This window comes from Setaria viridis, chromosome 9 (assembly GCF_005286985.2).
Source record: "Setaria viridis chromosome 9, Setaria_viridis_v4.0, whole genome shotgun sequence".
NCBI classification, from domain to species: Eukaryota; Viridiplantae; Streptophyta; class Magnoliopsida; order Poales; family Poaceae; genus Setaria; species Setaria viridis.
In genome coordinates this window covers 2,828,484-2,895,674 of record NC_048271.2, presented here as the reverse complement: position 1 = coordinate 2,895,674, position 67,191 = coordinate 2,828,484, and the positions used below count along the sequence as shown (strand labels likewise).

Sequence of the window (67,191 nt, the reverse complement as noted above, 5' to 3'; positions counted from 1 at the left end):
CAGCGAACTGGTGCACCCTGTCCTTGTCAATGCCGGTGCAACAGATTACGTTGGGTTTGAAGCAGAAGACACGGACGGCGGGCGGCGTGGTAAACTGCACCTCGTGACTGTACCCCAGTTTCAGGAACAGCTCACGGCCTTGGCTCTCTGACCTCGCTTTGAAACCGACCCCCACGAGCTTCAGAAACCGGAAAAACTTGGCTTCCATTGCAGATCGATAGATGGTTTGATTGTTTGGTGCTGAGTTACCTTTAACATAGAGAAAAAGGAGAGGAATGGGTTATGATCAGAACAGGAAAATATTCCAAGTAGACTTAAAGATGATGGAATGTGAATGATATAAAATCGTATCTGAACAAAGTGTCTACAGAACACTGCAACATACTGAATGTCAAATAAATTAGGCCATCAAATAGTATTTATATCATTTGTTGAGAGTAGTACAAGATCCTCAATTTTTACCAATGTTTCACAAGGCCAATGAGTGTAACGACTGATTCAATGGTAGTTGTAAAACACTACACAACCTTCTCTAACCATCCAAGGTGCAAAAATGAAGGCAGATGTAAATCAGATGAAGTTGCAGTTATGCTAACAATAGCAATCAACAGCAAGATAGTCAGGCAAGTAACAATCTAGCAACAGAACGGTAGCTCCATACAGGTTCCAAGTTGAAACTCGGAGTCACTTGGAAAACATGTGCAACACAGAATCTCGGCACAATGGATGGTACAGGAATTCAGGATTGTTGTGACCCATGGTTGGCTGGGATCACCAAAACTGCCACAAGGATCAGTAGGGTAGATCACACTGCGCTGCTAATTCTGCAAGTCAGGGACACATTGTGAGCGGTCAGTGATACTGGATCGATGAGAACCACCAGCACAAACAGGGGCACTGGGATATCTATGGATCACGAAGATTTGGCAACACAGTGCATTCAAGAGCATTATGTCAAGGCCATGCATATCATTCCCAACTCCCTGGAGAAAAGATTACGGACTTTACTAACGCCTGCACAAGCAATATTTGAGGCGACGGCATCCAGAGTCCAGGTTCAATGAACCCGGATTGCCCCTGCCACAGCCGGCCCCGGCCGCCGGCAATGGCGCCGCCGGCAAGCCGCCCTCCACCCCGCCATTCGTTAACTGAGGAAGCCGCTCGCCCCCGCCGGTTGTAGTCCGCCGCATCCCTCCCCAACCTCGATAGGCCACCGCCGCCAGACGCTCCTCTAAGACCGCCAGCCATGGAGCCCTCCCCAGACAACCCCGAACCCGAAACCCTAAACCTAACCCGGCCACCACCATGCCTCAATCCGAGAGAGGGAGGAGGAGCAGAAGGAATAGAACCCACCTCGTCGCCGGCCGACTAGCACTACCCACCAGAGCTGGACGAGCACGAATCGGTGGAGGAGAGGAAGAGAGAGCGGCAGTGCTCGGACGGAGAAGGCGGCGGCGGCGGCTGTGGAGGAGTGCGCCAGGGCGGTAGGGGAGGGGAAGGTTGACTGTAATGCGCGTGCTGACTGCGGAGGCGTAAACGCCCTCTTGATCACAAACTACGTTTTCCTAAAAATTACATACTCCCCCGTCAAGTCCCAATTTAAGTGCAATTGTAACATTAAAAAAAATTCCAAATTAAACGATGCAATAGCACATACTCCTAGGTGCTCACCTGTCCACCGTTTTTTTCTGGTCTGGACACATACGCACGTGAGTCCATTTGTAAAGAAAATCTAAAGCTCCTAGCGAGTCCAAGTATCTCCGGCTGTGCATTGTATAGGTGGGTCCCAGCACATAAAAAATTTACTGAGCTAAACTGCCAAAGTCTAAAACGTTTTATTGCTTATAATAAAAAAAGCAAGTTGAAAGGTTCTAAACCTTCTCGGTTGTTCAGCACCTCCCTCACCGCTCGCTCAGGGATAATAATGACATTTCATACCAACACTAATTTGTCCATTCAAATCTACAAGTGCACTTATACTAGGGCAGAGGGAGTACACGACATTTTTGGAAGACTGTAAGGTGCGCGTGTTGACTGCGAAGGCGTAAACACACTCTCAAGCACAAACTACGTTTTCCCAAAGATCACATACACGAAAGGTTAACTGTAAGGTGCGCGTGCTGACTGCAGACGATCACAAACTACGTTTTCCCAAAGATTACGTATACAAAATTTTTCCAAACAATTGTAAATACTGACACGATTATATTTAATTCATACATATACCATAAACTTATAGTGATCAAGAATGTAATCTTTGTATGCTATTTTCTTGTTTATACGAGAGAATACATGATATATACCATTTAGGCTAATACAATCCAATTGTAAGGCCTGGAATATATTTTCTATTTTATTTCATGTCCTTTGTGATATTCTAGACGTTCTATATGTTACTTCCTCCGCAAGGGCTAGACTCTAAAAGAGAAAGGACCTCCTTGTAAAAGTGGCAAATATCATGGCATCTCTCTTTCCTTTCTCTTCCCCGTTAAACTCTACAAATCGATCTATGGTAGATCCAGGCGGGCGCTGATGCATACGGCAGCCACCTGATGGACAGGTAAACAACTCGGAGTGACGGGGCTGCAGCAACCGGCAATGCAGTAGCTAGCGAGTGGGCGGGCAAGCGGCCGGCTCCACTCGGCCAGAAGGCATGGCAGTCGGTGTGCTACCTGGACAGCGGCGGCCGACAGGCGAGTACCGCGAGGTCCGCGACGCGGCACAAGGGCACAGATATGCCAATTTTTCATCTGATCCGGGAGGGACGACGCCTCCAGTCGACGGCCCGTACAACCAGCGTCGTCCAAAGCCGTTGATGCACCTAGGAGCACGAGCCGCGGTCATCGTCTCGTGTGACGATGGTTTCTTTCTCTCTTCTGTTTCTTTTTCCTCCACCTCAGCAAAAAATAGTCTACGTGGCATCAAATAGACAATAATTATCTTGTCTATCTGTTATACGTGCTCTACGTCTCCCTACAAGGTTTTGACACTTCGAGGCAAGCAAGACGCACGTTGACGATTTGACGATCGCCGCCATTGTTGGTACAGTAAGTTGAGTCCATCAGTGATCTTTCATCATTTATCAATGGAGAGTCCTGCACTATTGTATCAAGATTTGGTCACAAGTAAATTTCTCTCCATGTATTTTTATTATCAATTTAGCTTTACTAGTTTAGCATTAATGCTAGAGTAATTCTTAGTATTGCAAAAAAATATAATTATATAATGGAATTTAAATACATTTTGATTGTTTGTAGTTCTCTAGCTTAGGATTCCGTTTTGTATTTCTCGTCGGGCCTCAAAATTCTAGTTGTTGCCCTGGTCATGTAATCTTCCAGCATGATTCCAGTGGGACGGAGGATGGTGAGCTATTTCGGTAGGAGTGATGAGGGTGTGGAGATAGCGCCACGAGGAGGCGCTAGCTAAGAAGAAAATGGTGATGATTATTGAGAGGCTTGATGGATTCTATGGTGTTTAAATGGGCGGCCCGACATGACGCAACTCTTGCATTGCGCGCTGGTCTAGTGAAAGCAGCCCGACAAGCATTCTGGTTTTCTAAGGGTTTATTTGGTAGAGCTGCGGCTCCGGCTAAATTGGCTCCGGTTCTGATTCCTTTTGTGAAGCAGATTTTCTAGCGTAGCTGAAGCTACAACTTCTTTTTGTTTTCATGAATGAATAGAAGAGGTCTCTATTTTAAAGTGTCTCTATTTTATCTTTTTGGGTGTAGAAGTGAATTTTATTGTTGAATATGTCTATATTTAATATGAACTAAAAAAATAGTGAGTAGAAATTATATATCAAGTGGAACATACGTGACACTTATTGTATAAAAGTTAAAATAGCTAGCAGCCGCCTATTCCATGTTAAGGTTCATAGGAGGAAAAATGTAGGAAGCACACAGCAAATACCGTTTGTCTGGGTCTCGCTCACTTCACTCCCTCCCTACTGATTAATGGATAGCTGGAGCAGACTCTCTCTCTCTCTCTCTCCAGTCTCTACACAAATCGATCCCTCTTTGTCTCTCATCCACTCCAGGCACATCTCGATGCTTTCTCCGGTGTCGATTGCTTGCCTGAGTTACCGCCCGCTCTCTTCCTTCCTGAGTTGCCTGAGGCGTGGACGCTGCCTTGAACTCACTATCATCTCTAAGAAAACCTGATGATGCACACAAATTTCATGCTGGAGAAGGTCCGCGACGTCCACCGAGGGAGGTGAGGTCGAGAGCATGGCGACCCATATCATGAAGCAAAGTAACAGGTGTAACGCCAAGCGCAAGTCATCCAATGCAAATTTGCACAAGTCCGAAAGTTAGGATTCATCCACTGAACAATAAAGCTGTGTGATCAGCGATGAAGCCGAAACCTCAATAATTCAGAGTTCCCAGTAAACATATCCTTGTAAGCTAATTATGAAGCAAGACGCAAACAGATTAAACTTGTATAGACAAACAAGGACTTTATTAGCATGTTATCCAAACAATTCATGAGTGTTATTTCTAAGATGCATTTAACCTTTTTGGCGTCTTAGCAACGAGAAATTACAAGATGGGCCTTATATTTACAGGACGATTAACATATATTGGTTAGGCCCATGTTTAGCTCCAGCGCCCTCCTGGCCTCTCACCCCACCATAGCTCTTCAGTCTTGCACAATGGTTACCCCTGGAGGGAGTGTGAATAGGCTCTCAATAACAAGTGGATCATCAACGCCCTAATAAATACATGAGTGAGCAGAGAATTATAATTGCTCAGGTAACCAACATCATGTTGCATATATATGCAAATGGTAATGTACCTAGGGGTGGTAATGGATCATGACCCTTATGCCTCCTTCACAATCCAACTTAGCCCTACCTATTTTTAGTTCAAAATCATATTAATTTATGGCTCGGTTCTTATTGAGTCCGATCCTTAAATTTGCTAGGCTAAATTAGAGGGTCCTTTGCCACCCTAACTGTACCACATAACGGCACAATATATATCGTTACCTTGTACATCTTTCTTATATTAGCTCAGCCTCCGCATCTCTCCGCATCTCTCATCTGTAAAGGACGGGGGAATCATGAATAATTAATAATGAAGCAGCAAGAACACTAAATGCTTGCCAGGAAACAAATCATATCGTACACATTTATCTTCATCTTCGGAGTCGTTCCACTCTATTTCTTTCATATGTCCACCAAACTGAGAACGTGGATCTTAGTGTTTGGGTCAAAGCATGCATTGTTATGATCAGTAGATACTCGGATCATCATGGTAGGTACCAACTAAAACAAACAAAATGAAACAGGACTGTCACAGAGGAAGGTATCCCTTAGATCATTTTCAAATCCACATGTGCGCTTATCACTGTTTTGACCAGTTAATGGAACTTATTATGTGTCTACCACCTTCGTTGTTTACTACATGCATGCAAACACAGAGCTGCAGGTGTGACTGGCTGAAAAGCAAACTAACAAATCATACAAATTACAATACAGATGAAAACAAAGGTATATATAAAAGTAATGCCATAGCATCTATATGTACCTTTGAACCTTTTATTAGCTACGCTAATGATTTGCCCACTATGTCAACAATGCTTTGATTAACAAAATAGTTACAAAGATGTTTCAAACACATGCACCCATTTATATACTATATGCAAGATGGTCTTAAAAAAAGAAAATCAACTAATCTGCTTACTTGTTGTCCAATGTTGGACTTGAACCATTCATTCTTTTCCTAACCATACTGATTATCTTCCAATGTGGCCATGTAGCCTGTTTGAATATATAAACTGCAAAGGGTGCATACCAAACAGGAGAAATCAACCAATGCGAATCTATAGAACAGTTGAGGAACTTTACATTTTTGGATCCCGGAGCTCGTCAAGATGGCGATCAACAGCCTCGTCGGCTTCCTGAACGTAAACTCCGATATGGCCCACCCAGATCAGGATATGTATGGAAAGATCCTTGAAGGTCGACCCTGATGTAAACTGTTGTATCCCCAATCAAACTCTAGCCTGGCCAAAACCCGCGACACAGAGGAAAGGCGGCGCCCTGATGGCGTGGGGACATCATCCCTGGTGTCCTGAGCTAATGTCTGCGACTGCGGCAAGGACGAGCAAGTGACAGTGGTGGATGATGATGCTTGCGGCTTTTGCACAGATGTAGCATGCTCCTTCTGTGCATCTGAAGTGGATAGGGATAACAACGGGAAGCCTCTTTCCCCAACGACCCAGAATCTAACTGGAGTACATTATACGAGAACCCTCTCTCCCCCAAGCACCGAAGTCCCCGTTGATAACCAGTTCGAATTTCGACAAGCCCTAGTAATTCAGGAATAGACAGCGATCGAAGGAGTCGATGGTCCCATGCCCTCCCCAATCCAAGCACCAAATAAACCAAACGATTCGATTCGACTAGATCGTTCCGGGATATATAGAAAACTATCGACAAGGACTTACGGGTGGCCGGAGCGTGCAATGAGCTCGTGGCGGCGGCGGCGGCGGCGGCCCGAACGATGCGGGGGTGGCATAGGATTGGCGGGGAGAAACACGAAAACAGTTGGTTGTTGGGGACAAGGACCTGAATTGAAATACCAAAGAATAGCATGGGATTGATACAAAAAATGTACCACAGTATTGCCCGCATTGCATCCTGCCCCTTCCTTTCTGCTCGAACGGCTGCCGTTGCTCGGTACCCTACTACTAGCGCTGGAGAGCTCGGTTGGGCTTAGTTTGGGCCACTGACTGACCGGCCCCATCGAACGTCCCCAAGGCCCAAGCCGCGGAGGCCCGTCGGACCGGACTCGACCAGGCCGCGGCGGGGACACGTGTTGTTGCTCTCTTCAAAATGGTGTGGAGTGAACGGTCTTCAGCTGTGTGCCGATGGAGTGGGAAATGTGGAATCATCAAAGCAATATGCAAACCGACTAGCCTCAAGACCCCTCGACCGTCCTGCCTTGAAGTTGAACTCCCCGTCATCACCTCTAAGAAATTTAAAGCTGGGTACCCTTGCTTGTTGGGTGCACACGAATTTCGCCGTGTGTACTCCTACTTGCACCGTGCAACAGCCGCCGCCACGCTGACTAAGGGAATCGACGAGAGCAATGCCATCCTGAGATCTAGAAGCCGCCGCCATGCCGGCTGGCCCTGCCGCCCGTGGAAGGAAGACAACACTAGACGGGGAAGGAACGGAACGCGCGTTTCGTCAGCAGAAGAAGGGCAAAGCATCGATGCCAAAGCCTCGCAGCGAAGGAAAGCCGAAAGCAACGCTACCGAACCATCCTGATCACCCCCTCCAGCTAGCCGCCGCTCCAGAAGCCGTTGCTTTCCTCACCCGGGCCCCGGTTCGACCTCGCCCGCGGGCATTCCAGATGCTTCCACGGTTCCACCCGTCCAACCCCATCGAGCCACAGCTCTCTCTCTCTCTCTCTCTCTCTCTCTCTCTCTGCGGGAGACACGCTCACGCCGTCGGGGGCCGGCTATAAAGGGAGGCACGCACGCCCCTGCTCCATTTCCCGTTGCCGCCTGCCTGCGTCATCGCGCCACCACCTTTAGCTCCCAGCAGCTGCTCGCCTTCTTCCAGCTTCCGAGAGCTCACCGGAGGAGGAACAGAGGAGGGCACGGGAAGAAGAAGATGAACGATCCCAAGTACGCCTACCCCTACCCAGCGCAAGGTATCCGGTGATTTCCTGGTTAATCCTTCGGTCGATAAAGTTTTTTTTTGGCTGTACGAGACTAGTGCGAAGAACAGCTTAGGCGTGGTGCTGACAGAGGATGTTTCTTTTCTTGCTTTGTGTTGCTATAAAAGGTTACTACCAGGGGCCGTACCAGGGCCCGCCGGTGATGGCGCCGCCGCAGTACGCCGCCGCGCCGCCGAGGAGGGAGCCGAGCTTCCTCGAAGGCTGGTATGCACGCCCAAATCTCTGTCCTTTTTGTTCCTGTGATAGCTTTTACTTTTAACGGGTGTATGTAGTAGGCACAAGTTGCAAGCGAGCTCACTTTAATTTTGTGCCCTTGTCTGAAATTGTTCTGCAGCCTGGCCGCGCTCTGCTGCTGCTGCTTGATCGACGAGTGCTGCTGTGACCCCTCCATCATCTTCGTCAGCTAGAAGAGGAGGATCGGGCTCTTGCGTCGTGTACAGGAACGGCTTCAGCTTCCGGATAGAGCTTGTTAGTTACTCCGTATTAACCACGCTATACGCCTATAGTGATTTTATTCCTGCCAGCTGCAGCTGGTTTCCCATGTACTTACTTACTGATGGAAGCTGATGACAAAAGTGTGTAATCTCTTCTCTCATTTCTGCCTGCCTGTGGTCCCTGTCTTGTTACCGAATCAGATTGCTTGTATATTTGCCGTCGAGTCCTTGGCTGGTTCGATGAAGTGCACGAGTAGGGATCGATTCTTCGCCATTGTGATTGGGTTGATGTAGCTTTTCGAAAGGTGAAGTGACTGGGTGGATAGAGAACCTTCAACCTTGCACAGAAGAAGCAAAAGAGCTAAAGCAGATGATCCGGGAAAGAAAGAAGCCCCGGAGGCCGGAGGCCTCTTAACCTTTCGGTAGTTCAGATGCTCCGGCGGAATACGACTCCCGCTCAGGAAAGAGAGGTTGGTGCGCCCAAATCCAGTCTTTTACGGGCGACGACACGTGCATTCGTGAGAAAACCAAGTTCCCCGGGCTGCCGCGCAAGCCGCAGCCGTCCCCTTTCGCCTCGTCACAATCATGTGATCGGAGAGGTATGGGTCGAGACATCCATGATCCATCCATCGTCTTCAGCCTTCAGGGCAGCCGGGCAGGGCTGCTAGCTTGTCCCGGATGATCCAGAACCTTTAGAAAAACTCGCGCACGCTTCGAATCCTGTGCTCCACAAGTCTGGAAAGCGCCGTCGATGGCTGGGGGGACGGCTCAGTGGCGAATCGACATGTATAGACTAGCACAAAAATGTATGACGATGCGAAACTAGTATTAGTCCTTTTGCATTGAGCTGTATGTAAGAACAATAAACTAGCCAAATACCTTACATCTACAGTGCACGGCCTGCCTTGTTGCTGTATGCAATCAAGCTGGCGAATCAGATGAGGTTCGTGCCGGAAATAATAAACGGAGAGCAACAACAAATCGCAAACGCTAATCCCTTTGTACACCGCACCTGCACAGGCCATGTGTGTTCCCTCATGTTATATGCAACAAGAGGTCTGTTATTTTGGGGAAGTGAGCTTGTTTGGATCGTTATCCTGCTTCAGCGACGAGTCCCCACTCACCAGTTCGTGGAAGGCTTCTACTTTCACAGGCGGCATCCGCATGCCGTATGCGCTCCTGCAACGGAAATCATGGGTAATCATGGGTTAGATCGAACGACGATACAGATGCGGTCGAACCGATGGCTTGAACGGTTCACGCTTACATTGATGGGACCTGATTGAACTGCTGTGCTAGTTGTGCATTCTGATTTGCTGACATGGCCATTTGCTGCTGATTAAGCTGCTGTTGCTGGTTAAGCTGCTGCTGGTGGTGGTTAATTTGCTGCTGCTGTTGAAGGTGTTGCTGCTGTTGTAACTGCTGCTGCTGCTGATTGAGGTGCTGCTGCTGCTGTAGTTGCTGCTGCTGGTTAAGCTGCTGTTGCTGCTGTTGTAGGTGCTGCTGCTGCTGGTTAAGGTGCTGCTGCTGCTGATTAAGCTGTTGCTGCTGCTGTTGCTGTTGGAGTTGCTGCTGCTGAAGTTGCTGTTTCTGATGATGCAGTAGCTGCTGCTGCCTTAGGTTAAATTGTTGCTGTCTAGTAAGAGATCCATATGGGCTATCTATTTGAGAATCCATAGTGTTCTCGATCTTCACATTCACCATAGGCTGGTTCTTGTCTGCCATTGTAAGAGGACCACGGGGGCTGGTCAATTGGCCACTGCGCCTCAGCCAATGCTGCTGCTGCAGAAGCTGCTGCTGCTGTGGTGTCAAATTCTGAAGCTGCTGCTGCTGTTGTGGTGTCAAATTCTGAAGCAGTGACGCAGGAAACTGCCTTGGAATCTGTCAATTGTGGATATATATACTATGTTAAAACAAATGGGAGAAGCATGAAATAACATTATCATGCTCTGAAAGATATTTCAGCAACGGATTACAGTCTCAAACAAGGATAGCTCTATTACTATATAAATATATATATATATATATATATTAAGAAAATAGTTATATCATGCCAAGCAACACAAATTTCAGGAATCATTTGTTTCAAACAGCTTAGGTAGTTCAAAGAACTATAGATTCCAACAAACAAATATACTAGAAATGTTTCTTTGACTGACCAATTGCTGCTGTTAACTGGATATTCAAGACCAGGCTGGTTTCACAGAACTCTCTAATTCAGCAGGTAAATACTAGGGCATAAATGTTACCATGGGCTGCCAATCACATTTGCTGTCTCAAATGTATCAAATATCAAAATAGGCGTCACTGAGAAAGGGTCCACAAATGGCAGTCCTCGTTCTTAGTAGCTACCAATGTTGTTCTGCACCATTCTAGTATAGTTTCATATGGCCCTTGTATTCATCTAAATGGATCTATTTCAGAATTCAGAGTATTCTCTGAAGAGCAAATCTTCAAATAAAGACATCTGAGCAGGAAGTGACCAAATCAGGCAGATTTAAGCAAAGCCACTACCTGATTTGTTCCTTAACAAAAATTAACAATAATGTCAACCAAGACCACTAGTTTTTACTCGCAAGTGGTAACCACCATAGTACACTTCCGTTGGGATCCAAACCAAACTGATAATGTAAACAGAATTCCTCTGAAATCCAGTTCTTAAGAACGACGATATATTGTCCCTGCTACCGATATTGACAGCCAAGCAATATCTACTCCCACCAACTGACTCAAGTGGCAGGTAGCCTATATAACCAAAGGGTCTGTTTAGTGGGCTAAATCCACTCAAACTTGCTTTGTTATGGACAGATGCAGGATAAATATTTTTTAATCTAATAAAACTATTCTTCTCAAGAAGAAATTCACATATGCAATAGAAAATAAATGTACCGAACATAAAGCAAAATGCAAGTATGGCCCATTAGCAGTAACTATGTACCTGCTGTGCATGAAGAAGGGAATTTGGATGTTGCGACTGGAGAACTTGTGCATCCTGATGAATGGGGTAGTTGGCCGTTCTAGTTCCTGTCTTTGTGATCTCCATCAAGGGTCCAATGTTACTGCATGTCACATAAAAATCACAATCAAGACTTCAGCAGCTATTTTCTGAATAGCATGTGTCTGCAATCAATACAAGTATAGAGTGAACCTATATAAAGATGTCCAGCTATTTTCTGAATATTTTAGCCAGATATCTTAACACAACACAGGGTGCAATAAGCTAAAGTTGCCCTTGTGGGGCCCCAACCCTGTCCAGCAGATTGGCAGTGAAGAGCAAGAAGTTAATACTAGGAAACACAGCACGCAGCCAACCATACAGATCTCAGATTTGACAGTACAGGTCCAGATAAATATGACCGCATGAGTCTCTGGTTCTGCTCCGAGAGCTTACTGAAGAGGTGCTAAGATACAATGGAAATTTGTATCATATTGGAGAAGTGAAGAGGTGTTAAGATACAATAGAATTTTTCCTCGCAAGAGAAAAGAAAAGATACAATGGAAATTTGGTCATGTGGACCCCTAAAGTCAGTTGTGCAGGACAGCATCTAATTTGTACCTGGACCCTATCAAACAGAGATAGATAAACAAAAGACAACAGCTCGTCGTTCGTGACATTTTTTTCCATTCATCCTCTTGTATTTCCTTTTCCTTCCTCATATCCAAGTTCAGCATGATGAATCAAATTGGTGGATGGAACATAGCAGTTCAGATGCAAGGATGAAATTCATGACTACAAGGATATATATTTTGGTGTAGTAGTGCATCTGTTATACCAATTCAACTCCAGCTTTTAGTTATAAATACATGCTTAGAATGTGTTACATTAAAAAGAAAGAAAAAGAAAAGAGGCTTTCTACTGAAAAGTGGAAGTGGCAGACATAACAATGGACAGATAAATCTACCAAAACGGTTAAAACAGCAGTCATATGAATCAATGTATAAACTCTCTGAAATGGATTATCAAGCCAATACTCAGAGTCCCAATCAGAAACACGGAATATGACAAAAGGAATATAAACAAAATAGACAGATACACACACTTAAACATAACAGGATTGACATACCTGTAGCCAACAGTCTGTAGGAACATCTTAAGGAGTTCAATCGATGAAAATTGCTTCCTGTAGCTATCAGTTAGAAGCTTCAAATTGCGTCCCAGTTTACATATGTGCTTAATAATTATCTCTGAAAGAACATCAATAGAGGCTGCAGTTCCACTTTCAAAGTCTGAATTTGCTAAGTAGCGAGCAACCAACTTCCTTGTCATGAGCAATGCTTGCTCCTGGCTTAAAGATTTCCCTTCTATTCTAGATCCATCTTTTCCTCTATATTTGTTTCCTGTCTTGTAATATTCAGGCACCATGCCGAACCTTTCAAGCATTGCAGTGTTGCGGCTAACTGGTGCTGGTAAATTATCAAGAATCCCATGAACCTCTATTTTATTGGTCATAGATATTCCACTTGTTCTAGGAATTGCACTTTCTGGAACACAGTCAGATGAAAATCTAATTTCTGGAATAAAAGTTTCATCGGTTGAATTGCTGTGCTCCCCAGCATTCTTTGAGTGCAGGGAAGGACCATTTTCCACCATGGGAGCAGATACACTAGGATCATCCATAAACACGGCCCTCTTCCTTTTATGTACACTGCAAACCTTAAGATAGTCCGACATTCCCTCTGGTGTTCTCTTTGGTATTTCTTTGTCACCTGAGCGAAGCGTGCTGTGCCATGTCCTGAACTTGTTAGCATATTGTTTGTACCACGTGTCAGGTAATTCGTCATATCGATTATGCCTTTGAGACATCATTGAACTGTCCCTGCTTGGACTAAACGCAGTTCTAGAATGCACCTGCAGCAAATGGGAAGTCTTAAACCATCAGAATATAGCAGATGAATTGATGCCATCTTTGGTTAGCATGCCAGGATTGCAACTACCATATGACAACAGTTTACAAAACGCATATTAAACAGTTAAGGACCACACTCAAGTACTCAACACTCAGGGATTTGATTCATTTGACTTAAGTTGCATGGCATGAAATTACAATTGACACAGGGACATCATACACTAATTAACCGAGCAGGCTGCAGGCTAAAGCAAGACAGTGCCAACATGTCATTGTCCAATAAAGAACCTAACTTGCATGTGGTTTTTGCAATTTTCCCTTTTCACAAGGAGTTAGATTAAGCAGCCCAGCAGCAATATGTCCAGGAGTTTTTCAGTTAATGGGCAGATTTAGAATCTAGATAAGAATTAATGACAATAACAACTATAGGAGAAAAGCTGCATCATGTAACAATGAATGTACCACAATAAACATGTGGCAAAGATGTTTTAACTATGAAAATAATGTAAGACATCTGAAATCAAATAAGAGACATCTGAAATCAAATAAGACTACAAAGTACAACATGAACATGCCATATGGCCGTGGCTTGCACTGTTGAATAGCACAAGCACATTATTCAAGAAATCAGGGATGAAAAAGCCAGGTTTAAAAAGAAAGCTTTTTCATATGCAGCAGCCTGCAATAACAAAAACAAGCATGAAACAGGAAAAAAAGCATGAAATGGGAAAATTCTCAAAAAAAAAAACATGAAACGGTAAAGGCCTAACATACTTGATGTTGAGTGTTATCTTCCTGCTCATCTTCCAAAGAGAAATAAATATCATCTCCATGAAGCTGAAGATCTGGAAATAACAAACCAGAAAATATCAATCAGTCGTTTTGGGTTTAAAAACCATCTGTTACTGCTTTCTTCTTTAAAATTAATCACTTATGTCTCAAAATGACTTCAGGTATAGATGTTTATTGATTATTGAACATGCAAATTTCCAGCTTCCTAAAAATAGGTCATGGATATTTGGTACTTGTGTAATTCTAATTAATGGACTGGGTATTAAAACGTAAATCCAGATAGAAGTTTCAGAACTAACTAAATTGCCCCCTGGGAAAGTTTAGCATTGCATAGAGATGATATTTTAAATAATAAGTAAAACTTTTTTTATTTACAGAAGAACCTTGTACAGGAAGCTATGTATAATAATTGGCTATCTAATTACAATGCAAATCACATGCTAGCTATTAATGTGGTGCAGTTTTTAAATTATGTGAACGGATTCTTAAAGCCACTTGCTGTCCAATTGAACCTAACATCCAATTTAGTGTTATCCAGAATGGGTGCAAAAAAAGAAAAGAAAAAAGGAATTGCAATATACGACAAAGCGTAGCGCCTTACAGTCTATGCTGGCCGACATTTGTGAGATGCTAGTGGAACATTTCCTAGTGTGCATAAAGTAACATGCACATTCAAACTGTATTAACCCAACAAGAACTTGCACGGATGATAAATTGAAAGGGTAGTTTAAAGGAGCAGCTCCTGAGCAGAATGAGGTGCAATTTCAGGGAGGAATAACTATCTGAACTGAAGAGAACAGTCTGTTCCAAGAGGTGACAATGTATCCCAGAAACCTTGCTTGGTTCAAGCTACCTAGTAGTGGAAATGATTACAGATGCTTGTCTCAGATAACAAAGTTTAAGCCTAACTAGTTGAACATCACAAAACCTTTTGATTGAAGAAAGGAGGGAGAGCAACAGAGCCAGCAGATCATTTTGGAGGGCAACAAGAGGACAGATTATGGAGATAATTGTTTGCCATAGTTTCTTATCAGGCTTTTAATCATGAATTACCACAACTTTATATCGAATTCCAATTCTAGAAGTTACCATGTCTTGCCAACCACTAGTACATCCTAAACTAGGGAGGTTATCAAGCTAATATTTTAAGGTCAGTCCCCAAATTCTGTGTCTAAACAACAATACCATTTCAAGCCACAATGACCACAGTACTAATATCTCCACCCTCAGATTCAAACCGGAGAAGCTTGCTTACTCTACACCACTAAACAAGTAGCCAACCATCCACGGATGACACCACTGAAAGCTAGAACACAAAAGCAGGTAACCCCTGCAACGAATTTTTTTTTCACGAAATTGAAGCGCAAAATTCCTCGAGCCCCAGAGATTCGAGCAGCAGATCCCTAAATCCCATCAACCGAATGGCGCGAGCAGCGCACAGAGCGTGTGAAATGCACTTACAGTTGGCGTTGATGGAGTGGAGACCGGCAGGGCCCGCGCCGCGGGGGCCAAGTTGGAGCGCAGCGGAGGCCTTGTCGAAGAGGAGCGCGCGGACGCGGAGCTGGAGTAGGAGGAGCGGACGCGGGGGCGGCGAAGGGGAGGCGGCGGGGGAGAGGAAGTTGTCCCATGTGGCCGGGGACGTGAGGTGCTGCGTGAGCGCGGCGTGCGCGGCGTCATCGCCCAGCCACGCGCGCCACGCGCCGCACGCCTCCAGCCGCCGCGCGAGCTCGTAGCCGCGCCCGTCCTCGCCCAGCAGCTGCGCCCCGGCCGCCGCCATCCGCGCGGCGGTTGCGTCGCCCGCTCGGACTGGTCCGCGCGCCGGGATCTCACTCGTCAGCTTCACTCCCGGCGGTGGGACTTCGGGGTCCGGAGACTCTATTGCTCTCGGAGCTTGGACGCCGGCCAAGGCCAACCCCGGCGGAGAAGGAAGCGTAGGTCGTGGTCCGACTGGGATCAACATGTGGAATCTTGCAGCCCACCAGGCCTAACTAGGCCCAATCATTCTATGGTCTTATCTATTTTTTTTCCCCCTTAGCGATTACCTGTACTCTTATCTGAATAACAAGTTTTGAACAAAATTTGCAACAAGTTTTCAGTATAAAAGTAGTTATGAACGAACATACAGTTATCTTTCAAAATCCAGACACGTGAAGAAACTCTTTTTATTGCGCACACAAGTTATTTACAGTGTGGAGCCTAGCTAGAGAAGCTAAAGTGACTTTCAGGTGTCAAGTGGAATTGACTTGTAAGTTTGAAAAGTATCTCAGGGCCACTGGAGACGGGCAAGCCTTCCTCGACGATGTGACCGTGTCTCACCTTTCTTCAGTTGCAAGCCAACGCGACGCCCACTCGCCCAGAGAACGAAACGCCCGAAATCCCGACGCAAGGGGCCAAAGAAACCGACCAAAAATGTCGCCGTGGTTGGAATCGTCGTCTTCGTCAGTCCATCGCGCTTCGCCGCCAAGGAATCGTGGCCACGGCGGCGCTACGACTCGTGACATCGACATGTCCGGGTCACAGCTCAGCTCAGCTCAGCTCCACCGCCACCAACTCCTCCCCCAAGACAAACAACAGGACAGGACGCCGCAGAAGCTAATATTGTACGGTTGCGTCCGCTGCCCGCTCGGTCCTTCACGAGCAAGCACTCCAGAGGACGCAACGAAATTGACGGGCCGTGCCGTGTCGCCGTCGGTGATGATCGCCGCCGTGACGCGGCACTGCTGCAGCACCACCCCCCGGGTCCCGAGAAAGCTCTATAAGTGCAGGGGGTGAGGGCAGTGGTAGCTCTCAAGCCTCAAGGGACCAGCTGATCTGTGATCTGGCACGGGCCACCAAGAGACTACCACTTCGTGTTCGTGTTACTGGTGTGTGCGTGTGCGTGCGTGAGCCGGGGAGTCCTTGTGGTCGGTGAAGGCATGGAGGGCTCGTTGCTAAGCGGGCTCAACTCCGGCGTGGTGCTGAGCCTGATCGCCGTGCTGTGGACGGTGGTGTGGCAGAACCTGCAGCACCTCCAGCTGCAGCAGTTCTTCGGGCGCCACCTGAGCCGCCACGCGCGGCGGCTGGCGGCGATGGTGGATCCCTACCTGTCGGTCACCATCGCCGAGTACGAGGGCGGCCGGATGAAGCGCAGCGACGCCTTCGAGGAGGTCAAGGCCTACCTCAGCGCCGCCTGCTCCCGCGGCGTGCGCCACCTCCGGGCCGAGGGCGCCAAGGACACCGACAAGCTCGTCCTCAGCATGGTCGACGGCGAGGAGGTGGCCGACGAGTTCGAGGGCGCCACGGTCTGGTGGTGGGCCTACTCCAAGTCACCGCCGCGCTCCGACCCCGCCGCGGCGTGGTTCGGCGGCGCCGGCGCCGGCGCGCAGGAGGAGCGCCGGTTCTACAGGCTCTTCTTCCTCGACCGCCACCGCGACCTCGTGCTCGACACCTACCTCCCGCTCGTCCGGCAGCGGGGCCGCGCCGTCATGGTGAAGAACCGGCAGCGGAAGCTCTTCACCAACATCTCCACGCACCAGTGGAGCGACGGCGGGTACATGAGGTCGGCGTGGAGCCACGTGGTGTTCGAGCACCCCAAGACGTTCGCCACGCTCGCCATGGACCCGGCGAAGAAGAAGGAGATCACGGACGACCTCGACATGTTCAAGAACGGCAAGGACTACTACGCCCGCGTCGGCAAGGCGTGGAAGCGCGGGTACCTCCTGTACGGCCCGCCGGGGACGGGAAAGTCGGCCATGATCGCCGCCATGGCCAACTACCTCGACTACGACATCTACGACATCGAGCTCACGTCCGTGCACTCCAACACCGACCTCCGCAAGCTGTTCATCGAGACGACGAGCAAGTCCATCATCGTCATCGAGGACATCGACTGCTCGCTCGACCTCACCGGCGCGCGCAAGAAGAAGAAAGCCGCTGCGGAGGACGACGACAAGAAGGACGGCGCCGCGGCTGCCGCCAAGGCCGCCGCTGGCGGCGACAGGAAGGACACCAGCAGCAAGGTGACGCTGTCCGGCCTGCTCAACTTCATCGACGGGCTGTGGTCGGCGTGTGGCGGCGAGCGGATCATCGTGTTCACCACCAACCACGTGGAGAAGCTGGACCCGGCGCTCATCAGGAGGGGCCGCATGGACAAGCACATCGAGATGTCCTACTGCGGCTACGAGGCCTTCAAGTTCCTCGCCAAGACATACCTCGACGTCGACGCCCACCCGCTGTTCGACGCCGTTGAGGAGCTGCTGCGGGAGGTGGAGATGACGCCCGCCGACGTCGCCGAGAACCTGACGCCCAAGAGCCTGGAGGACAACCCGGACTCGTGCCTCGCGGCCTTGGTGAAGGCGCTGGAAGAGGCCAAGGAGAAGAAGAAGGCGAGTGGGGGGGGTGGTCATGACGAACAAGATTCCGAGGAGGAGGAAGAGTAGTTTCGATTGACGATTGCCAAATTGTCTGCTGATTTTCTCGTGGTTTGTGTTAGAGAGATCTCGCATCGAATTAGCCAGCCGCTTCATCAGTTAGTAAACTCTTGTAGACAGTAGACTCGATCGGGTAGTAGCATTGTCAGGAACACTATGCTTTCGTGAACAGAGGGAGTGCAGCTATGTTAGAAATAAAATAAGTTAACACCAGGTCAACGTGAACTTTTTCTCGGAAAGAAAGAAACGTGACGAGAACTTTGTGAAACGAAAATACTGGATTTGGAACGCTGAACTTTCAGTCTCTGCCAGTAACGGAGAAGAACGTCTGCAAAGCAAAGTCCAGCTTGGTCTTTGGGAAACAGCGAGAGTGCGATGCGCGCATAGGATCCCGCGCCTTTACTCGGTGCGCGTGGCGTGGTCACTGGGGCCACATGTAACCTGGAGCGATCTGGGATTAGAGAATTGAGACTGACAGATGGGATGTCAGACTGATACTGAAAGCGATGGATGCATCATCGGCTCAGTGACGCAACCTAGCTGGCGTTTTGCTGGTTGGCGTGCGTGCAACCTAGCTGCCTGGGTGAAACCATAGCCACGCAAGATTTAACCATCAACTACAAGATTAGTAAAATTGACAAAAACTTGTGTTCAGTCTACACGGTCCTAACAGGGATTATGTATGAACTGATCCTTTCGCTTGTGCAGCAACCGAAGCACTATGAAATCATCAAGAATCCATTCCACTGTGTGGGGAGAAATTGCGCATCAAGTGACCATCCCTTAACACGAGTGATAATATCTCATCCACCCTAGCATAAGTGATCCGTCAAAATTTTCCAAAGCCAGATAACATTGAAGCTCTGGTATTACACAACCGCGTGAAAGGCTCTTTCTTTTCTAAAACCTCGCGAACTGTCGCTTATTGCCACCGTCTTTGTCCTTCCTTCCGTAAGGATTCGAAGGGCCGATGCCATGCCTCTTCCCACCATCTAATCTCCTCTTCTTCCTATGTTTCGCTGCACTGCTCTCCAGGTCCAGATTCACCTTAGGAGGGCTTCTGAAACAGAATGATGCAGCTACTTTCTGCAGGATAGCAACGAATTCGACATTAGATTGTTGAGTTTTCTGTACGGTACCACAACGCGGCAATCCATACGCAATTAACTGATGCTCATTTTCATGCCGTTGACGCCATACAGGGTATATGAAATAGCATCATTTATCTTATACCAACAGGACAAATTATATTTACATTCTCTGCTACCTTGGTTGATTCAAGGGATAAACTAAACTTTAGGAAATATCAACTGTGCGATAACTGAAAACTCTGCAGAAAATTTACCTGCAGATCGAGTTGATGGACGTTAAAAATGTCTTTCATAGAGTGGGAGTCGTACGCCAAAACGTAGGATCGGTAGGCTTCTTTTGCAGACTGGTTTAGATAGTAATTATCGCTAACAATTTTCTCCTGCATAACAATTCTAGCTATAAGTGCCCGACAAAAGAAGGGGAACTGAAATAATTTGGGTATCCTGAAAGAGATACTTACGAGGTGTGATTGCAGATTTGGCACATTTTTTTGACTGAACTCATATTCAGTCAGGGCAACCCTGGCCGCCTGCAGACAATCAATAAATGTGTGATTTCTCTTAATTCAGGGGGGAAGGCACGGATATTATGTTGTTCATAAATACCTTCAGGTAAATGAGAAATTTCAATTCTTCTGGTAGTAAGAACAGTAAGGCACTTCCTTTGCCTTTGTCACCACGTGCAGTGCGCCCAACTCTGTGAATGTAATCCTGAAAGTGAAATTCCAAATTGCAGTTAGAGGAAGAGAGTAGTAGATTGCACTGGATCTGTTTAGAGTCACCAACCTTTGGCTCATCTGGAGGATCATACTGCACGATATAATCCTAAAGAAGGAACCAGATGCTTCAATTAGCTGGGAAAAAAAATTATGTCTCATGTTAAAAGATAACAGGCCAAAACCTTACCACATCAGGGATATCAAGTCCACGTGCAGCCACATTCGTGCACAATAAGATGCCCTTTTCTGCCTTGCAAAAGTTAAAGAATGTTGTAGTTCGTTTCTGCTGCTTTTGTTTCCCATGGATATCAAAACACTCTATCCCAATGAAATTCAGAAGTTCTGTGTGGAACTTGACTGAATTGCATGATGAAAAGAACACCATGACCTTCTTATTCTGTTTCTTTTTTAGGAAAGCATACAGAACCAGGAACCTCTTCTCACTAGAAATGACACAATACCCCTGTTGTAAGCCTTCAACAGTAGCCTGCTGAAGAATCAAGGTTATTTTTCCTACAAAATACTCTTGAAAGTATAGTTGAATAACCTGGTGAAGCAGTTCCTTACCTTTGAGTTATCATCATCAACTCCAACATAAACTGGTTTTTCTTTACTTTCTTCATTTTTCTCAAATGACAATTTAGCAAATTTTTCAACCTGTGTGAGATACATCAAAGCATAAGAAGAAAAGCAATCTATAGAAATCATGGATAAGAATTTTGAATAAACTGGATAACAGATCTACCAACCTCTGGAGTCTGTGTGGCAGAAAAAAGAACAGTCTGCCTATTCTGCATATCATCCATAATACAACGAAAGAGAAAACATTATGTCAGTGCAAAGTTCAAAGCTACTTCCTCCGTATCAAATTGTAAGCTGTTTTGCCATCTAGATATACACTATGTCTAGATACATTGTATGTAACTTACAATTTGGAACCGGGGGGGGGGGGGGGGGGGGGGGGGGGGGGGAGGGAGTACATTGTAAAAATGAGAACTACAAGAGCTCATATACCTGTGGTAGGCGTTTAAATATTTGTTTCATATCTTCCTCAAAGTTTTGCTCGAGTATGCGATCAGCTTCATCAATTACAAGGCACTGCAAAATTAATAAAAATGACTTTTGTCAGACCAAAGTGGGCAGGGGTTTCATGGCATATTGGCATTCATGGCCATGAATAATGTTTTCCAGTTCCATGTAAACACAAACAGATGGCGAATGAAAAGGCCAGGCTAACACTGAAAGGCAGCCCAGCCCAGTTTGTCAAATCTTTCATGCTTTGTACCTTAAGTTTGAGCCCATCCCAGCCAAACAATGTTTAAAACATAATTTCCCATTAGACAATAGAATAAATTGTACAATACATACAAGTCTTAGCTACCTAAAAAAGTAATCAGCTATTTGCTATTTAGCTCCAACAATTTTTGACACTCCAGACAAACTAAATCTACAATCTTGGTGGGACACTGGGACTAATACCAAACCCATCAGAAAGATGTAACGGAGATGGAAATGGCTTAATAAGGATAAAAAACCAATACAGCAAACAAGGACTGGTAAAACAAATAACCAACCAAGAAGAAACATGATACAGAGATAAAGTACTTAATAAATAAAGTATAGCATTGTTTACAATTTTACATATACCTCGTGTAATCAGCAACAAATTTTTCTACACTCTAATTTAATGTTCACACTTAGCAATCAGTCATGGACAATTGCAGTAGGTGGAGTAAACCACAATCCCTTCGTAGTGTCAAGCAGTACTGATGCAAAAAGTATGTTTAGCACACTAGAGATATGCAACTGCAGGTTTGCCTTTGCTACTTAATGCGGCAACTTAAAAACGAAATGATACTTAAACACACATATTTTCTTCAAACTTTGAAATGAAAGCGATATAAAGAAGTCCCATTACCTTTAGCCTTTTGTATATGAAACTCTTGGTATTTTGTAGATGGTCCAAAAGCCTGCCCGGGGTAGCAACTAATAAATTGACCCCTTTTGCCAGCTGATCAGCCTCACTTCTCCTGTTATTACCACCAATAACATATCCAAGAGTTTGCGAGTGATACTTCATTAACTCCTTGGCAACATTGTGTGTCTAGAGAAAATGAATCAACAATGATTAAGAAAAGTGAAATAAAAAGCTTCAATTCATTAACTTATGTTTAGAATCTCGGAGCTGCAACTGCAACTATACAAAATTTAGATACTAATGCATTTACAGTTTCAAGTTCCACATTTTGCCAATTTTTGGCAGTTGCAATTTGAAGAACCATTTTCTGTAACTTATCTTAAAAGCAATGTAACACGAACAATTTTTCATTTTTACAAAATGTTGTCTTAACAAAGTGTAATTATTATCCTAGCTGACACATCTGATTTCGAATGTTTCTCCAACAGAAAGCTCTTGTACAGCCTTAAAACATGTGAGATCAATCAAAAGGAATACTGCATGTGAGCTCAATCAAAAGGAATACTGTCGCATCATGATTTGTCAGAGGAAATCAACAACACCAAACCATATACCTGGATAGCAAGCTCCCTTGTCGGGCAAACCACGATAACTCCTGTCCCGTTCCTCGGCGAGAAGTGCAGATGATGGAGCAGCTCAATCGCTGGTACAAGGAACGCAAGAGTCTTCCCTGATCCAGTTTTGGCTGCGCCCATCACATCCTTTCCTTCCAACAGATGTGGTATTGATCTAGCTTGAATCTGCAAGCATGAAAACAAACCACACATCAATACTAAAAACAAAAATAGTAGCAAACCGACCCACATAACACAAACTTTCACAGAAATAATTAACTTTTGTGCAGTCTATCTCTGCCAAAAATAAAACAAAATAAGGTAAGCAATTGCAGAATTGCGCTGAGAAGCGAGAACAGAAGCAATTCGCATAAATTGCACTCTTTACGCCTATACAATGGCAAATTTTAAACAGTGGTAGGCGGTACCTGGGTGAGGTGGGTGTAGTTCATCTCTCTGATGGCATTGGCAGTGAGCTCAGAGATGGGGAGCTCAGAGCAGAGCTTGTTCGAGAGAATCCCGCTCCCTTCCCCCTTCTTCTTCTTCACCTTCTTTTCCTCTTTCCCCACCTCCTTTTCCTTCTTTTCCTTTTTATCCTCCTTCACCGTCTCCTTCGCCTGCTCCGTTTCCTTCTTCTTCTTTTTATCCTCCTTCACCTCCTCCTCCTCGCTCTCGTCCTCATCTTCATCTTCATCCTCCCCTTCCTCATCGTCATTGCTTCGCTCCTCCACATCCTCGTCTTCGTCATCGCTCTCTAACTCCTGCTGCCTCTCCTCTCCCTCGTCGCCGTCTGAGGCGGTGTCGTACACCGACTCCTCCTCCTCAGAGTCTGACTCCGGCGGGGCGACGACGGGCTGCTTCCGCTTCTTCGACAGCCCGGCCGACTTCATGGTCGCGGCTGCTGGGCACATGGCGGCGGCGGCGGGAGGTAAGGGAACGCACGCCTTCGCTAGTGTTTGTTTTAGGTGCGTAACGGCGAGGGATTGGTATTTACGAGCACTCGGCAAGGGTCTCGGCCCGCCTTACTTGGGCGCGGCGTGGTCCAACCTCAGGCCTCCCGCCCGCGCCGCTTCTTGCAGGACAAACGCGGCCCGCTCAACAATATGCTAAGCCTGCAATGTCCGATAACGGGGCTTCAGTAGTGAATCTATCGGCACCACAGCAGTGGCATACAACTTTGGACCTAAGGGCCGGCCCCGTTACCTTTCGGAATGGGGGATCCCCGTTGGCAACAACCACGGTAGTAGTTGCGGAACTACTGGGCCAAGAGAGGACAACCTGTTGTTCCTGCTGCTCCTCCTTCGCTTCGGGGGACGGAGGTCCTACGGTAGGTAAGAGCACGCACAAGCACTTGACCGAAGGGGACCAGCGCTTCTACTACTCCACCGAGGAGCCGTTCTTGCGAGAAGCAAGGGATGTCGTGAACGGTGGGAGGTCAAAGAAAGAGAATTGACCTCTGAATACAGTGATCCTATGATCTAGATAGACTCCGTCCTTTTTTTTAGATAAGGGTGACTCAAGAGGGGGTGGGACCAGCTGGCATAATGCAGGCTCGAACGTTGGAATTCGAGGTCTCATGAACGAATTTTTTTTTCAAACATACTTTCCGGTCAGGCCTATGGAGGATCCTTTTAGATCTACGGACCGGCCGTTCACATGAGCATAGGGAATCTATACTCGAGCCTTCGACTTGGCCCCTGACAGGATAGATGAGGAATCACTCTTGATCTGATTTATTGGGGCCTACAACTTCGCCAAAGCCGACTAGCATCCTTTCCACTGCGCATTGTTCGAACAAAGAAGACTACTAAAGGATCGAATTCGCTTTGCGTGGTGAATTGGGCCGTCCCATACCTTCATTTTTTCTCATGTGTGTTGAACATTGTCTTCCTCGGTTCCAGCTTCACTGATGTAGGTAGGGCTGGGCGAGAAAGGGTCCCCTCTTGCCTATTAGTAAGCGGGCCTTCGATTCCACCGGGGTCTTACGGTCTCATAGAGGGGGGAGAACCACCTAACTAAAGAAGAATAGCGCTCTTTTAAAATAAGAGTAGGCGTGGAGAGCTTTTTGCGGGGAAACTTGCAAGTCAAGTTTGGGGGGAGGCGGGCGTCGACCCAACCTTATGAGTATTCGGACTATAACAGTTCCGATGAACAGTCACTCACTTTTGACAGTTATACGATTCCAGAAGATGATCCAGAATCGGGTCAATCACGTTTATTAGAAGTTGACAAGCCAAAATTCATCTACGTATGATTGTAACACCCGCTGATGTACCTCATAGTTGGGCTGTACCTTGTAGGAATCCCCCCGTCATGATCGACTAAAAGGAGAAGTCTCAATGAGATATTGGTTCAAATCCAATTCATGACAAGTTCAGAAGGACTCTCTAAGAGAAAAAAGAAAAAATTGTTAGACCGAAACTCTTTTAGGAAAGAAAAATCAATCCATGTACCATATACAAATGGATGATACATATATCATAAAGAAGGAATATGGAGCGGGTAGTAGGAATCGAACCCGTAACCCCAAGGTTATGAGCCTTGCGAGCTGACCTAACTGCTCTAGTCCGCATGCCTACCTTTCAGGGAAGGAGGAAGTACTAGAAGAGCCAGAAGCTAGGGGTGTTTGAGCTGTGTTCTTCCTTGGGGAGAACTATCATCCTATCCGAATCTCTTTCTCTCTTTTTGGGAGCTAGTTTAATGGCTGCTCGACCAAGCCAGCCGTAGCCAACCTTCCGCTGAGATCGAGATTTCATGCGTGATGGTAGGCGTGACCAGCGGTATGAAAACCGCGAATCTCGAACTTCCTCTTCTCGTTTTGATGATGCATAAATCATTATGACGATTTTTATCGGTTTGGAGACCATATATCCAAGCCTGAAGCGATCAAATGCAGTTAAACCGGTCCCTGGGGATGCTGTTCTAGGAAGAGCTACAGTTGAAGGAGATGCTGCTGAAAGTTCACCTGTTTCAGTTTCAGTTAGAGTACTAGCCCCAAGGGAAGGAGCAGAGGTATCAGATATGTAAATCTACCTGTTGCTCCAACATGTGAGGAGATAAACCCGAAAAAAGAAAACCACGAGTGATCCAACATTAGTTCGAAACCAGCAAGCGTGTAGCGAGTGAGTAGAATCCTTGGGCTCCAAAACAAGCGAGTTCAAACCCTACCCTATTGTCTTCTTGACCAATCAAGTCAAGCTTGAAAACTGCTTCTTCTCAACCAGGATACGAGCCAATGAACCTTCTATTACAACCGGAAAGTGAGAGAAAACCAAATTCTCATACTAGAAGCGATTCAATTGTGAATTCACAACAAGTAGTCTGCGATCAATAGTTCATCGAGACAATGCCTAGTCAACAGTTTATGGCTTTCCCATTAGCTGTTTTTGCATTAATTCCGACTTCCTCAGTCTTAGTAATTAGTGCACCCCTTGTATTTGCTTCTCTTGATGGTTGGTCAAATAATAAAAATGTTGTATTTTCCGGTATATCATTATGGATTGGATTAGTCTTTCTGGTAGCTATTCTGAATTCTCTCATTTCTTGAATTTGTTTAGTATTTAGTAGCCCGATATAAAATAAATAAAAAGAAAGGCCCTTTTTTCGAAAAAAAATCTGATTTTGATACACATTAAAATGCTATTTTCGTTCCGAATTATTATATTAGCTCTTCTCCTTCGTTATTATGAAATTCTATTGCCATTAGAATACAGACAATTAATAAAAAGAAAACTCTAATAGAAAATAAAACGGTCGACCCAGACATAGACGGTCGACCGAGGTGGATATACCCTATAAAATATAGGCCGTAGCGGGCGTAGTTCAATGTAGCGAGCGTAGTTCAGTGGTAAAACATCTCCTTGCCAAGGAGAAGATACGGGTTCGATTCCCGTCGCTCGCCACCTTAATTTAGTATTTAGTAAGGTACTATGATTAAAAAATGAAGTCTAGTTGACTACTTAACTACTTCTATTAAATTAAGTAGTTGTTAGTCTAGTACTGTACCCCTTCTTATCTTATCCTTCCTTTGCACCCGATTCAAAAAAAAAGAGTGCTTCGGGGCGAAAATCCAACTTTCCAAGAAAGTTCCCTAAACCGGGAATTCTACCGAGACAAACAAGAGACAAACGGTTTTTAAAGGGTATAGGCTATGCTTTTCTTTCTTTTTTTTCTGCCTGCCTACAGAATAAAAAAAAAGAGTTGGGTTGGATATAGCCCTCTACCATATCTATACAAATAGAATAGTCCATTTATACGGACTGCTAAGTGCGGAGACGGGAATCGAACCCGTGACCTCAAGGTTATGAGCCTCGTGAGCTACCAAACTGCTCTACTCCGCTCTGTAGGGCTGAAAACAAGTGGACGAAAAAGGTTGAATACAAGTCTCTACCATGTCTAGACAAACAAATGGAATAGTCTTTTTCTACAAAATGGAGTGGGTAGCGGGAATCGAACCCGCATCGTTAGCTTGGAAGGCTAGGGGTTATAGTCGACGTTGGTTGATATGGCGCTTAATCTGTAGATAAGTAGAGTTCGTGCACACTGTTATACAAGACAATATACTATAACACACACTCTTGGTAATAAAAGGCAATCAACAATTTGCTGATATAACCTGGTCTTCCCACTGTGCAGAAATCGGAGGAGGCAAAACAATGGCAGGCTTTGTACCAGAACCCGCAAAAAGCTGTCTTCTTGGAACTGAATCCTTGTTACCATGACCGAACTCAGCCAGCTCTCTGAAAATTAGAAAAGGTAGCAATAATTAGTTGCCTATTCATATGGAAGCTATGTATATAATTATCAGGAGCTCAACAAAGAATAACCTGATCTCATTAACCATCATATCTCTTGTTATCACTTCTAACATGTCTTGAAGCAACAGTACCACATTATCAAACTTTGAGGCATCTCTTTCTTTCTGCAGGTGACCAGCATAATGTTAGCATTACCTTCAATACATGAATTGATCATCTGTCTTAACAAGTAGAGACGTATTGGGTGTATCCGTTTTTATCGAAGCTTTCATTTTTGTGCTTATCCTAGTTGTTGGTTTAGTTTATGAATGGCGAAAAGGAGCCTTGGAATGGTCTTAAGTGGTCGCGCAAAAAAAAGGGGGTGGCCCATGGGTCACTCATTGTTTATTTTTACTTTTTATTTACCTCGTACGAGTGGAAGTCGAGCACGTCATACGTGACAAAATGTTTATCTATCTATAAGACATCAATAACTAATATTCCATCATAATTAGCTATGACACTCTTTACATCATTCCGCATAAAAGATTAAAAGACTCTCAATTAAAATGATACAGGATCTCGTTCCAACCATATATTAAATATTTATACTATATTATTGAAAACCATAACATATAACAATTCAAAATAAAACTCTAAACAAAACCTTCTATGGTGCATATAATAAAGTAATAATCAAATAACATCTCTAGTTAGCTGATATTTTGGAGACATAGTTTACAGTCCACGGGATTAATCCAGCTTACTTTGCCCATTTGGTTGACTTGCTTAGAACCAAGGTCCCAAGTGGAGCCCAGCTAGATCCAGCGTACATATTTATTCTAGAGAACCATATACCTTTTGTTCCCTCAAAGATGAGAGATACATTAGTCACTTTGTTATTCAATTACTATGAGAGTCTAGAGGTTTTAGACACTAGGGCATTTGATTGTATCATAGCCATTTGTGATATTTGAAATAACTTTGTTATTTAATTTTTACGCAGGATATTCCTATGACAGTCACCTGGAGATTTCAATCTCAAGAGTCTTCGGAAACTTCCTTGCTGATTTGTTCTATAAACTTCAATGCAGTACCAGATTTCGTGATCGCATTCATCAGCTGTAAGTCCTTTTCCTACTTCCTTATATATATACTCTTATTCGTGATCGCATTCATCAGCTGTAAGTCCTTTTTCTATTTCCTCATATATATACTCTCAGAGTTTATTTTTATATTATATGTTTGTTAATCCTTTTATCTTATTTATCCTTATGTTTCTGTGTTGAGAAATCAGCGCCCAAACTTTAACACCGACACCCTAAAAGTGGCACCAAAGTGGTGTGACACCACTTCTTCTATGGATCTTATACCCACACTACTCTAAAGAGACCTTCACACCAACACCAACACGGGAGACCAACTCTCCACCTACTCACAACTTGATACAATACTCACACTTACACTCTTTATGTGGCTACCCTACCATAATACCACTACACTACATGGCAACCTTGTCATCCCTTCACCTATGGCTCATATGCTACTCTATGCCATGGTATGACTAGGAGGGTGGGGAGCACCTCTATTTATAGGTGCTCATGATCATTCTGGTGTTGCCATGTGGCAACTTCCACACTCTTCCATACAACATATCCTCCTAGAACCCTCCTCATCCTTATCTAGTTTCTTATATTTTTATCATGCTAAAATATCTAGTTCTAGAGTATTCTACACTTCACTATGAAGCATGGCAACTATGGCTCATGCATTCTTTCCAATTTTCTAGAACATTGCCATGATCTTATCCTTATACATGGCAAAGTTAGTCTATTGAGATCTCCACAATCTTCTAGAATATACTTGAATATTCCAAGTGTGCATTACATATTTCAACATTCTAGGTTAGAGATTGCAGCTCTTGCCCATAGTACAAACTAACCCCCAATGCAACCTGCCACAGCCCTGGGACATCAAGCAACGTCGGAGATGGCGCCACCACGCCAGATTCGCCGGTTGATACCCGGGAGATGGCGAAGCGTCGCCGGCAAGGTCTCTGCTTCAACTGCGACGAGAAGTTTGTCCGCGGCCACAAGTGCGCCCACCTCGTCTTCATCGACGACTCGGCGCCGGACAACACCGACTAGGGCGACGATGCGTTAGGGGATGACGAGCCGCGTATCTCGCTGTACGCCGTGGCCGGGGTGCAGATGGCGGAACGGTGCGCCTCCGCTTACGCATCCGGGAACACGAGCTACTGGCTCTCGTGGACTCGGGCTCGTCTCACAACTTCATTCGCGATGACGTCACGACTCGCTTGGGCGTTGCGTTGCAGCCGGTGCGGGCTGGCCTCAACGTCATCGTTGCCAATGGCGACCGACTGCCCTGCACGGGTGTCTACAACGCCCTGGACGTCGTGGTGGGGGCAGAGCCGTTCTAGATCAAGTGCTTCTCCCTCGCCCTCAGCGGCTATGACATCATCCTTGGCACGCACTGACTGCGTACGTTAGGGCTAGCCTTGTGGGACTTCTCGCTGCTCTCCATGACGTGCTTCATCGGGGGAAGTTGTGTGACTTGGCAGGGCGAGCAAGGGCGCATGGCTGCATCATGCCGGCAGCTACAGGCGGAGGCATTGCTGGACCGCCTCCTCGACGAGTTCGCAGACCTCTTCGCCGAGCCCACCGATCTTCCTCAAGCACGCGTCTGTGACAACCACATCCACCTGGAGACCGGTGCCTAGCCTGTCACGGTACGACTGTACCGCTATCCCCAGCTACAGAAGGACGAGCTAGAGCGGCTATGCACCAAGATGCTGCGCCAAGGCATCATTCACCTAAGCACGTTCGCATTTTCATCGCCGGTCCTCGTCAAGAAGCACAACAGCTCATGGCGGCTCTGTGTTGACTATCATGCCCTCAACGCCATCACCATCAAGGACAAGTTCCCCATCCCTGTGGTGGAGGAGCTTCTAGATGAGCTCCATGGCACGGGCTACTTCTCCAAGTTGGACCTCCGCTCCGGGTATCACCAGGTGCACATGCACACTGCTGATGTGGAGAAGACGACATTCCGGACTCACCAGGGACACTACGAGTTCCTTGTGATGCCGTTCGGATTGTCAAACACCCCAACCACTACAGCTTGAATTTTCTTCTCGACCAGCGGCTGTCGACGATCCCTCAACACAGGTGGATAGGCAAGCTCATGGGGTTTGATTTCATTGTGGAATACCAGCCTGGCAACACCAACATAGTGGCGGCCGGCTGGGGCCGCAACGCTGTGGCTGGCCAACCTCGAGCTGCTGGCTCGGCAGCCTCGCCCTACTACCCCCATCGTGTCCTCGGCCCGGGTCCGCCCCTAGCTGCCGGTGCCGCTGCCCCAGCGCGTCCCCGCCCCGTCTGGCCTCCACCGTCGTTGTCGCGCTCTCGTCCTCCTCCCGGCGGTGTTGTTGTGCTATGCTCCCGCGGTCCCGCCGCATGCTAGCCGCGCTCACCCGCTCGCCCTCCGTGCCTATGCCATGCTCTCCCGACCGCATGTGCCAGCGGCGCCCTCCGGCCCCGCGTGCCGCGCGCCAAGGAGACAACCCTGTTCAAGCCATGAGAGAGGGGGAGGGAGGAAGGAGGAAGGAGAAGGGTGATTGCAGTGGAGCCATGTTCTTCAAGGGGTAAAATGGTCTTTTCATAGGGTATCTAACGGCAGCGGGATGGAAAATCGAACGGAGTGTCAATTTGGGAACGAAAGTTGAAATCGTGGTCCAATAAGGAAGGAAAAACTTTTAAGGCCAAGAAAGGAACGGGTCATTTTAGTAGTGTCAATTAAGAGATTTTCTCCATTGAATTTCACCTCTGTACATAACCTGGAGAATTGGAAGCTATCTGCAGTTTACGGCCCATGTCAGGAACCAAAAAGATCTGAACTGTTAATTGGACGAGAGACCAAACAATCCTCCCTGATGATAACTGGCTTTTTCGGGAGATTTTAACTTCTGCTGTTCTTCAGAAGACAGGAATAAGCCCGGAGGTAACTTGCAAGATAACTGATTTTCAATGACGTCATAGGACATTTAGGTCTTATAGAATTGCCACTAAAGGGGCGATCTTACACATGGAGCAACTGCAGCAAGACCCTTTGATGGAACAACTGGATTGGTTCTTTACATCGGTTAACTGGACATTAGATTATCCCAATACAATGGTCCTTCCAATGGCCAAGATAACCTCGGATCACATCCCATGCAAGGTAATGGTTGGTACCAAAATTCCAAAGTCGAGCATCTTCAGATTTGAAAACTTCTGGCCTGGATGCCCAGGATTCTTGGAAGCAGTGCAAAAAGGTTGGGACAAACAGTAAGAAATCAGAGGAATTCAGCCTCAGTTCTGGCTGGCAGGTTGAAAAATGTCAGGTATGAACTCAAGCACTGGAGCAAGAACCTATCTAACTTTGGTAAGCTTATGGCAAACTGCAACAAAGTTATTCTTTTTCTAGACTGCCTAGAGGAAAGAAGGGCATTGTATAGGCCTGAATGGAACCTTCGATGCATCATTAAGCAACATCTGCTCAAACTGCTATATAGGAACATTTATTGGAGGAAAAGATATACAATGAATAGGATTAAATTTGAGGATGAATGCACAAATTTTTTCCATGCAATGGCTACAATATCCTATAGGAAAAAATCAATTTCTCACTTGAAAAATGATAATGGTTATTTTATTTGTGATCATGAGGGCAAAGCAGCCTTACTTTCGACTGCTTATAAAAACAGGATGGGAATCTCCTGGCAGCCGCCAATGCTATTTGATCTGCCAAGCCTACTGAATGTTTCAATCGATCTGTCCGACCTTGTGGCTCCATTCAGCAGGGAGGAAATTGATAAGATCATTGGATTAATCCCACCTGACAAAGCACCTGGGCCCGATGGTTTTAATGGCCTTTTCTTGAAGAGGTGTTGGCCCCTGATCAAAGAGGAATTTTATAAGTTATGCGATGATTTCTACAATTGTGACATAAATCTGGAAGTATAAATGGCTCATGTATAAAGCTTATCCCAAAGGCGAACAACCCTGAATCAGTTAATGACTTAAGGACTATCTCCCTACTCAACAGCAGCCTCAAGCTTTTAACCAAAATTTTGGCAGAATGATTACAGCTAATCATCCTGAAGATTCTGCATGCAAACCAATATGGGTTTATAAGAACTAGAACAATCCAAGACTACCTTGCATGGAGCTTTGAGTACATACACCTGTGCCATTAGAGCAAAAGAGATATTATAATTCTCAAACTAGACTTTGTAAAGGCATTTGATACTATAGAGCATGGAGCTATCTTGGAAGTGATGAAACATTTGGGATTTCCCTGAACGCTAGCTGTCTTGGATCAAGATGATTCTCTCCAGTGGCACATCCGCTATTCTTCTAAATGGTGTGCCTGGGAAGCAGTTCATATGTAAACACGGGGTCAGACAAGGAGAACCTCTGTCCCCTCTACTGTTTGTTTTAGCAGCCGAGCTCCTGCAATATGTGATTAATAATGCCTGCAAGAATGGCTATTTGCAAATTCCCATACCACAGCCAAGTAATGATTTCCCTATCATCCAAGTATGCAGATGACACACTGCTCCTGATGCAAGCAGATGCTTCTCAATGAACTGATGTTGCGAAATCACAAGATACTAGCGTTTCTCCATGGTGGACACACAAAAACAAACACTAATACTATGAAACAATCTAGTAGTTATGCCCTTTTGTCTGATACAAATCTGTTTCGAATTTCAGAGTCCCTGAGTGTTTTTCATAAACGCACTAGCGTTTCACCTGTAGACACAAATACAAGCGTTTTGTAACAGGGAGAGAACATGCATGGAAAGAGATGGCCATCCACAAACTGCCGAATGAGTGAGATTCCAAGTCAGTACTGCTGTAGGGAAGAGCAAGGCATGAAAATTCAACATCCAAGTAACAACCACATAACTAATGACGAGATTGAGCACTACTGATTTCCTGCATACAGAAACAAAGGCTACAGCGGAATCAAAATGCTAATGCAGATGCTCAGAATGGGGAAAAGATAAAGACAAAACTGATGGCGATAGGCAGTGCAGGCATTCTGAAACCAGACGCTATTGCTCCCGATCACTGTTTATACATGGAGGAGATACAAATACAGCTGTGACAATTGTACTGCGCCAATCGACGCGTGCAGTGTGCCTAGTGTACATCTCAGCATGACCTCCAAGTATCAGACACGGCTTTGCCTATGGGCTGGGAATTCAGCCACTGTGCTCATGGACCATCTCATCTCCTCGTTGGCTAAACATTGGCGTTAGTAGGTAGCCGTAGCAGCAATCTGCCCTAACAAGACCAATGTCGTATCACCATCTCATTGGATTCTTATCGATCCATGCTAGACCAAACAATTTCACCAAGTATTTCATACCCAGGTGACAAAAAAAAAGGGCTCTCCCAGCACCCCTAATGTGCCGCAGGACATTTTTCTTGACCATTATTCATGTGCTCATCTTTCACCAAGACTGGCGCATCATCAAAACCACCTAAAGGCGCAATCTCATTTAGGTCGAGGAATTTTCTGCTGACACTTTTACTATCCCTGCTAGGAACAAGTGCCTTCTCTATGCGCTGCTGCTGTGCTTTATTTACTTCATCATCTTCTTCCTCTCGGTCTTGGCTTGTTGTTGAAACCTCCATACCATTTTGTGCATCAGAGCCAGCATCTGGATCTGATGCACTGCATTTCTCTTGCTTTCCAAATTCTATATCTCTACCAGAAATACCATACTGTTGATAGTTAATACGCGGACGAGTGGAGCGCTTACTGCGTCTGATGCCAATATGGATTTCATCAACAGATCTCAACTTGCTCCCTTGAGGGTTGTGAATTGGAAATCTTTTGTACCATTGCAGCTCATCTGTGTCTTCACTAGCACTCAAAGAATGATCCACTTCATTGTCACCATCACTGGCAACTTGTTCCAAGTGAAACTCTTCATCATTTTCAGAAAGACTTGCCTTTTGCTGTTTTTTACTTCTAAGATATTCCTCATCATACACTGCTTCACCCATGATATCATCATCACTGTCAACATTTGGGTCAATGTCCGAGACAGCCTCCACAAAGTCTTTTGTGTACCTTTGAGATCTTTTTCTCTGCCTGTAGCTACAACAGAACAATGCATTTTAATAGGATAGTAAGTTCTATAAGAGAAACAAATAAATACCAAGAGTTAAAGGACTTACCTACGATGAAGAGTTGCAACCTTCCCTTCATGATTGCTTGCTTGGTGGCGATGTGACTTTGCTGGAGATTCTCCATAGAATCCTTTACATAATGGTGAGGGGCCAATCTCATTTTTCCTGTCAATAATATAGCACATAAAGTTGCTCCATCTTTTGTGTTTTTCTATAAATCCTTAATAGATTAAACTATCAAGAACAGAAAAATCCACCTACTTTGTAGGTTTTATGGCTTCATTTATTGAACGCTCATAATCATCTGCATGATAAATTGAGAAGAAAAAATCAGGACAACAAGAAAACATTATGCTCGCTGGCCTTGTTCCTATAGACACCATGTGATACATCAATGAACACATAGATAGTATGACTTTAGAATAAAGTTTTGCAGTATTGCACATTAACAAAATGGCATGTACATGTATCATTTGACCATTGATGAGCAACTGCAATACCTTCGTGACCCCAGCACGGGTGTTAACGGGTTACTAGGAAATGGGAAAAGCTTGCTGACATTTATCAAATGATGAAATAATTAGATTACAGATAGCTTTATTAACATACCAGTAAGACCAGCTATGTAAAACAAACACAATAATTAACTAGCATTCAGGTGCAATGACAATGAGGCCACAAATTACAGCCGTGCAACTACGCTTAGCTTAGTGAGTTCAAATCACAGGATGGTTAGGAGACAGCAGTCACATGGCAACATTAATGCCGGAAATGATGATAAAAAATCTAACATGAAGGAATGACTACATGAAAAAAAGCTGCAACAACTAATCAGCATAAACACAGGGACACACCAATTTAGCCATTTGAACAACTCCTTTACAACCAGAAGATCAAATGGCTCAAATCACTTGGGTAGTTATTCAGTTATGAACCAAATGCATCTCAACACCTCGTCGTAATGGAAACTGCACAAATGGGTTGCATGAAAGTATTTCCCATTAACTAATAACAATGTTAAGTTCAGCCTAGGGATTACCAAAAGTATAAGTGACACGCTTCCTTTCACGACGAGAGCGCCCAGATGTGAATCCATTCACTGTCAAGTAGCTGTCAAGGAGGAGGGCTTCTCTTTGTTGCTTTTTGAGCAGCTTCTCTTTCTTCTGCAAGAGAAAACAATGGCAACTTATTACAAAATGTGAATAGCAAGGCGCCCTATTCTTTGCAAACAATTTTAACTCTATGGGAGCTGCAGTGAAATACCTTATGAATCTTTTCTATCTCTGGAAGGTGATTGAACTTCAGCTTCTTGCCAAGCGAGACTTCTGTCCTGTTCCTACTTGAAAAGAGTTTTTCCTGAATAAGATTGGCATAAAAGAACTAATATCATTAAACTTTAGTAGTTTGATTAGGAGCAGCAAGGTATATACAGCTTCTGTCAAATTCTAATTTGATTCGTTGACACCACAAGTTTGCTTTAGATAACCTTTTTTTTTTCTCGAACACGCAGGAGAACTGCGTATCAATATATTAAGAAGAGAAGGGTTTAAAGAAACCCAAAGTTACAGCACAGGTTTTTGTTTTGGGCAAACCTGTACAAAAATCCCCTAAACTATCTGATATAGGAACCTTTTTTCGAAAGCCCCAAGACCTAAACTAGACCAAGGACCCCAACTGCTCATGTGAGGGCACTAGGGCGAGGAGATAAGAAATTCCTCGAGCCCCGGCTATAGTCCATAAGCGCAGCACCTCTCTAATCACATCATAGACTCCATTCAGGTCAGGTGGAACTCCATCGAACTTGTTTGGAAATTTCTTCTGGTGTGTCTTTCAAATTTCCATCGGAATTGTCTTGGAACTTGTTTGGAAATGGATGGAGAAAAACAATTTTAGTTGAAAGTTACCCCTAAAGCATGGTATCATATGGGCTAACACAATAGTGCATGTAGTGAGCTAATCAAATTTTGCGTTAATGCGGCCCCAGCTATATACTGGATTTCACTGTGTCACGAATTCATTTTTTTTTCCAAGGCATAATTGTAGGGCACAGAGACCAAGCATGAAATGTTATACCTAATGACCAATTAGTCATGATACAGAACCATGGAAGTTCACCAATTCATAATATTCAACCAATGCCCACCATGTTTTACAAGATGGTCATGACCATCGCAATATCTTGCAACATAAACTTGTGAGTGCATTAACTTGTCAAGACGGGCATTAACTTTTATTATCATAACATAAAATTGTGAGTGCTTAGGTACATCCGTACAGGCATGGATGAACTAATCAATGATTCCGTTTTTTTAACAGAAAACCTAAAGAATTGTCTATGATGAACTCAAAACTTACTGCAGCTGTATTGAACTCATCAAAGTTGGATGCCACTGCCTCCCATTGATAGGATATAACCGGAACACTTGAGACTCCCTTTCCTTTAGATCTTTTTGTTGGCTCCTTCACATACTCCACTCGCCTAACTTCGCGATACAACCGATGCCCAAGGATTGGGTCATCTTCGTACCTGTACCACAACAGATGAGTAAAGATGTTTTCAAGTATGCTTCATAATTTTTGTTGAAAATTATTGTTTTTGCCCACCAGTATGAAATTCCATATGAATCTCCGCCAATTCGTTCTTTACGGAAGATGGGAAGATGATAACCATGCTTCAAAGAACTATCGATGAAGTTCCGAATATCCTCTTGCTGTAAAATAGGTGCAGATTCAGCACATATTTCAAACTACAGCACCTATTTAAAACATGTTCTTCGTCATTAAGTTTGCAGCTATTTGCAAGCACATACAAGCAGTTGAAAATCTGGAGATATTAAGAGCATTTACCAGGTCACAACGGGTGTTACATGAATTTTAATTGGAGTCTGGGAGATCAAACAAACACTTCAATGAGCCTATTGTTTGTTATCAACCACACAATTCATTCACACAGGAATACAAGACAAGAGGTGCTTATGTGCTCTAAACAAAAGCGGAGAACATAATTTTAAAGCAAATTGAGTGTCAGATTTGCAACCGCTCAGTATTCAACCACTAAAGCCCAAGCAACATTTATTGTGGCAAGTTTTCCCTTCTTTTTTCTTTCTCTTTTCTTTCTTTCTTTTTTGTTTATTTCACCTGAAGGCTGTTTTGTCCCTTCTCCAATCATGATTTGTATCAAGAAAACTCCATTATAAATTGCTGTCTAGCATATAAAGTAACCTTGGATCAATGGTTAGGTCTTACTCTTACGTGTTTCAGCACCAGCATTGCTTTCAAATGTTAACTAATAGAACACCTTCAAATAAACTTGAGCTATGCTGATATGATGGCCAATTGTACAGTGCTATACGAACAGAAAAAAGGAAAAATCTTACTGGAGACAGAGCATAGATATTGTACTAAAGTATTAATCAATCAACAGACAATAGCATATTTAGCAGAATCCACAAAGATGTTGAATGTGACAATGGAATTAAGGATAGTAAACTCTGATCAACTAACCCTAGTAAAGATGTGCAGGACAGTTAGTATAGTTCCAAAAGAGCAGAAAACATGGGTTCAATTTTATTATTTAAACATTTCACAGAATAAATGGGGCAGGAGGCACCACACCTCACAACGTATATCACATATAGCTTTCAGGATCACTAATCGAGTCGCTGGATCAAGTGTCCTGTAAAGTTCAATTTCCGCTCTGAACAAGGCAAAACAATTGAGAAAAAGTTATCAAATATACATTTACAGCTAGATATTCAGTTAAGGAACTATTGGGATAAGAACTCACCCATGCGAGGCAACAATAGGTAGATCGCCTTCTGCAACCTGCAGTTCTAACCATTATTAGCTCATTAAACAAATGCAGTTTCATCCGTTATGTAAAATCGATCTTGGCGAGGAACATCATATACCCAATGCCACCAGTGCTTCAATTTTTTACATAACACCGTTACCCATGTTCCACGTCCCATGGCCATTCGAGATACAGGAGGAATTGACTGCAAAGATGCATACAAAATTGTTTAAGATACTTGAAAAATTGGTCACTATGATTTGTAATCTAATTAGTAATAGCTACGATGGACAAGCCAGCCAGACTTGTCAATAACCGTTCCACACATATATACCTGAACAGCATAGTCATTAACAGTATATAGTAGGGGCAATGGAGTGGTGTTCATAGTGTATTACTAGATACACATGTGTGGCTGCTACAGAAACACTGCAGCTCTCATTTGAAATAGCCAAAAATTTTAGGCTCCGATAATTGATAATACGCTAATGCATACCAACACAAATAACTAAAATTACTGGCAGAGTTCTTCAAAGAAGATATCATGTAGCAAGTAGACACCAGAATCCTTATTTCACATATTTGGAAATATTGTTCCCCAGAACATTAAACAAATGAAACTTGCCGAACTTATTAAGCGTAACTTCAGAACAAGGTACAATAGGAGAACCTAGCCTTTAAATTGCACCGGCAGACGTCTTTGGAAATATTATTTTCCAGCACATTAAACAAATTAAATTCGCCTAACTTATTAAGCATCATTTCAGAACAAGGTACAATAAGAGAACCTAGTCTTTAAATTGCGCAGGCAATTAGAGGCAGCAGGCCAGCAGCATAGTTAAAGTTTATGATGAACACCAAATAAACGAAACAGGTATCAACTCACCTTTAACAGAGGCATATGCACGTCATCCAGTGTGCCATTGGACGTTATGATCGCGTCCTCCAGCTCCTCTGCAGTGAACTCCACGGCAACGTTCAGCAATGGCCGGAAAACCTACAGCTCCGAAGCAGATCAACCATGTTACCCAAACAATCAACTCTAAAAGCAAATTACTAAACCCGATCATAATGGAGGCCAGAAGCAGTGGGAGGTTTAAGGGTACGGAAGAACGAGAGCGCATACGTGGAGGAAGTTGAGGACGGAGGCGAGCTCCCACATGCCACGCAGCCTCCACCGCGGCAGCTCGGCGGGCGACTCCGGCTCCACCACGAGTGGCGTCACCACGCGGTACTCTGGCGTCACGTCCCCCGCATTCCCGCTCCGCTTCGGCCGCGGCGGCGGGGGCGCGGGCGCGGGCGCGGGGGGCGGCGCCGCGTTCGGACGGTAGTGGCACGCGCGTGGAAACCGCGCCCTCCTCGGGGTCAGAGCCGTTGGATCCTCACACGCAGCCGCCCCCTCGGCCGTCGGCTGCTGCTGATCCTGCGGCGAGGAGGCCGCCGCCATCGACGGAGACGCCTGTTTGGAATAGCCGGATCGAGGGTGGATCGGGGGTCGGGATCGGAGTAGGGTTCGGGCTCGTGGGGAAGGAGGTCTCCGACTCACGGGGAGCGGGCAGCCTGAGCAGATGGCGCCGTGGCAGTGGAAGCCATGGGAGGACCCAGGTGAGGGGAAGGGGAAAGGAGTGAGGACTGAGGAATGAGGAAGAAGGCGGGGGCGAAAGCGGGATTTCGTGTGCGAGATCTGCAGGGGTGTTGGGGAACAGAGCAATAGAACCGTTACCGCGTTCGTAGGACAGGGCTAAAATGGATATTTTCGCTAGCTGTGCTGGGTTTTCGGGAGGTTTTGGTGGGGAATTGGTCATCAGGGTGCTCCGGAAATCCGGATGGATAGGTTTATACAAAATACAAACACAAAATCACAGCATCAACAGGGAACTGGTGCTCCCAGAAGAGGAGAAAGAACTGACTTATTCAACCTTCTCACAAACGAACGCGATCTCCAGAAATTCCAAGGAACACATGAATAGGAGAAGGAAGATCGTGTCTTGGATTCAGATGGGGAAAAGAAAATTGTACCCGCCTCAAAATACATGTTCCTACTGGCATTACAGCTCCAAGCATGACTAAAACTGCGTCTGGAACATGACAGTTTCAAAAAATAATCTAGAACCATGGGCTTGATTGATCATGGTTCCCTTTATTAGAATGCTACTCTGGATTCATCTTGTTCATGACACCCGTTCGTAGGCACCACCGCCAATCTGCATGTGAAGCCATTCCGAGGCCGATGTGCCTTGAGCGTATTCTCTTGGGGTTTGGGTATCAAATGTCAGTCCAGGAGCTGTGCTGTATGTCTGCGCAGCAAACTGCAAATAGAAGGCCTTAAGTAAACATAGCAAAAAAAAAGGAGGAAAAAAAGCATCACGTTGTTTGAGGAAACACTGATAAAAAGAAGAGCAGATCATATGAAGACAATGAGAGCGATTCAATAAGACATTTAAGTGGTGTACTCTCTTAAAAATTGAACTAAAACCCCATAAACGCACAATTATTCAATTCAGAAGTGTAGCTTTGTCAAAGGTTCAGCAATGCTCGCAGTAGCGGCCATGCAGTTCAAAAGCAGAAAAGAAAAGCACACAAAGAATCGATACCGATAAATATATCTTGGTACTTCACTAAAAAGTTGACTTACATCTTTGGATGGAAATGCTTCACCATTGTTCGCATGGGCATTTACCGCCTCAAGTTTCATTGACAGGAACTGCAAACATAAATTCTATCTTTAGCTTGAATATGAAGGGTAATGCAATTCCATAGGAGCAACACCTGTACAAAATTGGCATACCTCAACTTGGCATTGCAAAGACTGAATGTAATTAATTATCTCGTCAAGTACTGATGCTTTCCCAATAACCTGACCAAGCAAACAAAAATTCATTACAGCATTTACTGCAAGTGAAACTCAGGAAGGATTAGAGCTTATCTATAGTAACAAATATCTAAATATGATTAATTTATGGCACATGAGGAAACACAAACAATTGAATGTCTGTTGAGATCGATGAGCACCTTGTTGCATCCAGGGACGAGATCCTGGAGAACTTTCATCCGTTCGCTTATTTTCTCACGCCGTGCCTGTAAAAAGAAAATGATCTTTTGGTGGTCAAGTTGGTGTTGTATGCATGCAATTACCTATCACAACAATATCTCGAAGCATTTCAATTTGTAACCACATTTCTTACGCTGTAGCATATGGTTTAATTCATACTGTGCATTTTTACAAACTGGCTTCAAGTCCTTACATATAGGAACAGTCAAAACAGAAAATGTTACGACCACTTACCCTTTCTGCAAGACTATGACTGTCAGTTGCTTGGCCCCTTCTTGCCCTGACATGGATGTAATCTTGTTTCGGTGGCTCTGGCACTGGAGGGTTTTTACTAACACCCTTGCCAGCGCTTCTTGTTTGAGTTTCAGCCTCTGTTCTTTGGTTGCCATTATTATCGTTGGATTTATTTGTTTTGAAACGTTTTGCTCCTGAATCTGTCTGCTCATCAAAAAGATCAGGATCAGCAAGAGAAGGAACAGCTGCAACTTCAATTGTACAAATTTCTTTTAAAATGTAACTACATCCTATCATCTCAAAAGTCAAAAATAGTTATCTAAATTGCCATCATTAAACACAGAACATGAGTTGTGGACATAAGGAGCACCGTACCGATAAAATCACCGATCATATTGACCAATAACGATTCACCCACCAATATGATTAAATATGTCTTCTAACAATGCTAGCACGGTAGGTTACTAAACACATAAATGCTGATACAAACGTCTATTTACATTCATGCTAGTTGCAAACATTTATAGGTCTTATACTGATGCACAATGCCGAAAGCCCGAAATTATACAGGGCTGTGGAGGGGACCATGTTACCTAGCATTGCTGAGAATCTGAATTCCAGCCAAACATTTGTGGACCAACAGTAGTTGGTCAGAAGTAAGTACCGGAGAAAGTTAATTGTACTTAATTGTTTGTCTAGCAAGTAGCAGCAGCTTTAATTTATTAAAACATCACAGAATGCACAGATCTAACAACAATGGCACTGAAAGTGGAGTTACCAAGCACAAATACAATTCTGGCCAGTTTAAGCAGTTGCCACCTGAAGGCATCATGCCATCATGTTAAATTGACAACCGAAAACCGGCACTCTTAAACGTTGTGGTACCACAATAAATGGAATGTATGTACAGTGATTGTGCCTTTCTACAGAACCCTAGTATCTGAATATGAAATTATATAACATGAGTATGACAATGAATATAAAGAGTTCAACCGCATCAGGTACTTTTGCTAGTAGTATGAACTAAGGAGTTGCCTTTAATTTATATAATTTCATTTACTTCCCTGAGTAGCTGCACGTTGTTGGTTATCACAAAAGTTTTGACACTAACACGGCAGGTGTAGAGGTATTGATCATAGCCTCCAGCTATATTGTATAGCTTTCCCCTTTATATAATGTTAACGTTCTCGTACTTCTACATGACTTTCTAAGCATTTCTTGGCCCTTCTAAGACCAAATTATTCTTATGCTCTCAAAATTAGTTCAGTTACATACTGTCTACAGTTGCAATTGGCTCATTCAGCTGCACACATTACTGAATCAAACTAAACGAAGTTAATCAAAACAGCAATCCAGAGTAATACTACCAAGATTAGCACAACGAACACCGAGCACAGCAGTACAGATGATCAGATCACACCAGCATGCTCAGTTACGCACTAAATTATGATGCTACTATTTGCCTTGGAAACCATCCAATTCCCACCCGTGAAGTCCCACTGGCCCCAATACCCCCAATGCCACACGGATCACGACCAATGCGAAAGAGAACCTACCAAATCCTGACCGCCGCCGCCGCCGGAAGTGGAGACGATCCGGGACGAGTCGTCCTCGGACGCCGGTGCCTCCCGCTGCTTTCTCCGTCCGGCGCTGCCTCCTCCGCGGCCGCCGCCGCTCTTCTCCGTGACGGCGGAGGTGGCTTCCACCGCCCGGCCGCCGCCCGCGGCGAGGTGAGGCGGGCGCCAGAGCTCCGCAGCGACCGCCGGGGCCGGGTCCATGGCGGCGGCGGCTGGCGGCGAAGCAACTCGCGAGGCGGGTCTAGGGTTTCAGAGGTGCGTGCGAAGGGAAGGGATGGTGGAGACTGATGCGGCCAGTGACCAGATCGGGGAGGTGGAGGGAGAGCTCAGCTCGCAGTGGCAGAGTGGGTTGTGGCCTGTGCACACTTGCGGGGGAGAGAGAAGAGAGAGAGGGAGCAGGGGGCCGCGCTCAGAGAAGACTGGAAAGGGAGGCATGGAGGAGTAAAGAAATGGGGCCTCGGGATTTCGCCACTCTGTGATTGGGGGAGTAGGGCTGACCCTGACACGATCACGGTAAAAGTAAACGCGCTTTCACCGCTAAGCACGAGTAATGTACATTTTTTAACTTTATAGGTGGTAGATTTGCAGTTTTTCACTGTGATGTGTGGTAACAACTGATAGAAGGATGCTCAGCCATCAAATGCACGTTTAAAAAGGTACCCCGTACATAACAATTCCACTAAAATCGGATGTTTAGCAATGACGAGAAACTTATTAAAAAAGATTGATCGTAAATACTCTCTGTACCAAATCATACGTCGTTTCAGAACTTGTAGGTTCATAGTTTTTGCACCTTCAAATAATTTCTACATAAATAGTAAAGTATTTGAATCCTTAACTTCCTCTACTTTATTAGGGTTCTTTAAAATATGATCTCTTCACATCTTAATATTTTCCTCGAAACATATTGCAAACATGGACGCTCACAAACGTACGCACACTCAATCCTATGAATACACACGTGCAAACCTACCCCTATAAGCACATCTAAGAAATTGAACTGGCAGGTCCTCGAGATTGATGAAGTCACCACTGATACCCCGCTATCGATGGGTACGTCGCTTACTACTAAAAGAATAGTGTGCGGTTAAAACTTAGAATAAATTTAGAAAAATGAACATCATATGTATTCTAAAATGGAAAATAAAAATGGATTGTTAATTTCTATGCCAAGCATCATATTTTTCTTCACTGGATCATATAAAAAAAATAAAGATCATTTCCACTCAACTTTTGTGAAGTACAGCGTATTTCTCTATCTCACGTTCATCGTAAACAATGTGTTAAAGTATAGGGGTGACACCGACTTCACTAAACTTGGTACCATTACTCTCTTAAAGTAAAATAGAACATAAGCGACAGCTCGTCAATTGAAAGCCTCGAAGATCCAAGTCCATGTCCAACAAGCAAAGCCATGATCTCACTGGTAATAAAATTGTCTCATGGACTGATATGCAAAACTCCACCAACAGAATTTGATTTCCTTTCCTTTTCCACCCAACCATTTCCCCTCCTTCCACTCCACGAAGCGAAACCGACCTTTCCCCCTCCCCCGCATCCCACCTCCGCCGAGATCTAGCCCTAGGGTTTCGCCAGCGGCGAGGCCCAAATCACCGGCGGCGAGCTAAACTGCACGAGCGGGGGAAGAGGGGAAAGACAGAGGAAGAGGCGGCCATGGGGCAGCAGTCGCTGATCTACGCGTTCGTGGCCCGTGGCACGGTCATACTGGCCGAGTACACGGAGTTCACCGGCAACTTCACCACCATCGCCTCCCAGTGCCTCATGAAGCTCCCCGCGAGCAACAACAAGTTCACCTACAACTGTGACGGCCACACCTTCAACTACCTTGTGGAAGACGGATTCAGTGAGTTCTCCTGTCATCCCGACTAATCCCTCTTCTTAACCGTGCGATTCGTTGCGGGTTTTATCCGATCTGTGTGGATCAGCGATGGTGCATGCTTGATTTGGGCTACTTTGGTATAGATCTTCTGGATTTGTTGGATATGTGATTAGGTCGCTATGATTGCAGCCGATGATCAGGTTGGTTGGTGACGTGATGCCCTGTGCAGTTCGTGTCGTATGGGAAAAGTGCTCCCGGTTGTGCTCTTAGTTACATGGTGAAGCTCTTAGCTGTTAGGCATTGTTTGAAGACTCTGAGTTTGATAATATGTACCGAGATGTGGGAGTACTGTGGTATTTTTGCTGAATACTTGCCGCTTAGCTAAGCTCAGGGCATTTGCAATAGCAATGACAGAAGTAAAAGAATAACAGTCCACGGGTGCTGCCTATAGATATATGCCTGCTATTTTTAGTAGATGTATTTGGTGGTGACTGCTCTGTGCTTGGCTCTTTTGCTCCTTGGTACACATGCTCTACATGCACATTTTTGACAAAAATGTAGGGTGAAAGTTTCTGTGTGAGTACTTCCTCCTGATTTAAGAAGTAGCATAATTGCCTTCTGTGTTTTGTGTGTTTTCTTATGAATGATGATTTGAAATGATTGCCAGCTTTTTTATTATGGTATGATGTCATGCTAAGTTCCATGGACCATAAGTTTTTTTTTTACATTTTTTAGAGGAGATGTTGTCATCAGTGATGACTTCATCAATAATAACTGGATATGACACAGGTGCGGTAGGTAATCTGTATTTGCTATTATACTAAGGTTGGTTTGTTTTCTGAAGCAGTCCCCCTCAACAAAACATGGGGTAAATAATTCTCTAACGATTACATTGATGCATCATGTTAGAACAGCTCTTATAAGAATATTTCTATATTGCAATAAAATCAAATGTTTGTTGTGTGGGCATCCTTTTTTCGTTTGTGTTGTAGCTGCTGTTTGTCTTGTTTTGTTCTATGGCCAAGCCTTTTCCATGACAACTCATATTTTATCCATGTAGCCTTAAGAGGTGAAGCACACATAATTAGCAGTTTCAATGTGACATCAAATTACATCGATGATTCTCGTTGAGTGCATCTAGTGAAGTGGTTGATTAGTTGTAAACAACTTCACATTTTTCCTATTGCATTGCACTATGCTTAGTAGTTTCTTATATGTGTTGAACATGCGATAGGGTGATTTGGAGGAAATAGTATTGGACTGTTGAATGTTACTGTATTAATGTTTGTGTATGTTGTCTTATTGTAGTTGATTCACATGCTAAAATGGTGTATGTTCTCATGACTTGAAAAACTATCCAATAATGGGTGATGCAAAAAGTTCTACATTGCAAACCTGGTTCCATTAGGGTTTTCTTTTGTAAAAATCCAGAAAGTGCTTTTCTACCGCTCTGTCATGAATTACACTTTTCTCAAGAAAAAAAAGGTTCCTGTTGCAATTACTGTCCATTTTAAAATTATAAAGCTGTAAGTCTAATGCTGTACTATGCTGTGCAGCATACTGTGTGGTTGCTGTTGAATCAGTTGGGCGACAAGTTCCCATTGCTTTCTTGGATAGGGTTAAGGAGGATTTCACAAAAAGATATGGTGGTGGGAAAGCTGCTACTGCTGCAGCTAACAGCCTCAACCGGGAGTTCGGGTATGTAATGCCAAGGTCTAAAATTCAGTGAAGATATTAGACCAGTCTCAGTGCACGGTTTCATTGCACAGTTACCTATACTAAGAACTAGGTAACTGTGCCAGATGAGTGTCATGGGGATGAAACTCCTCTCTCATCTGATGAAACTCCCGCTATTAATTACCTTGCCAAGTCAGCAAGTTTGCTGATGTGGCATTGAATTTAATGCCATGAAACTCTCATGAAACTCCCGAATATGACCTTTTTTGTAGATCAAAACTTAAAGAGCACATGCAGTATTGTGTAGACCACCCTGAAGAGATTAGCAAGCTTGCCAAAGTGCAGGCGCAAGTTTCAGAAGTCAAGGGTGTTATGATGGAAAACATTGAAAAGGTACACCTTTCTTTCTTCCTTTTTGGGATTGCTCTAGCTTTACAACCTGCACTGTTGATATCAAGGGCCATCATAGAAGTCTTAATGATGATCTGATTGCCCTTTTCTTCTTCCAACGCAGGTTCTAGATCGTGGAGAGAAGATTGAGCTGCTTGTTGACAAGACTGAGAATCTGCGGTCACAGGTCTTCATACATTCCTTTATCCTGTCCTGCACTGATTTTCTGGATATTGTATTTTGTCTTTATTTTTGGAGCATAGGAAGGCAGTCAATTTCCATAGGTGCCAAAATATCTCTAAGCACCATGCATGATGATAGGTCACTGCTGTCGCAGCTGAGCTTGGATCCAGAAATATGCTACATTGCTATGCAGCTGTGTTTTCCATTATAGGTCTATTGCCAGCTCTCGGAATATGTTATTACCAGCATAGGTGCTCTTATAACACTAAAATGGCAACATCATTGGCTGTGGTATTAGGAATGGCTGTGTTGTCTTAATCCAGTTCCTTGTCAGTTGTCACGGATTATTGCTTACACATCATGTAGGAAGTAGCAAAATGCCACTTGTCATTTTAGTTTATAGACTACTGACAGTGGACTACAAGAACCGAAGTCTGTCAAACACTGAGGATACCATCTTTTACGTGTTATGGTGATAAACTAATGTAAATACAAAGTACTGAAATGAATCTGTAATCTCTCTTTAATGGTTAGGATGTGTTTATGCTGATATTGTCTTTGTTTTTGAACTCTGAATGATTTTAAATTTATGGTAACTTTGTGATATTGACATGACCAGTTTGGGGCATCAGAAACAATAGCCAGTATCTGATAGTTTCAGTTGTGTGGGGTATGCAGGCACAAGATTTCAGGCAGCAGGGAACGAAGGTGAGGAGAAAGATGTGGTTACAGAACATGAAAATCAAGCTCATCGTCCTGGGAATCATTATTGCGCTTATTCTGATTATTATCCTCTCTGTCTGCCACGGTTTCAAATGCCACTAAGTGCAGAGCAAAGAGTCGAGACTGATACATTCAACTGCATCTATTATACTGCTGCTTCGAGCAAAAAAGCTTATGATCTTTTCTTCTTTCTCTAGTGTGCTCTGGCCCAGTCATTGTGCACAGGTCCTTCACTTTGTCTTAGTATTTGCTAAATGTTGGATGGTGACTGGGTTAATTGTGTCAAACCATCGTGTATTTTTGGACGCTATGTATGTATAGCCTGGATATGAGTAGATTTACTGAACTGTCTGGAATGCTGTGCTTCGTCCTTCTCTGATAATAATGTGTGCATTTGGGGCGTGCATTGCATTGATCAAAGCACAAAAATGCATCTTGGAAAATATGAACGTGAATCGATTTTCAGGTTCACCTTTCGACTTGTTGCCCAGACAGAAAACTGGCGAGCAGACATCGAAAACAAGTACTTGACCGGGCACAAAACTGGTCAGTACTTTCATGAGCAACTACATTACTTTCTCGCAAGCACAATTGCAATTTTTCTCGCAAATAAAATGAGAACCGAAATGAAACGGCCGACGACGCACGCAATTGTTTGGCTCCTCTGTTTATACTAAGCAGAGTCAGATACGAAGGCAGTATTTTTCATACCCAAATTGACAGCTGCTTGGATGGTTGACACACAGGCCTCTGCTTCTGCACATAAAGCAGCAGCCATTATGTTTCTTTTTAAGGGGGTGGTTGATACATGAGTTCTTTTTAAGGGGGTGTTTGGATACATGAACTAATTTTTAGTTCAGGTCCTACCAGATGGATACCAATTAGAATTATAAAACTAATTGCATAAATCATGACTAATTCGCAAGATGAATCTATTAAGTCTAATTAATCTATAATTAGCACATATTTACTTTCGCAACACATGGTCAAATCATGGACTAATTAGGCTAAATAGATTCGTCTCGCGAATTAATCTTCATTTATACAATTGATTTTGTAATTAGCCTATATTTAATACTTCTAATTAGTATCTAAACATTCAATGTAATGGGACTAAACTTTAACCAAACAGGCCTAATTCACCAGCTCTACAAAGCCATTAGCTATGCACGTCACGAGCCACGAAACCACAGGTCAGCTGTACTTCGCGAGAATGACCCATCAAAATTAATCTTAACCACGTCACAGGTCACAACGTCAGGGGCCTGTTTCTTCCATTTTGCTGGTCGCCTCTGAGCCTGCGTTAGCATTTTTTTCCCAGCTGCCTGAAGTCAACTAGGTCGCGAAGCTGCAGGTCTCAGCTGTACTGGTAGTCTGGTACTGCTGTTCTTCTATCCTGCATTACATTGTTACTAGCTGACCAGAGGCACCAAAGCAAAGCGAGTGCCAAGTTGCAGAGTCCTCTCTCGGCTTGGGGTTTCGTCAGCACTTCCTTCGGCGATCGGCAGAAGGAGCAGGCCAGTAGCTGCCTCCTCTGCTGAATGTGTCGCATCTCGTTGTGTACGTGGTCTGCTAATGCCTCCCGCAATTGCCAATAGGGGAGCGCGACCAGAGCATCTCGCTTCGGTCTCGAGGAACAAATCGTGGTGGCGCTCGAAGGACGCATCGGACTCCTCTGCGTCAACTCGAGCAGACTCACCGGCGCGTTCAGCACTTGGTTGCCAGCTTCTCAGACCAGCAAGAGGCTTCAAGCCTTCAAAGCAACGCCAAACCGAAAGGCTTCATCAATAGGTGCAGCCTGCCGCTAGCACGCCGCCGCTGCTCCTCGGCACATGCCCGGCATGCGGTCGTAGGCTCGTAGCAGCATCCCTGACCGATGTACCCGGCGAACGGCCTGCGACGTCATCATTTCTCACCAGAGCAGCACTACCAGACGGTGGCTGGCTCCGCCGCCGCAGGGTACGATGCCGCCACGCGTGAGCTTCGCGGTGGGCGAGCGCAATGCGGCTCGCAGCTCTGCCCTTGCCAGCGGCCAGCGCCGTCCGTCCGTGCGTCCGTCGTGGCGCCCCGCTACAAGTTTCTAGGCGCGCCGAGCGGATCGGGCCGTGCGTTCTCTGCTGCCGGAGCACGGGAGGTCGGGAGGCCGCCACGCCATCCGGTTCCGCACCGCCATGCGCGGCGCGCCGGCACCTGGCGCGGCTCCAGTGGCCACCGAGGACGCTGGTGCCGGACGGTTCGCCAAGCATCTTGCAGCCGCATTTACCGTCCTTCCCCTCGATGGGGTCGTCGTCCTGCTGGCTGCTGCTCCGTCTGCGGCAAATTTATGGCGAGGCCTCACCGGAGAGATCGGCCTGTGGGACTTGGGAGCAGCTGAGCTCAAGACAGAACTCCTCTGAGTGTAGCGCAATAGCGGGCGCAGTGATGCTACTCCTCGTTCATAAATGGCGCCCGGAACGCACGGCCGCTCGACCGGGAGCACCATGGCACAGCTTGTGAGAGTGAGACTGTGACTTGAGCGCGTGCATTTGAGGAGCACGCACCAGATTGGTCACTGGTCTACGGTCAGGTGATCGACATCAGAACCAGATGGCCCATGAGCATGCCACAGTAGCAAAGCTTTCGAGTAAAGGCGCGGGGCCGCCGGCCAGGGAGCACGCAGGGCGGCTTGGCCGCGGTAGCATGGGTGGATGAGTGGATCGGCCGTGACTGCCGGACCCTCCCCTGGCCTGGGCGCCTGGCCACCCATCAATGCCGCGTATCGGCGAGCGTTGATGAGCCCTGCCCGGCGTAGCGTTGTGGGCGAAAGATTTGCCCGGATAGGGATGTCGATGTCTAGCGGCATGGACATGGACGCAGCGCATGCAGGAGGGGCAGTAACTGCGACCTGAACCTGATCGATCGAGAACGGCAGGGCGGTGCCCGATTCGCGCGTGCTCTGTCTCCGTTGCTGCGCCTTGCGAGACATGCGGTGCGATCCAGGATGGGTCGTGGGACGGTTGTCTTGTCCTGGGTTCCTTGATGGCACGAGCAGGATCTGGCCGTTGGGTGCAATTTAACTCGTGGCCGAGTTTGAAGTCCCTAGAGCGCTGCCTTATAACGAGGTGGTTTTGGTTCGAGTTGAAGGTGTCCTTCGGAATGCACTTTGAACATGAGGATGGGATTGGGATGGATCCGAGTTCATTGGAGCAGAACGTACTTGCTCGAAAGATGAACGAAACCTCACATCTTTGCTATATACGTGATGGCTTTGGTGATGGACCATGGGCATACAACACAAACAGGTTTAAAAAAGAGAGAGATGACTAGATGAGCGTACACGAGATTCGAAAAGTACCATCAAGCTAAACAATGTCAGAGATATCCGGTGGTATTGAACTTCAACCACACGATCATTAAGCGTCACTCCGTACCCCAAACATCCTTTCATGAATCGAGCTGTGCTTTCCTTTAGTAAACATGCGAAAGGGATGCTTAATCCGGAAACTGACAAACATTAACCCGAAAGCAGCAGTTCCAGTTCCAGGGATCACAAAGTTAAGCTGTTCGATCGGTGTGACGTTGGATGCATGCATGTCCGGGTTGCAGCAGCTTCCAAACGGAGCTTAGCAAACCAAAAGATGGAGCATGAAAAGTACGTGCAGCAAACATGTCGGAATGCTAGCAAAACATCTCTACCACACCATCTTGAGCACGAACGCGCATAGCATCGAACTAGCTAGCAAGGAACTGGTACACGAGTACACGTCACTGGATCCGGACCACACACAAAGGACACCTACTCGAGCCTCCCAACTCAACAAACACCAAGCCCAAACTTTTACAGACTCCGACCTCTCTGCCCTGCAGCCACACGCGCACACGGACATGCTTCACACACAGCTACAACACCGAAAGGAACTTGGGACACGTTACATCATGCCCCACTCGCGAACCACAAACACATGCACGCGAACGCCATGCACCCTGCACGAGCCGACGTCGCCATGGCTCCTGCAGCTCCTCAAGGCGTGACGCCGCCAGCACCCCCGCCGTAGCCGCCGAACGGGGCGCCGCCGCCGCCGAAGCCGCCGAACGGGATGCCACCGCCGCCGCCGCCGCCGCCGCCGAGGGGGCCGAAGCCACCGACTCCGCCGAGCGGGCCGACGCCTCCGACGCCGCCACCGACTCCGCCGAGCGGGCCGACGCCTCCGACGCCGCCACCGACGCCGCCGAGCGGGCCCGTGACGCCGCTGAAGACACCCCCGCCGTTGTTGCCGAAGCCGGCGCCGTACCCGGCGCCGACGGCCGGGAAGCCCGGGAGGTCGCCCATGCCGCCCACGCCCACGAAGAGGTTCTTCTTGTCCGTAACGCCGGCGCCAGTAGTGGCACCGCCGTTCTTGGCCGTGGCGGCCGGGAGCGAGGCGGTGGCGGTGGCGATGGGCGCGCCGTCGGAGCCGCCCGCCGGTGCGGTCCTGGCCGCCGCCGCGGCGTGCAGCGCCAGCGCGACGCAGAGCACTGCGAAGGCGAAGGAGCGCTTGGTGGCCATGTCTCACCGATCGATCTCTGTCCCTGTGGGCTCGTGTTCAGCTGCGTTCTTGTGGGGACAGTGGAGCGGTGGTGTTGTGAAGTGGAGAGGGATCAAGGCGTGCGCGTTTAAATAGAGGCGGGGAAGGGAGGGGGCAGGTGGGGATGGTAAATGGGAGTAACTGAGGGGGTGGGGTGTAACTGCGTGGAGTAAAAACTAGCGCGTCGGCTTCGTGCAAGGATGTGTGTGACGTGTTGAGTTCGTGTTCGTTTCGTCCTTGGCCGGCAGTTGGTTTCGTGTGATGTACTGATGTGCCGCTCGCTGGCGACTTGGCGAGAGTGCGCGAGACCTGTTCCAACTTCCAACTTGATGGTTTGGGCTGGGCTGTGGGAAAGTTGGGCCGTGACTCGACTTGTTTTCGTGGGTCCGGCCTCCCGTCTGGCCCATAGCCCATCGTTTTCGTGGCAGCCTCTGTGCTGGGCTGCATTTGTCGTTGTTGGGCAGCCTCGACACCCACCCACCCACCCACCCTACCCCCTGTTCTTCCCACTCGTCGATGCAGGGCCCCTTTCATCTCTAATCTGTTTGCGCTACCGAAATCAAAAGCCATAGCAAGAAATCTAGAACTGTGATCTCCCTCCTAGTCTTTCAAGTTTCAACTAGATGCCCAGCCGGGACGAGCATCCATGTGTGATTCCGTTGCTCGTCTCTTCGAACACGAGACACACGTCTGCTGAGCTTTGGTGCAGATGCCATAGATGCCAGAGGCTTGCAAGAGTTTACTATCTCGGGGGTACGGCTCTCGCTCCTGGCAAAGTTGCATCCAGTCAGTCGGAGCCTCAGAGGTAGACGAACACACCACTCAACGTCGCTCTGTAATCTCGACGCGTTCAATCAGAACTGACTGAACATATGCCAACATCAATATACAATTTCAGAGTGCCTTGAAACGTGTTGCTTGAAATGCCTCCTGACTGGATCTACAAGAGACATTTGTTCGAAAAAAGAAGATCTACAGGAGATTATATACTCTGATGTTTCGACCTATCTAGAATTCCAGGTCTTTTAGTCCTAGCATATGCTTTCAGTTGATCCCAAGCAAGTGAAATACAGTATACGAATGGACAGTACAGTACACACTGGCAGCTGGGATGTATGCACTGTTCTTGCGATCAGAAGAGAGTACGAGCAACGGGTCCTTGCTTGGACCCTAGGGTCTCTGGAGGCATGCAGTGCAGGAATAGGATACATCTCTGTCTCCCCTTTGCTCTGCATCTGATAGAGTTGCAGTGAACAAAGCAGTCCACACAAGGCAGTACATCTTCAGTTCTCATCACAGAGCCTCTCTCCCTCTCTCTAGTCTCTCTCTAGCATCCCTGTCTGCTTTAGAACTCAAGCAAGGCCACTTTGGCTGTTCAAAGCCCACAAGAAAAGAAGTTAAAGAGACGAGGGACAATGGAAGGAGGGAGTGAGGAAACAAAAGAAGAGAAAAAGCGTGCTTGCTGCTTTGGCAGGCTAGCTGGTGCCGCCCCCCCCCCCCCCCCCCCCCCCCTCCCTCCTTTTACCCCTTCTCTCCCTTTGCTTTTAATGTTGCTCCTTGGTTTGTTTGTTTGTGGCATGTTGGATACAAGAGATTCATACTTTGGGGCAAAGCAAGAATCAGGCACAAGAGCAGTAAGTTTGATTTTTTCGGCAAAATAAACAGGGACTCTATTTTGAAATAAGATAAAGTTCCCAAAATTGTTGGTGCTGGTGCTTCTTTCTAGACCCATGACTCCTTTAGCAAACTTGTGATGTGCTGCTGCAAATGCTACAGTGGCCATGCAAAAGAATGAACACCTCAAAGAAAACAGAGTACTGGTACTGAGATGTATAAAGCAGCTGCGGCCAAAAAAGAGAGGGAGGAGGAGCTCTTGCCCACATCCCTTTGCCAAGAATCTTTGATGCTTGCTTGTTTCCATGTGAGAGGGAAGCTTGATACTTACTGCTCTCTTTACAAAAAAAACCCCCACTGGTAGAATAGAATAGCCTTTGTTTCCCCCCAAAAAAAGCTAAAGTTTCATCATGCTTAAAACTGTCTTAAATAGCAGTGCTTAGAAGAAGATAGGCCACCTCCCCCTAGTTACACCCCACTCCCCACATTCCAGCCAGACCCACCACAATGCACCTCTTGTCTGTTCCTCTTCCTCCTTGCAATGCAATGCACCATCTGTTTGCTGCTCCACACACGTCTGCCTCTTCAGAAGCTTCCGCGCCTCGACATGCGTTCCGTCCCCATCATGCTCGGCCCGGCGATCGTCCGGACTTGCCGGTTCCCCTAGAGAATGCAGAAGGAAAAATAATCAGATTAGAAGGGGAAGAAGCTTGAGCAGGAATTTGAGACAGCACTGCAAGTTTGTGTTTCAGCAGGTGATGCGCTAAAACCGTTAAGACTTTCTGTTGTTTATCATGATGAACCGAGGTGGTGCCCTTTGTTTGACTGCTTTCATGCATGTAGACTAATCATTTCAGGAATGATATGAGCATCTATGTTACTCATTAGGGGAATAGGACTTATCTACTTGCTTTTGCTGAAATATTAGCATATCATCATAGGGGAATGTGGGAGTGATGAGGAAAAGGAGTGCATGGAATCTTTTGCTCATATCACCTTGTTTCCCCACTACTGTAGGGCTCATGCATTTTTTTATGTGAAATAGTAGCTTTGTCTTTCTTTACTTGCCTATTGTGCATAATTTTTTTTAACAAAACAAGGTAAATAGTAGAACACATTGAGGCAAATTGACTACATATCTGCAAAAAAAAAAGGAAAGACATTTTGTGATTTCACACAAACATATTGAACACACTGCGAAACATACACCTTGGACTACAAGTAGCAGAACCTGGTCAGACAAGAACATTTCCTTCTTAATATGTGGCCTAAACAAAGAGATTCTGATAAAGTATCATGAGTGCTGGAATTCCAGTTGGATGAAGGGATACAGTACATGTTGCCCCCTACATGGTAAAGAAGCCCTGGAACTGTAAAATTTCAAGAAACCTGTGCATTGCTACAAAAGATTTTTTTTTTTGAAATGACGGCAAGAGCTTTGCCGAAATTTTATTAGAAGATAGGAACAAAAAGAAACAAAATACAACTTCCTGAGCCAGGCGGCCAACAACTGGCAAAAACCTTTACCCTTCTAGGCGCCAGAAAACAAACAGCGCTGGAAGAAAAATAGAAAAACAGAGGAAAACTACTCAAACGATCTGTGAGACGTTCTGACTATCACGCTGTTTAGACAACTGAAGTTGCTGAAGGTCTTCCTTGATGAGGTACATTGCTACAAAAGATGGCAACTGCTTTTCTCTGATGCGGTAAATGCTCATGACAAGGGAAAAAGACCAACTCAAACACCAAATCAAGCTTTGCCGTGCAGTAGTTTGTAAATCAAAGTACCTGTTGTGGATAGGATCAGGGCCATTAGGCACCCTTCTCTTGCTGTCCTGGATGGGATCATCAGCCTTGAAATCCTCTAGAGTCCTCTGCTCTCCACCTGCTCTTGACATCATCCTCCTCCCGCCGATCGCCGCGACGCTAGCCGCCGGAGCCGCTTTCTCGCCGTCGTTCATGACTAACGCCATCAACACAAGCGCTCCGAACAAGATGGCCAATGCCGCCGCCGCCGCCCGCCTCAAGGACCCTGCCGGCCTTGTCATGACAACCGCTGGCCGCCGCCGCGCAGCGTTGTCTTCTTCCGTGACCTCCTCCTCCTACCTCTCTCCTGCCGCCTCACTCCACAACACTTCCTCTGCTGCTGCTCTTCTAAGAGCTTCTTCTCATGGGGATGGGCTGGCGCAAATGCGATGCAACGCTGCGGCTGCGCAACGTGACCGCATATTATAATGTGGGGAAGTAGCAGCAGGATTTGTGTCAGTCGCTGTTGCGGTATTCTTGCTTCTTGTTCTGTTCTGGCGCTTCTTTTGCTTTGGCTGATTCTGCTGTGCTTTTGAAGGACCTAATGGAGAGGGGAGAGTAGAATCAAAGCAAGCTGAGCCATGCTTGCTTTTGCACTTTGCTTTTTGAGTTATGTTGTTTTCCTACCTTTCCCTTTTAATCCCTTGTTTGTTCTTGTGAAGAGAGGGGGTAAAAGACAGTGAAAAAAAAGAAAGGTTTTGAGAGGCACTGCCATCTGATCCTTAAGGCTGCCACTGTTCTCCCTCAAGTACATTCCTCTCGGAAGATAATTCAGGTCATATGTACAAAAGAAATAGAAAGAATTCATCTTTGAGGGATTCTAGGAGAGAACAGCATGACACATGAGAGATTGCCCTGGCAAAGTGAGGTTCAAAAGCAGCAGCTCCAAAGTGAGCAGCACCCTGAAGAAATAAACTTCACTTTCATGTGATCTGTCACAATCCTTTTATTTGTCCTTTTGATTTGGTGACTTGGTGTGATGTTGCATATAAATGGTCCTTCTTAAACCAAATTATGATTCTCTGCTAAATTCCCGTTGAAATCATATTTCTGAGCACAGTCACTGAAGCCCATCCATTTGGAATATCTGTATCAGTGTAACCAGATTTTGTTGGGTTGTTGCTCCATGCTGGCGCCCCTACACACGGAATCAAGTGACTGGCCAAATACTTGTATATATTTATTTCTCTCTCTCCTTACTCTTCTGCAGGAGGCAGGGTTTCTTTGGCAGAGCAAGCTCTAGGCAGGAGACTGAGACCAAAGAGCTTCTATATTGTGGAAAGGGCCAACGAAGTTGGTTATTTTTGAGACAGGCTGACACAGTCGCTGTCCTTAAATCCGCTGTGAAGATAGACAACAAAATAGTAAAGCAGGAACAGAGGGTTGCATGCCACAATGTCACTTGAACCTACTGTAGCAGTAAATCACAAATTACAGCATCTCCAATTGCAGTAAAGTCAGAATGTAATGTAACCACCTAGCTGCCAAACAGAAAACAGCAAGGTAATCCAAATTGTCTGAACATTATGTTTATCACTACATTTCATCCAATATCACTCAAATCTGTATATCTCAACTAAAGGTCAGTGTCAATGCCCAAGAAGGTGAAACTGCATTGTTAGCATCTACCTGATTGGAGTGTTCTAGGACCTGCAATCTACAAAGATTACAGCTCTTCCTGTACTGACCTGGCTAGTCTTCCACCTCAACCATGTAGACCGGGCTCTATTCTCGCATACGCCTGATGCAGTCCATGACACGCAAATCTCGCCCTTGTCAGAACATCCCTCGCTTTGCATCGTGCTTGACGCATTGCCACATGAATCGACTTGGGCGCAGACCATTTTTCACGCTCTGTAACACTGCAACCCTACAATGCTTTCACTGCAAGCAAGAGACATGGATTGCATTTCCATAGTCCAGTTGCGTTTGAACATTCAGAAAAAAGAATGGTCCTTGTCTTCAGAGTTCAGACACCGCTCTAGCATCAAATTTGGATTGCAAGTTAGTCTGCAGAACTGGATATCCTTGTCCCCGGAGGAGAAAAGAGCAAAAAGGCAAGATGGACTCGCATCTCCACTGCTCCATTGATGCGAACTCGTGAAGGAACTTACGCCTCCAAGATAATGCTTTCGATTTTGATTCCACAGCCATCCTGCAAGCATCGTTTATACTAAACGATTACACAAAAATGATTGAAATTATGAATGGTTCGCCTTCGTCCGCCCACGGCGTCACGTTGTGTGAGCTCCGGGACGGCGAAATCCGGAGGAGCGCACCGGCGGCATCTAGACTCCGCACGAAAAGGGAAACGAATGTGATTAGGGTCAATGCGTTCCATCAGGAAATCAAACCAGAAAATGCCCCTCTAGATTTGAGTGGCATAGCCTCCGACGCGGCGCCTCCGGGACAGAGCTCCGGCGAACGGCGGCGGCGCCGGTGAGGCGGAGGGGCAGAGGACCCGTTCGTTCCTCCAGTCCTGCCATTTGGCTGGCACGCCGACAGGTAGGGCCCACGTCGCGTGGGCCACGACGTATTTTTGTTGTACGATCACTGGAGTAAAATTGGATCGCGGTTATTTATTAGTCGCGATCCAATTTTGGGCCACCAGTGACCGTACGATCCAGATTAGGCGGCCCAGATCGAGGTGGCCGAGAAGCCCAAATCATGTTGGCACAGGCGGGACTCGATCTGGGCTCGAGCGTGGGCTCGTCGGCTCGTGAGTGGCTCCCGGATTACTTTGTGTTCCCTATGCACCCTAATAACTAGGCCTTAGAAGCAGCAATGCTGATGGGCCTGTCTCCTGCTTCAGTCGCCGCAGCCCACGACCCGGAGCCCCCCGAGGCCGGAAATCCAATCCATCTTTTTGGATAGAGGTGGAAATCCATGCGACGAATAAGATCCATCAGATCTGTATCAAACTAAAATCCTAATCTCCACTCCTCTCTCCTCCCATGCCTGCGTCGCAGCCCCTGCACGGGGTCTACCGCCACCGGCCGCCGGAGCTGAAGAAGGAGGTTGAAAAAATATTGGATCAATTTTTCTTTAAAACAATGTTGGTACAATTTTATTTTCAAAAAATTTGGATTCAACTTTTTCTTTTGGCTCGACTTTTTTCAAATAAATGTTAGTTCAACTTTTTTCCAAGAAACGTTGGTCCAACTTTTTTAAAAAATGTTGGTTCATTTTTTTTAAATGTTGATAAAATTTTTTCAGTTAAATAAGTTTTTGATCTGCAGCGTGTTATAATGGGCTTACTGAGCTGGGTTTTATGGTTTCATCCCTTAACCATCTTTCGGTAGACATATAGGAGCCCTCTCCTGAGGCCGGGAAGCAAGTTGTGGCTGCTGTTGAATTTAAACAGAAAAAAATCATAGGCCCCTGGATTTTCCCGGTGCGGCGCCGTTTTGATTTCCTCGAAAAAAAAATAGTTGGAGGAGAAGGCCGTTATGATCCTATCGATCACTTGGATGATAATTGGTTGGATCTATCGTCATCTGGTACCAGTTAGCTCTATAAATAGAGGGCCACGACTTCTATTGAGAGCACGCATCAGCCAAACCTTCTCCAACCATCTTGTTCCTTCTCCGATCATCTTGTTTATCATCGTCCTCCTCGACCATGAAGCTTTTCGCCGCCGCCTGCTTCGTCCTCCTCCTCCTCAATTGTAAGCAATCAGCATTATCTCATCTCTGATGTTACACTAGTGAGTATATATTCCATTCTTATCTCATGCATGTGTTGCATCGTACGTGTGCTGTCGTAGGCCGTGTGGCGGAGTCCCGGCGGCACCGTCATCACCATAGCCCCAAGGCGGCCTATCGGACGCACAAGCTGTTCGTGTTCGGGGACGACTTCGCCGACGACGGCAACGGCGACTCGGACTCCGTCGCGTGGCACCAACCGTTCGGCATGTCGGACACGGCCCACGGCAGGAAGCCGACCGGCCGCTTCTCCGACGGCCTGGTGCAGTCGGACTTCCTGGCCAAGATCATGGGCCACAGCGAGTCCCCTCCGCCCTACACGGGCGACGACTGGGACAACGGCATCGACGCGTCCGGCTTGAACTTCGCCGTCGCCGGCGCCGCCGCGCTGGATGTGCCGGGGGGCGTGCTCAACATCAGCGCGCAGGTCCAGCAGCTCAGGAACCTGGTCAGGGACGGCCTGGTCGACGACCGCGACTTCAAGGAGTCGGTGGCGCTCGTCGCCTACTCCGGCAATGACTACACCAGCCAGGACGTTCGTGATGAGCCGATCCAACATCATTCGATCTCATCTAATCATTTATTATATATACAAGTACTAGATCTCATATGTGTATCTATGCCATATACAGAACTTGGACGATCAGGTGGCGAAGGTGGTGGATGAGCTTGCGAGCGTGGTGTCGCAGCTGCAGGACCTGGGCGTGACTAAGGTGCTGGTGAACACGGTGCCCCCGTTCGGGTGCTCGCCGTGGCTGGCCAGGCTCTCCGACTACAGCTCGTGCGACGGCGACGGCAACGCGAACTCCGACAAGCACAACGCGGCGCTCCGGGACCGGCTGGGCGGCGAGGAGGACGTGATGCTGCTGGACGTGAACAGCATCGTGACGGACCTGGTGGCGCCCAAGGAGGGCTCGGCGCTGTACGCGGGGAAGTTCACGGAGCTCCTCCGCCCCTGCTGCGAGGGCACCGGCGACGGCGGCTACTGCGGCCTCGACGGCGGCTACTCGCTCTGCGACCACCCGGAAGAGTACTTCTACTGGGACCTCGTGCACCCCACGCACGCCGGGTGGAGGGCCGTCATGCAGCTGCTCCAGGGGCCCATCATGGCGTTCCTCGGCATCTCCAACCTCGAGCACCTTTGATCGGCCCATCGATCATTTCCCTCCATGGAATAATATACAATAATAATGGACGAAGACTAGCTAGTTTGGATTTGGTAGTTAGTTAGTTTGGAATAATTCTTCGTCCATGCTTTGCATTTGGTTAGTTAGCTAGATAATACATCTTACTCCAGGTTTGGAATCCGGCCATCTGTGCTGCTGCCTGCTTCTGCTAGATTATTGGCTTGTTAATCGAGCACACATATGCAGCTGCCTTTTTGTCTTTGAGATGGGGATATATACTGTATTTCATCATATGAAAATGGATTTTCTATATATATCTCGTCCAAACCTCGAACTGCATGCTGCTTAAGTTACCTCTGTATTCACTTCATTTGTTTAATTTTTAGAAATATATGCAGGAACTGGACCTAGTACACAAAGCTATAATTAACAACAAGATCGATGTAGATCCTGGAACTCGTTCGGTTGCATGCAGAGATCACCATTCTGTTAACAAGTTACAGAATCCTGGCTATAGTTTTTTATGTTTCTTGTTTTCACCATTAGCGCAAAAAGCTTAGACGATCCATTCATTCAGCTGGACTAGGCCTCCAACTACCTCTTTCTGGGCTGTGCGTGCGTCTCATCTCTTTTGTTGGGCTGCAAGACCCATGTTATGAATGGGCCCTCTTTCGTTAGGCCATAACGTCTTGTCGCCGGACGGCGGACGCCATGGCGACCCCGGAGCCGGAGGAAATGAGTAGAGGGACTGAGGGAGCTTGTCGATACTGCAACAGCGCCATGGCGAACCGAGTCCTCGGCTGTGTCGTGCTTGTGGCAGTAGCTGGCTAGCTGCACCCACCCAGCGTCCATACCTGACGAGTGAACGGCAACGATCTTCTGGTGCTGAAAGTTCTAGCCAGAGGATCGTAGTCGTAGACAAGGGTTGAGTCTTGTTACGACTCACGAGCGCGACAATCTGCCGCTGAAAGCATCCGTCCGTCGTCGTCACGGAGGGACGCTTCTCCGCTTGCAGTGACTGACATTTCTGCTTCAGGATTCATGCCGCAAGCAATGGATAGCTCCACCGCAATTTCTTAGCGAACAAGATAGGCAACCAAATTTCACAAGATTACATTACATTCCACGGCAGGCCGCAGGCATGCAGGTGTTCTGCAGAACGCGATCAGAGAGGTACTAGTTCTCAGTTCTCACAATCCACCATGCCAAATTACCAGCACAGAAACACACGACAAGCAGATCGCCGGAGCTCGCACGATTTCCTCCGTCCGACCAGCGAGAAACTAAATCCGCCCCCTACGCCTAGATGGGGAGGGGCACGACTTTGACCTGATCCAGCACGGGGCCGCAGAGCGAAACGCCGTCGCTGGCCTTGGTGTGGTAGTAGGAGCTGTAGAAGGTGAGCCGGGTCCGGACGCCGCTCGCCACGAACCTGAAGCCCGCCGCCTTGAACCCGCCCTTCCCGGCGGACTCGAACGGCACCTTCTGCGTCACGTTGCCGGCGAACGCCTCCACGAGCATGGACCCGTGGCAGCCGTTCTTGGCGTCGCCGACGGCGAAGGACAGGATGTAGGCGCGGTTGGGGACCGTGCGGATCACCTGCGCGATGGCGCTCTCGCGGCCGGCCACCAGCTCCACGGCGTACTGCCCCTCGGGGACCGAGAAGTGCGCCGCGTCGATGAACCGCACCGCCTTTAGCGACTCGATGATCCAGCCCGGGAGTGGCGACGTCGTGTCCTTCTGCTTCAGCGGAAGGAGGACGCCCACCGACGAGTTCTTGAACACCTGCGGCCCGATCTCGAAGCCGGCGTTCTTGATGAGGTTGTCTGCACACCAAGCACGGGATCCATGGTTCAGATCTTATCTGCAGAGGCATTCGTTCCTGAAAGAGAAGAAGATCCATTCCCGTTACCTTTGGTCGGGTACGGCGTGGGCAGCTCCTTGATGGCGACGGCGTTGAGCAGCGGGCCGCGCGAGGGGTCCTCCTGGACGCCTGGCGGCCGGGGTTGGCGAACGTGACCTGCGCGACGGGGGAGGAGGCGCGGAAGCCCCAGACCCAGGTGTCGGCGGGGGCCGAGAGCGACGGCGCCACCGCGATGCGGAGGTTCTCGTCCTGCGCGCACGTGCGCGTCGCCGCGAACGTGAGCGCGCAGAGCGCGCCGGGGCGCACCGTCACGTTCTGCGACGCCGACGCGCGGCTGCCGAGGCGGAGCGCGTGCACGCCGTGCGGCACCGGGAAGAACATCCCCGGGCTGCGGCCCGCCGGAGACGTACTCGACGTGGCCGTGCAGCGTCCACCCCGGCAGCGAGTGGCGGCCCAAAATAATCACAACATTTTGGGACGATGCATGAACAGGAAAAAGCTAGATGTGAACTGATGGATCGAGAAACGTAACAGAGTGATGAACTAAAATGTATTACTCCTAGAACAATTTGCTGTCCTGCACAGTTATCGATCATGGGCTCGGCTTCACCGCCGGTCCGCGGGCGGCGAGCTTCGTGGCACCGAGAAAATGCGACCGAACGTTCTTGACGAGCCCCCGCCGCCGCGCCTCTTTGTTTTTGTAGAACCCTAGGCTTGGCATCCGCGTCTCGCGAGAATTTTGTTCGGACTTCCAAGGCTCGACCTCAGTGGCGAGCAAGCTGGAGAAGTTCGAATGTTCGATTCCTGCTGCGGTCTGCTTTGGAATAGGATGGTCGAACACTCTATGGAGTTTCATGCCCTCGGAACGCAACGGTTTCCCTGCAAATTTCAGCTTTGTAAAGTTCTTTTGCTTTGTTGATCATTAGATTTTCACTTGAATTTTCCTCAAAAAAAAAATTTCCTCAAAAGATTTCTACTTGAACACGGCCAGTGCCCAGTAACACTGTAACACATCAAGTCATCAACAACTACGCAACAACGCCTGTAGAGAAGCACAACGAGATCATGCAGCCATAATCCTGACCAAAATTTCATTACTCTTATATCAAGATGTTGTAACCTGCAAGGTCAATTTTCATGTAGTATGCAAAAGAGTAAACATTATTCCGATACTACTCAAGGACCTGCCTCACCTGTTATTTACAAGTCAGTAACAGAAAACCCGATAGGGATGCAAACAATAGCGGCCTAACACCCCACAGCACAGCACGTTCAGATTGGTGAGTAGTTCAGGCATCACAGAGCCCGCAGCTTTTGCGGCAAAATCCAAGAGTATCCTTGGTACCGACCATGTATGTTGGGTTCTTGTAACACTCCCCAATAGCAGCCCATTTAGGGCAGAGGTCGTTGTCGTCTGAACATGGCGCATCTGTCCTCACATTTGGAGGATTATCGAATGATCGGACATGAATCCATTTCGTGGCAGACCATTTCTCACCCTCAATTACTGGGCAGCTTCCATGAAGACTACTTGTATCAGTTGTTGCGTTGACATGAAGACTGAAGAAAAGGAGTGCGTCTCCTTTTTTCGGCTTCACTGCAGGAGCAGAGCACTCTCTTGTTTTAGGACAATGAAGATGCAAAAATGGGTTTGCGGCCACTGAAGCAAACCATCAATGCAGATAAAGGCAGCCCAGCTAGGAGAAAACATTACTTATGACGTTAAGAGTCTGAAGGAGTACCTGCCAGACCAGATCTTGCACAATCTGACCAAGTTTCATCCTTGTACTGCAAATGGCCACCCTGAAAACAACGTGCCAGATAACTCTAACTCTCTAAGTTCCTGTCTAAGTCGCTCTAATTGCAACAAACAACTAATTGAAGTAATATGAGAAGTCAGAACTCTATTTTCAAAAGACAGAAGTGATCTCAGAACTAAGTGCATACCTCAGCACTTGGAAATACAGTCTCTCCACCCTTCTTGACATCTGACAGGTACATAAGTACAGTGGCAATTCGATGACCACCACGCTTCAGGTTGTTTTTGTCATGAAAATAATCAAAATGGGCATCATACTTTTGACCAATTTCATAGTGCAGAACTTGCATTGATTCAGCATTTTCTGAACCAGAAACAAAGTAGCTGTTAGATACTACCTCCGTCCCAAATTACTATTCGTTTTAATTCTTTTAGGTACATCGCATTTACTACGTATCTAGACATGATATATATCTAGGTGCATAGCAAAAACTATATATCTAGAAAAGCCAAAACGAATAGTAATTTAAGACGGAGGGAGTAGTGTCCATCTTGTTCCGACAGGGAAATGGCCAGTGCGAATTACCTTCGGGAAGAAATGTCCAAGCAGCTACACGCTTCTCAATCCCAGAGACGATTTCATCCTTGAACGGTTCAAAGAAAAGAAGTACATCAGTGGTTTCATTAGTAACTGTTTGGCTCATAGGGTATGCAAAATGGCGGAAAGGAATAGTCAGGAGGGAATAGAGCCAAATGCAGTTCTAGCTGTACGCACCGTGTTTAAATGGCCATTTCATAGATGGCACTAGAGTACAAGACAAATGTATGAACATACAAATGCCAGAATGATCTTCTCATTCAGATATAGCTACTTTGTTTTTTCTCAAGTAAAGGGTCTCTATTTTGTCGATACTGTACTAATTCATCTGTTTTTTGTTATCAGCTAGCAGAAATAGTATCTAGTCAACATGGTCGATGTCAAGGAAGACCACGTCACTCTGCCAGCAGATATGCAAGCTCACGCACCCGCTTTGCAAAACCATGAGCCATATTTAGCAGACACCCACATATGGATTACATGCCAAGTCAGCAAGGAAGACCCCACTGTCAGCAGATAAGTAAGCCCGTGTCCTTAGCAAAACCATGGGCCATAGTATTTAGCAAACACCCTACACCCACACTTTCAGTATAAATCAGCAATTCAATGCAGGTGCACATGACAATGGCGATGAGCAGAGACGAACGCACTACCACAAGCTCAAATGCACATGCACGAGGAACCGAATCGATCAACCGGTGGTGGCATTGCGCAGGATGAAGACAGAATGGTTACCTCGTGCTTGGCCAAGAAGGTGCCGGAGCTGGTGCGCACCTGGCTCATGACGCTCTTCCCGGAGTCGTTGTCCGCCACCATCGACTTCTCCATGCTCCCCTTCGCCTTTAAACCCCAGCAGAAGCGAAAAAAAGGAAAACTCTGTTGTGAGCGCCTCCGCACAAATGGCACTTAGTCCACACAAATGGCGGGCCGCGGGCGGATCAGCAGCAACTCACCAGATTGACGAGGTGGTCGCACTCGCTGTCGGAGAGGAAGCCGCTGTACAGGAACGCCCTGCGAGAGCGCCACACACGGTGACACAGGACAAGCCCCGCCTGTCAGTCAGAACGCGGAGATCGCAAAAACCGCGGGCCGCCGCAGCCGAGCAAACCGCGGAGGTAAGAAAAGGCGTTTCACCTGGGCCGCCAGGAGAGCTGGGTGACGCGCGCCGGGTCGTAGAAGCCGCCGCCGCTGCCGTGGGCGTCGGAGAGGGCCGTGCTCCGGCAGAGCGCGAGCGCGAGGGCGGCGAGGAGGAGCAGGGCGGGCGGCGGCGCCATGGGGACGGACGGGAGTTGGAGAAGCACGGCGGGCGGAGGTGGCCGCGTCGGTTTCTCTCGGTTATTTTAATAACCGGCGGCGACGAGGCGGCGTCAGCGGGAACAGAGGAGGGAAAGGCGGGGATTCGGCGGCACCGGCACGCCCGCGGTGCCCACGGGAATGGCGTGGGGGTCCGGAGGCGCGGAAGCAGAAACGGACGGGGCGGGTGGAATTCAACTGCTGCTGCCGTGGAGGTTTCTGTGGGCGCGGCTGACGTGTGGAGTAGAGCGGGAGGGGTGCTGACCGGGACGCGTGGGTGGCGGTTTCGGCCGGTGCTCGGGTCTCTCGGACTCGGTTGTCCGGCCCGGGCGCCCGTCACGAGGGATGCGTGCCAAGCATGTGCGGGCCTTCTTTGCCAGATTCCACCTGCGGGGCCGCTGCAAGGCGGACGGACCTGCGCTGCGAGACGGGTCGGCACACGACAGAGTAGGGTGCGGAAAGAATCGGATTCTCCAACCAACGTTTCCAGCTTACAAGCCAAGCTTGCCACGTCCCGTATTCTCGTCTCGAAATAAAAAGCACAAAGCAGGTTCAAACGGCATCGCGCTCTGGTCAAGTGAGGCGCCACTGCAGTGCAGACGGTCTATTTTTCTTCTAGTATAAACTTTTGAATAATCGATACAAGAAGGCGGTCGGTTGGATGGCTGCGACTGACTGAAACTCTGAAAGCCTTCCATCCGCCAGACGGGACTCAACATTTCGGTGGGGAACGGAACTACGAAACACTGGTAAGGTCAGCCTGATTTCCCTGTCTAGCTGCGACGACTTTGCGCTTCAGACCCAGTCGCCATTCCTGAATGACTTTTCACACGAGATTCTGATTTCTTTTTTCACGATGGTACCTTAGCATATATTTCATTAAGAAGAAAACAATTTACAAACAGATCTTGATGCAGTCAAGCAGAACTTGACCAACACAAGAATACAAATGACT

General features: G+C 46.7%; 10 protein-coding genes, 2 non-coding genes and 1 pseudogene across 17 annotated transcripts in view; 4 read left to right on the top strand and 9 right to left on the bottom strand.

The window, feature by feature from the left end:
* The window catches only part of LOC117839792 (large ribosomal subunit protein uL6m), a 1,884-nt gene extending 344 nt beyond the window's left edge, over nt 1-1,540 (bottom strand). Inside the window, exons 1-2 of the mRNA XM_034720211.2 lie at nt 1,354-1,540; nt 1-249 (exon numbers count right to left, since the gene is read on the bottom strand). The exon at nt 1-249 is cut by the window's left edge and continues 344 nt beyond it. Of these exons, the coding sequence (XP_034576102.1) occupies nt 1-208 (208 nt within the window). The 5' untranslated portion in view covers nt 209-249; nt 1,354-1,540. The remainder of the gene's footprint in view (nt 250-1,353) is intronic.
* Nucleotides 1,541-8,173: 6,633 nt separating this feature from the next.
* On the bottom strand, nt 8,174-15,763 carry LOC117835094 (uncharacterized). Of its 2 annotated transcripts, XR_011897263.1 has the most exons (7): nt 15,225-15,763; nt 13,746-13,816; nt 12,189-12,973; nt 11,063-11,183; nt 9,392-10,005; nt 9,004-9,303; nt 8,174-8,917 (listed from the first exon to the last, which is right to left on the bottom strand). XR_011897263.1 is itself a non-coding variant. In XM_034714457.2 (6 exons), exons 1-6 carry the CDS (start codon nt 15,721-15,723, stop codon nt 9,186-9,188), a joined length of 2,208 nt encoding a protein of 735 aa, XP_034570348.1. In that variant the 5' UTR covers nt 15,724-15,763; the 3' UTR covers nt 8,934-9,185. The 2 variants fall into 2 exon arrangements, 1 of the variants encoding a protein (XP_034570348.1); XM_034714457.2 differs by lacking the exon at nt 8,174-8,917 and having other exon boundaries at nt 8,934-9,303.
* A 418-nt stretch (nt 15,764-16,181) lies between these two features.
* On the top strand, nt 16,182-18,391 carry LOC117835096 (AAA-ATPase ASD, mitochondrial). The gene has a single exon (XM_034714460.2). It carries the CDS (start codon nt 16,679-16,681, stop codon nt 18,179-18,181), a length of 1,503 nt encoding a protein of 500 aa, XP_034570351.1. The 5' UTR covers nt 16,182-16,678; the 3' UTR covers nt 18,182-18,391.
* Nucleotides 18,392-18,933: 542 nt separating this feature from the next.
* Nucleotides 18,934-23,476, bottom strand: LOC117835095 (DEAD-box ATP-dependent RNA helicase 27). Of its 2 annotated transcripts, none has more exons than XM_034714458.2 (12): nt 22,943-23,476; nt 22,515-22,700; nt 21,901-22,086; nt 20,997-21,080; nt 20,732-20,773; nt 20,550-20,639; nt 20,170-20,472; nt 20,050-20,088; nt 19,870-19,974; nt 19,725-19,793; nt 19,518-19,643; nt 18,934-19,258 (listed from the first exon to the last, which is right to left on the bottom strand). In XM_034714458.2, the coding sequence occupies exons 1-12, from the start codon at nt 23,423-23,425 to the stop codon at nt 19,073-19,075; spliced, it is 1,899 nt and encodes a 632-aa protein (XP_034570349.1). In that variant the 5' UTR covers nt 23,426-23,476; the 3' UTR covers nt 18,934-19,072. The 2 variants fall into 2 exon arrangements, with proteins under 2 accessions (XP_034570349.1, XP_034570350.1); XM_034714459.2 differs by having other exon boundaries at nt 20,170-20,469; nt 22,943-23,474.
* Nucleotides 23,477-26,344: 2,868 nt separating this feature from the next.
* On the top strand, nt 26,345-26,415 carry TRNAG-GCC (transfer RNA glycine (anticodon GCC)). Its single transcript has one exon. It is a non-coding gene; the product is annotated as a tRNA-Gly (tRNA).
* Nucleotides 26,416-26,780: 365 nt separating this feature from the next.
* TRNAM-CAU (transfer RNA methionine (anticodon CAU)) lies at nt 26,781-26,854 on the bottom strand. Its single transcript has one exon. It is a non-coding gene; the product is annotated as a tRNA-Met (tRNA).
* Nucleotides 26,855-33,348: 6,494 nt separating this feature from the next.
* On the bottom strand, nt 33,349-40,010 carry LOC117838129 (DDT domain-containing protein DDR4). Of its 3 annotated transcripts, none has more exons than XM_072290697.1 (12): nt 39,378-40,010; nt 39,138-39,248; nt 38,370-38,456; nt 38,246-38,283; nt 38,074-38,155; nt 37,063-37,169; nt 36,814-36,985; nt 35,722-35,838; nt 35,498-35,621; nt 34,720-34,762; nt 34,507-34,623; nt 33,349-34,426 (listed from the first exon to the last, which is right to left on the bottom strand). In XM_072290697.1, the coding sequence occupies exons 1-12, from the start codon at nt 39,696-39,698 to the stop codon at nt 33,724-33,726; spliced, it is 2,022 nt and encodes a 673-aa protein (XP_072146798.1). In that variant the 5' UTR covers nt 39,699-40,010; the 3' UTR covers nt 33,349-33,723. The 3 variants fall into 3 exon arrangements, with proteins under 3 accessions (XP_072146798.1, XP_072146799.1, XP_034573919.1); XM_072290698.1 differs by having other exon boundaries at nt 33,349-34,420; XM_034718028.2 differs by having other exon boundaries at nt 35,722-35,814.
* A 120-nt stretch (nt 40,011-40,130) lies between these two features.
* LOC117838130 (transcription factor BHLH089) lies at nt 40,131-43,555 on the bottom strand. Its single transcript, XM_034718030.2, has 6 exons — nt 43,094-43,555; nt 41,538-41,741; nt 41,264-41,329; nt 41,040-41,108; nt 40,887-40,955; nt 40,131-40,560 (listed from the first exon to the last, which is right to left on the bottom strand). The coding sequence occupies exons 1-6, from the start codon at nt 43,313-43,315 to the stop codon at nt 40,423-40,425; spliced, it is 768 nt and encodes a 255-aa protein (XP_034573921.1). The 5' UTR covers nt 43,316-43,555; the 3' UTR covers nt 40,131-40,422.
* Nucleotides 43,556-44,603: 1,048 nt separating this feature from the next.
* Nucleotides 44,604-48,283, top strand: LOC117839386 (vesicle-associated membrane protein 721). Its single transcript, XM_034719707.2, has 5 exons — nt 44,604-44,978; nt 46,511-46,652; nt 46,904-47,024; nt 47,146-47,208; nt 47,883-48,283. The coding sequence occupies exons 1-5, from the start codon at nt 44,789-44,791 to the stop codon at nt 48,027-48,029; spliced, it is 663 nt and encodes a 220-aa protein (XP_034575598.1). The 5' UTR covers nt 44,604-44,788; the 3' UTR covers nt 48,030-48,283.
* Nucleotides 48,284-51,611: 3,328 nt separating this feature from the next.
* On the bottom strand, nt 51,612-52,529 carry LOC117836869 (uncharacterized). The gene has a single exon (XM_034716386.2). It carries the CDS (start codon nt 52,450-52,452, stop codon nt 51,928-51,930), a length of 525 nt encoding a protein of 174 aa, XP_034572277.1. The 5' UTR covers nt 52,453-52,529; the 3' UTR covers nt 51,612-51,927.
* Nucleotides 52,530-59,452: 6,923 nt separating this feature from the next.
* Nucleotides 59,453-61,049, top strand: LOC117840598 (GDSL esterase/lipase At5g03600). The gene is made up of 3 exons (XM_034721118.2): nt 59,453-59,558; nt 59,658-60,130; nt 60,228-61,049. Exons 1-3 carry the CDS (start codon nt 59,513-59,515, stop codon nt 60,738-60,740), a joined length of 1,032 nt encoding a protein of 343 aa, XP_034577009.1. The 5' UTR covers nt 59,453-59,512; the 3' UTR covers nt 60,741-61,049.
* Nucleotides 61,050-61,371: 322 nt separating this feature from the next.
* Nucleotides 61,372-63,122, bottom strand: LOC117836314 (protein TEEBE-like; annotated as a pseudogene).
* Nucleotides 63,123-63,308: 186 nt separating this feature from the next.
* LOC117836313 (probable prolyl 4-hydroxylase 6) lies at nt 63,309-66,433 on the bottom strand. 2 transcript variants are annotated; one of them, XR_011897052.1, is made up of 8 exons: nt 66,078-66,433; nt 65,897-65,954; nt 65,679-65,783; nt 64,932-64,989; nt 64,534-64,709; nt 64,329-64,389; nt 63,780-64,183; nt 63,309-63,465 (listed from the first exon to the last, which is right to left on the bottom strand). XR_011897052.1 is itself a non-coding variant. In XM_034715718.2 (7 exons), the coding sequence occupies exons 1-7, from the start codon at nt 66,215-66,217 to the stop codon at nt 63,876-63,878; spliced, it is 906 nt and encodes a 301-aa protein (XP_034571609.1). In that variant the 5' UTR covers nt 66,218-66,433; the 3' UTR covers nt 63,653-63,875. The 2 variants fall into 2 exon arrangements, 1 of the variants encoding a protein (XP_034571609.1); XM_034715718.2 differs by lacking the exon at nt 63,309-63,465 and having other exon boundaries at nt 63,653-64,183.
* Between the last annotated feature and the right edge of the window lie 758 nt (nt 66,434-67,191).

Coding starts and splice junctions, on each gene's coding strand:
- LOC117835094 (XM_034714457.2), bottom strand. CDS start 15,723: ATGTTGATCCCAGTCGGACCACGACCTACGCTTCCTTCTCCGCCGGGG. Junction 13,817..15,224: donor CCACTCCATCAACGCCAACT/GTAAGTGCATTT, acceptor TGTTATTTCCAG/ATCTTCAGCTTCATGGAGAT. Junction 9,304..9,391: donor TTCAATCAGGTCCCATCAAT/GTAAGCGTGAAC, acceptor TTTCCGTTGCAG/GAGCGCATACGGCATGCGGA.
- LOC117835096 (XM_034714460.2), top strand. CDS start 16,679: ATGGAGGGCTCGTTGCTAAGCGGGCTCAACTCCGGCGTGGTGCTGAGC.
- LOC117835095 (XM_034714458.2), bottom strand. CDS start 23,425: ATGTGCCCAGCAGCCGCGACCATGAAGTCGGCCGGGCTGTCGAAGAAG. Junction 20,473..20,549: donor TTGATGATGATAACTCAAAG/GTAAGGAACTGC, acceptor TTGATTCTTCAG/CAGGCTACTGTTGAAGGCTT. Junction 19,975..20,049: donor ATCCTCCAGATGAGCCAAAG/GTTGGTGACTCT, acceptor TTTCACTTTCAG/GATTACATTCACAGAGTTGG.
- LOC117838129 (XM_072290697.1), bottom strand. CDS start 39,698: ATGGCGGCGGCCTCCTCGCCGCAGGATCAGCAGCAGCCGACGGCCGAG. Junction 39,249..39,377: donor CCGTCCTCAACTTCCTCCAC/GTATGCGCTCTC, acceptor TCGGAGCTGTAG/GTTTTCCGGCCATTGCTGAA. Junction 38,284..38,369: donor TGAAGCACTGGTGGCATTGG/GTATATGATGTT, acceptor TTAGAACTGCAG/GTTGCAGAAGGCGATCTACC.
- LOC117838130 (XM_034718030.2), bottom strand. CDS start 43,315: ATGGACCCGGCCCCGGCGGTCGCTGCGGAGCTCTGGCGCCCGCCTCAC. Junction 41,330..41,537: donor GTCATAGTCTTGCAGAAAGG/GTAAGTGGTCGT, acceptor TTCTTTTTACAG/GCACGGCGTGAGAAAATAAG. Junction 40,956..41,039: donor CTTTGCAATGCCAAGTTGAG/GTATGCCAATTT, acceptor TTATGTTTGCAG/TTCCTGTCAATGAAACTTGA.
- LOC117839386 (XM_034719707.2), top strand. CDS start 44,789: ATGGGGCAGCAGTCGCTGATCTACGCGTTCGTGGCCCGTGGCACGGTC. Junction 44,979..46,510: donor CCTTGTGGAAGACGGATTCA/GTGAGTTCTCCT, acceptor TATGCTGTGCAG/CATACTGTGTGGTTGCTGTT. Junction 46,653..46,903: donor AGCCTCAACCGGGAGTTCGG/GTATGTAATGCC, acceptor CCTTTTTTGTAG/ATCAAAACTTAAAGAGCACA.
- LOC117836869 (XM_034716386.2), bottom strand. CDS start 52,452: ATGGCCACCAAGCGCTCCTTCGCCTTCGCAGTGCTCTGCGTCGCGCTG.
- LOC117840598 (XM_034721118.2), top strand. CDS start 59,513: ATGAAGCTTTTCGCCGCCGCCTGCTTCGTCCTCCTCCTCCTCAATT. Junction 59,559..59,657: donor CGTCCTCCTCCTCCTCAATT/GTAAGCAATCAG, acceptor GTGCTGTCGTAG/GCCGTGTGGCGGAGTCCCGG. Junction 60,131..60,227: donor ATGACTACACCAGCCAGGAC/GTTCGTGATGAG, acceptor TGCCATATACAG/AACTTGGACGATCAGGTGGC.
- LOC117836313 (XM_034715718.2), bottom strand. CDS start 66,217: ATGGCGCCGCCGCCCGCCCTGCTCCTCCTCGCCGCCCTCGCGCTCGCG. Junction 65,955..66,077: donor CAGCTCTCCTGGCGGCCCAG/GTGAAACGCCTT, acceptor GCGCTCTCGCAG/GGCGTTCCTGTACAGCGGCT. Junction 64,390..64,533: donor CTGTATTTCCAAGTGCTGAG/GTATGCACTTAG, acceptor CGTTGTTTTCAG/GGTGGCCATTTGCAGTACAA.